Source organism: Ananas comosus, linkage group 14 (genome assembly GCF_001540865.1).
Source record: "Ananas comosus cultivar F153 linkage group 14, ASM154086v1, whole genome shotgun sequence".
In the NCBI taxonomy this organism is placed as follows: domain Eukaryota; kingdom Viridiplantae; phylum Streptophyta; class Magnoliopsida; order Poales; family Bromeliaceae; genus Ananas; species Ananas comosus.
The window spans coordinates 2,516,537-2,587,373 of NC_033634.1; the positions used below are offsets into that span (position 1 = coordinate 2,516,537).

Consider the following 70,837-nt stretch of genomic DNA (forward strand, 5'->3'; position numbering starts at 1 on the left):
TTCTCAATAACATTTTGCTCCCATTTAATAATTTATTGTATTTTTTAATGCTAATTTTTTTAAAAAAAATTTAAATTTTAGAGAGAAAAATTATAAATTTTGGATAGAGATAAAAGTGATACGTGGTGATAGATTAGAGCTCCTTAGCGAGGCATTATTGGAGAGCTTTTCTCTACTGAAGTGTTTTTTCCATAAATTTCCACCCTACCCAACTAATCCAATATGGTTTGGATTGAATTATTTGTGTCATTATTTAGTGTAATATTTCATTACTGTAAAAGCTTAATTTATTATTAAAATTTAATATTGCATTTGTATTCAATACTTCTTTTGGTGCTTTAATTTGAGATATTTTGATGAATCCAAAATGTCTCCATAAGTTTATGAATTTTTCTAGTAGGCCATAGTAGAATACTCATTTTTAGGTTCTTAAGTGATAAATTTGTTATATATAATTTTTCGCTCAAATAATAAGCTTTATTGACAAACGTATAATCCCATACTTTTTGTACCGTTGCAGAAGCCAAAATTTGGGTTGTCACAAGCGCGTACGATTTCTAGAATCCCCTGCTACACTAACTCCCATATAAAATTGTCCATTTTGTTGGATCCGTTTGGATATTGAGAAATATTTTTTTAACACATATGTAATTGTCATGGCCCATAAGCTCCTTAGATTTATACATTCTCTATCATGACAGATATAAAATAAAAGATCCAAAATAAAGCTCAAATGTGAGAAGAAATTAAAAAAATTAACATATGGTTCTTTGACTCTAAACAATAATTACAAACCATTAAGTGGATTAGTACAACCATTAATCTATATACTTGAAACTTACCAATGTAATGATGCTCTTTATTTTTTGATAAATTACACCCAAAGTGATGGATTATCATAAAATAACGCGCTAATTAGTCAGGTAAAATTTCCAATTTCCCCTTAACCATACATGCATGCCAAAGTTAAAGTCATAGGAATATAAGTAGCAGCAAAGGCTTAATTGATCCTTAATTTCTTTATTACATTGAACAGCTGTTAGAAAAAGGACTTTGAGATGCTGCTACTTAATTTTTTAGTCCTTTAGTACAGCTGTTCTTCTTAGCTGGTCGAGCGAAGCAAAGCACTTATTCCCCCCACACACACACACACGTACATACACGTAACACTCATTATATGCTCTCCTCAATCACATGCAGAGCTCAAGATTATTAGCGTACATGTACAAGTACGTTTCCAAAACCAAGTTAAAAAAATCGTCTGGTTTAATTGAAGTGGGTGGTACAAATTAGTATGTGTTTCACTAGAACATGCTTTGGAAGTTGGGAGAGAGGCCAATAATATTATTACTATTCTATGAATTAAATTAAAACTATGATATATGAATTACTCATTGTGAATATACAATTGGTGTAGGGTGAGAGGTGATCATAACTTTTGCCGAAAGTTAAGAAGGGGTGATTTTGTACTTTTATGTGGAAATTATTGTTTAGTGAGGATGCATCCAAGTTGATTTTATGATTTCTCTATTAAAGGGTATATGGAGTACATTTATGTATAAGGTCTATGGAGCTCAATGACCACTTTAGTAGCTTTTAGGAAGCATGGTGGATCTACAAAAGGTTTGTGATCATTGGGGCTATTTGGTCCCTTGGGCTCCAAATGCAGTGTATTCGTAGTCGCGTGCGAGGGAGCAGGGTCAATTGCAAACAATATATAGTACGGGTGATGAGCGTATACAAAAGATAAAAGAAAACTTAGAATCTCGATTATTAATCATTAAGTTTTTTGTTACTTACAATAAAGATAATTGATGATTAAACATTATCTTGTAATAAATTTTTAATTCGTTTGTTACTGGTCAAAAACTAAAAATATATATAGCGCACACAAAAATTCAGAAACAATGTAGGAACAGCACATGGACCATTCGTGCCCTGGAAAGATCATGAATTAGGCATTGTAAAGAAGAGTACAGGGAGGATCACGTGATGTGGAATCTTAGGTGGAAAGAGAGAGAGAGAGAGAGAGAGAGAGAGAGAGAGAGAGAGAGAGAGAGAGATATTGGGTGCATATATGCTAACAAATACGGGAATTGCATGGGTCCCTCTTTATACATGCAACAATATAGCATCTTCTCTCTATCTCTTTATAGAGTTAATTAACCGACCACCACGAGCACTCCTCTCTCTCTCTCTCTCTCTCTCTCTCTCTCTCTCTCTCTCTCTCTCTCTCTCGTACACACACAAACTATGTACAAGATGAGAGAGATAAAGAGAAAAATTGAAGCGCCCTTTTCGCACGAGGCTGTGAGCCCCATGATTATTCTCCACTACTTGCTTGCTTTTTTTCTTTTTATTTTTTTTCCCTTTTTGTTAAATTTTCTTATATATATATTTCTTATATATATATATATATATCCTCTCTATCATATTCACTTATGATCAATGTGATCTCGACACGTTGCGCAGCGTGTTCACGAGGTACTAGAATTCATTGGCATGTTTGGCTTAGGCTTCGTTTGAGATTACAAAAAGATTACGTTACGTATGGTGAGAAAGAATGATGAAAAAATATTCTGTTTATATCCGTACATAATATTGCGTTTCACATATCGCGATCCATCAAAGAACGCAGAAGCATATTCCTATATACTTTTTATTTTAACTTTATTTTATCTAATGACGTCAATCTTAATACCAAACCAAGCTTTAGACGGTAGGATTAGCATTTGGGGAAATACATTGGTGCCCGCGTAGATTTTAACTTTTATGTTTCGAGAAAGAAAAAAATAGTAAGTTATCTGTTTCATTCAGTATAAGCAATAAATTTAAATTTCGCGCAGCAATAAAATGTCAGTCGATGTCGCCCTTCTCGTGTTGCCGAGAATTCAGTCCTCCAAAAAATTCACAAGCTCGGCCAAGACCTCCGTAACGGATTTCCCGTATTCTAACATAATAACAGCTTATAATGATAGTGTTTTGTGTATCTACAGTGAAAGAAATTAAATGAAATAAGATTGGATTGAAAATTTATCCACTACTGCACTTCGACTCGAACCTAAAATTATAAAAATTCAGTTAACTGGAACCGGGTTATCGGGTCAACTCGAATCGGGGTCCACGGATAACTCGAGCCGGGTTATCGGGTCTCAACATCAACTCCATACGTAGGTTTAGCACCCATGCCATGCAAGTATTATATATTGTAACCATAGTTAGTTAATTCGGATTCGGCAAAAATTCGGTACGGATATAATTCGAATAAAATTCGTTTTCTAATTTTTAAATTCGTTGAAAAATACGGCTAAAAAACGGATTTGTCAATTATTCGGATACGTGATTTATACGGATATTATACGTTCACCAATTAAAAATTCGGGATCAAAAATTCGACTATTAAATTAAATTTGTTTTCTTTAAAGATTTATACTATTAGTATAAATATTTATATTTCTTAAGAATATAAGAATAAAGAGCTACAAAATTAAGTTAATCAAGTAAAAAAAAATAGCAAACTGTATTATACCTGAAAATAAATAAATAAATAAAGCAAATAAGAAATTAAGATAGTCTATAAAAAATTAAATTATTTTGATAGAGTGATTTTTTTTTTTTNTCGCGAGCCGCGAGGCCGCGTCTTTTTGGCGAGCGAATAATTCGGCGTGCGAATTATTCGCGAATTCGTATTTTTACCCAAAAATACACGTTTTTTTTCCGAATTTTTCGGAAAAATACGAATTCGTCCGTTTAATTCGTTTTTCCAAAAATTCGCGAATAATTCGCGAATAATTCGCGAATTAACTAACTATGATTGTAACACAAAATTATGCAAGGTGTACAAGGGAGTGGAGAGGGTGCACATGCCATGTACTATCATTTTCGTCATCATCTGTGCATCCACCCATCACCGAGTGAGAGGGAGGCAGACGGGAAGACTGGAAGAGGCAAAGAAAAGGCGGCCGAGTCGACAGGGAGCAAAGCGTGGCCTGCCATCACGTGGCTTAGTTGTTATGCTTTGAGTGCTGTTCCTCCCTCAACTTCATGGTCCCCCCCCCCCACATTGTGTTATGGGTTTTGGGGGATATCGACTCCGCTAACCCGCTAGCAACAGCTAGCCCGATCGCGAATCCGTTTCTAGCTTACTTCATTTCTGTTAGCTTAAATGGGTTAGCATCCTATCCTGTAGAGGGAGGCTATGTTAGGGCAAGTCATATTCAAAGTGGCGTGAGATTGGATCGGTCGAATCATGTTCGAAGTGCCGTGAGGCTGGTTGGGCCGAGTCATAATCGAGACTTGTGGGCGCTGTATCTATACACCTTAAGTGAATTGATTCCGTATTTCTAACATCTCGAATTTTTGGGATTAATGGTTAGCGTCAACGATCCGACAACTTCGATCTTGTAGTTAGTCAAAAGTTGAGTAAAGTAGAACATCTTAGGATTAGAAAAATCTCAGTCAACTTGTAATTTCGTTTTCTCAATAAATACAAACTGTTCGGCTCATTCAGCCGAGTTTGGTTTTGGGCCAGTTGTGAATAGTTGCAGAAGAATCCGATTGAGTCGATCCTTTCTCAACCAAGTAAGTTGCTAGTGGCGCATCCGAGGATCATCTTAGGATTAACCGACTCACATTCCGAGAAAGAACTTGACTTCATCTTCACTCTGATCCGGTCAGTGTCGCAGTGCTAGGCTCCATACTAAGGTGTGTCAGCCTCAGCCTCGCTCTAGAAAACTTCTCATTCAATTTCATCTTCAAAAGGCAATCACAGAGCAGCTCAAGGCTAGCTTACGAATTTGAGACGCTATGTCACCGTTATCGTTTAAAATTAATTGAGATCGATGGGATATGCGACGGTATTGTAGTAGAGGTATTGAATCACTCCGATTCCAGAGGCTTATGTGTGGAGCTTGTTGTATTGGACCATCTTTGATTTCAATTTAGCATAACATCTTATTTGAACCACATGATGATGTATTATAGTTAGGTCGAGCCATTTTGTGGTAGCAGTGTTCTAATTTGCTTCTGACTTTAGGTGCCTCAGTTACTGTGTAGGCTTGGTGAGTTAATGCTGAGGTGGGACCATCACTTGTTTCGATTGCAATTTTTGACCAAACTAGTATACTGTAACATTAAAATATTAGATCTAGAATTAAAAGCATAGGAGCCTAATTAATTGGGAGTTACACAACTGGGGTCTACATGCATATGGGCGATATAAGTTAATCAAAAGTCCGATGAGATTTAAACTCAGAATCTCTTGTTCTTTTATTATTTTAAATGGACAATATTTCATTTCTTCAATTGTTTGTAATTTAAAATTTTGGTAAAGTGTGACATGAGCTTTTAATGTTTGAGATGTATCCATACCCGTATTGTAGGTGTGTCACTAATGAACTAACCGGGAACATGTTTGTCTCATGGATATATATATATATATATATATATATATATATATATATATATATATATATATATATANTTAAATATTCGCGCTTCCGGTGGCATGAATTTTTTTGCATCCTCGGATTGAGAGAGATAGAGGTATATATATATATATATATATATATATATTTTTTAATGATGGAACATTTGATTTGACGATCAACTTCATTAAGCATGATCTATATTATTAAAACTATTTAGAATTTAAATGTGGCTAAATTACATAAAACTTCTCTGTCAAAATCAGATTTCGCTTTTCCCCCATATCATTTAAAAATCTATATTTTGCCCCCTTGTAAAATAAAAAATATTCACAGGGGGTACGGTATGTACTGTGATGATAAAATGACCATTTTGTCCCTCACCATTTTTGTCTCCTCCCTCATCTTCCTCAACAGCAGCCTCGATCGGTCGCGGTTCACGTCTCGATCGGCAGTTTTTCTCCATTTTCTTCTCCACCTGCTCCCCTTCTCCTCCTGCATCCTCGCCGCCCCTCGATTTCGGCGACAATAGAAAGGAAATCGAGGTGGGCGTGGATGGAGAAGTGGGTAATGGCAACAAGGGCGAAGGCGAGGCGGCGGAGGAGGGCGAAGGGGTGTTTGTTGGCGTAGACGGAGATGTGGGCGAGGGCGAGGCAGTGGAGGAGGGCGAGGCGGCGAGGCGGCAGAAGGCAAAGCAACAGGGAAGAGGGCGAAGGGGTATTTTTGACATAAAAAAAAATTTATAACAGAACCCTAACGGATCACTAACGGTAGGGGCGAAGTACACATTTTTTATTTTACAAAGGGACAAAATGTAGGTTTTTAAATAACAGAAAAAAAGGTTAAAAATCGAATTTTAACAGAAGGGTTTTCTGTAATTTAGCCTTTAAATTTTATAATTTTTTGACATTATGTCTAACGGATCTAATTGTCAAATCGAATGTTTCATCGTGGAAAATAATTTACAAACGCAGAGACCTCTATACTTTCGAAAGCGTAGGAGACGTACTCACTCTCTCTTTCTCTCTCTCTCTATATATAGCCAATATATATTGGACCAAATCATTGTTTGGGAGCATAATAAGTGAATATGAGACACATATTGATATTAACTTTAAATCAATGAAACATGTTGCGTGCTTTTCTTTCTCAAAAAAAAAAAAAAAACTTTAGATCAAAAGCTTATATGATCTTGCTCTTTTTATTATTTTTATTAGATTATATCTCAAAACTACCATCATTTAGGAATATCTTATATGCCCGTTTTGTAATTACTAATAAACAGTATCTTTAGCATTTATTCTAATGTTATTATGCTCGCATATATATGTGTAAATATATTGAAAACTTAAAGATGTATATTTGATTATATATTAATCAATAACAGTTTCTAATTATAAGATTACTAAATAAAGTTAAAGTGGGTGAGCGACTTATTAACACAATAAATTTTTTGGAAGAATTACAAATTATTTAAATACATTTATTAACTTAGCTGTGAAATTAATTTGATAGAGTATTAAAGCAAGAGATATAAAGCCAAAAAACAATAATAATAAAAGGAGAAAATTGGAAAAGAATAAATGTACGAAACATTGTGCCTACCCCACTAATAGTGTCGTACACCTTAATTACTTGTCAACATTATATTTTGTTAACATTAATAAAGTTTGGACACATGCTTTGTACGGAAAATATTTGGTACTCTTTTTATTTTAATGAAAAATATCTCTCATTAGGAAAACTCTGCAAACTTGCGTAATACTATAAATTGCTAAATAAATCTCGAAATAATAATCATATTTTCTCTGAATATTTATATATTAGCTATTTCATTAGTCGGGCTAATAAACTGAAACTTTTTAAAAAATAATAATGTTTCACGCAAGTGATATAAAAATAATTGTACGATCGTTACAGATACGACAATAATGAATATATAGCTAGAGCCTAGATGATCAATATTATTTTTCAGCTTATTCCAATTCATAACACATGCAGGGTGTTACATCAAGTTTCAAGCTTTTATATATATATATATTTCATAATTTACCTAAAGGGCTTATCAATTGATTTGATTCACCACCAATTTGCAACAACAACAACAATAAAGCAACAATATTTTCACTGGTCCTTCATTTGACCTGTCCAAAATGCAGCACCAAAATATTTTCCAAACAAAAATTAGAATAGAAATAAGTGCTTGTGGCTCAAAATTAGAACAGAACTTGCACAGTTGCGCTGAGAAGCTATTATAGATTTTCGAATAAAATTCCAGTGCTTTTTCGAATGTCTTTACTTATATAATACAAAAATTGCCTTTACTAGTAAATTCTCTGTAATATTGTTTGAGAATTATAATAGTAATTTTGTACGAATTCAAGAAAAAAAAATCATACCAAATAAGGCTTCGTCTAAACGTAAGACTTAGAGACTGTTTATAGATAGCTTGTTCTGTAATCATACCAAATTAAGAGTATCCAGAGAGATGTCGGTAGAGATAAGTGATTGATCAACTAAAACATCATAATTTATCATAAAGTTGCATTAGTTAAGTCGTAAAAGTTTACATCATTGATGTTGATTAGTCCATGTAGTTAGTTACTGTTTCATATTTGCATGTTCTTAGGCTTTGGAGAATTAATTCTACCTAATGTTAGGGTCCCACTATCCGATGGCTCGTCGACGCCTCAACTATCTCATAGAAAGGAGAACAGTTGCCCTTGCCTATTATGAAGTGCTCGATCTATCACAAGCGACAAGAAAATTTAAGACTTAAAGATGCCTTAGTATTGAGAAAAAACCGGTGAAGCTAACGATCGATTCATATCATCAACATAGAGCAACAGAATATGTGAGGCCATTGCTTACAAATTGCGAAAGGTTTGGTGCATAAAAAAGACCTTTGCAAGAACTATATAGAACTTGATAGTTGGTTATAGTGATAGAAACAGGAAATCTAAAAGGTACTATTTCTGGCGAGGGCGATGTGATCCTCATGAGGGATTTAATTCGTGAGTAACTCTATAATGTACTTTAGAGGGGGGGGTAAAAAAACATGAAAAAGGCAACTAGTTAGGGCAGTTTGATATTGAAGGCTATCTAACGTTGTTGAGGGTTACAGTTAAGAAATATGTCTTTTTGTTTTCCTATTGCGCTACAGACGCGACAGTTTTTATGAAAACAAATAGCATGCTTTCTCGTCGTATATAGCATATTTTATCTGCAATCTTAGATGAAGCCTTCGAACCGCACAAAAATAGTAATGGCAAAAGATTTATGGATCTCATTGAGTTGGAGCGTAAAAGTTGATCTCGAATACTTGAGGTTTGATCAAGAGCTAGACTATGGGCGGTTTGGTTAGGCTTAAGTTTGGGCCCAACAAAAGTATTGAATTTGGGTCAGTGAAACTTGGCTTCTACCATTTTTTGGGCCTAAATTTTGAGCTGCAACAACAGCTCACAATGGATTAAATGATAAATATTTATTTTTAAATTTATAAGCAGTATGGTTAACAATATGCTCGAGTCACAATAAATTTAAAAAATATCCTTAATTATATTATCTAAACAATTCTTACAAAAATACTATAATATTTTTTTAAAAATAATAATGTATGGACATTAAATTATTTTGACTAATAATAAGTTAAAATGTTAAAAAAATCTAAATGTGAATCTGAAATTCAACTTTTTCGGTCAACTCATAGTACTCATAACAACGTGATTTAAAAGTCAATATTTTTTCATTAATCTTATGAAGACTGTTTTAAAGCAAATTTCAGAAAATTATTTATGGACCCTACTTAGGTGTATTTTCTAATGTGACGACCTAATTTCTCATATGGTCACTCATTTTAGGACTACTTCCGTCCTAATACATTTAACTCTTTTAAGGATCTAGCCACCACCTAAAATGCTCAAGCTGAATTAAGAGTAGTAGCCTTATTATATCATAATATAGAACTATATGGGATCTCACACCCCCTCCCCCCCCCTCCCCCTTCTAAACTCTGACATTCTCGTTAGGCTCAGACTCATAAATATCAGGAACCGACCTTATGGAAGAGCCGCATTTTACCCACAACAGTGAATCATATGAGAGTCTCGTTCTCTCCGCTATATACTTCTGGCTCAGTCGAGACTCATCTCATACCAACTGGTAATTGACTTTAATACCAAATATAACGATTCAACTTTCCAGAAGGTCACCTATCGTAGGACTACTCCCATCCTAGCACGCTTAACTTTCTTAACATTTTGGACCTAATCAACATTCAAAATGTTCAAACTGAGTTAAAAATATTAGCCCAATTATATCATACATAAATATATAGAACTATCCGGATTTCATATTTGTTAAGTAATTGGAAAATGAATAGACATTCACATGCACTTAGGGATGCAAACGGGGCGGGAGAGTTTCCCCACCTCCCGCTCCATTTCTTATCGGGGCGGGGCGGATTCGGGGCGAGTTACTTTTCATTTTATTTTTGGCTCCCACTTACCGCTCCATTCGGGGCGGATCGGAGCGGGAGCCGGATTTTTGACGGATCGGGGCGGATTGAAGGAAGAAAAGAGTCTCCCACCTCCCGCTCCATTTACTTGGCGGATCGGGGCGGATTCGGGGCGGGTTATATTTTTTTATATTTTTTATTCCCACTTACCACCCCATTCGGGACGGATCGGGACGGAGCTCCACCAACCCGGATCCATTTGCATCCCTACATGCACTAAAGATTAAGATTTTGACACGTGGGCCACATTCTCATTTCACGTCAACTGCTACTTCCCCTCACTCAATAATCAATATGGCATCTGACACCTCACGTGTTATGCAACCATAGCTTTTTTCTTTTTCTTTTTTCGGTTATATATTGCCACTATTTTTTTTGTTTTTTTGAGAAAGATATTGCCACTATTATTAAAGCCCAAATCCTTTGTGTGATGCAATGCATGATGTCTTTTTAGCATATACGTATAAGATCCTTTAAACCATTGGTATTCCACTATAGAATTCAAAATTAGATTTTGTTAAAGTTAAATTATGAGCTCTTTTTTTATTATTTTTTTTATGGAAATCATCCCATTTATGACGAGTAGGTTGCTTCCAACAAGAAGGAAAAAAATTAAATAAAAATTCTAAATGGTATCATGATTGGTATGTGTACGTGCCTAAGTAATCGAGTTTAAAAGGGCATTAGATAAAAGTGTTAATTCATATAGTTCCTTGCAAATATAGTAAATATGTAGTGAATGAGAAATATATTTTTACAAAATTCAACTTTCATATATTGTTTCTATAAAAATTTTGATATTTTCAAATATATCCCTACCGTTAAAATCGGTTAGAAAAATTTATTTAACCATAGGTTAAATATTGAAGCTTGATTAGTTTTTGATATTTTTACCCTTTTATATTATACTGTTATGGTTTTTAGAGGAACATATTTGTGATGACAAAATTGAAAATATAAACGATTCTTTAACAATAACAAACCAGAGAGACATTTGAAAATATTAAAACTTTTATAGGGACAATATATGAAAGTTGAACTTTGTAGGGATATATTTGTAATTCACTATATTTGTAGAAATCTGTATGAAATTAATTCTAGATATATAAAATTGTTTGTTTTGTAGTGGTGTACCTTACATAAACAAATGATTACAAAATGAATGGTCTAAACTAGTGAACTCCAAGCAGTGAGATACAAGAAGAGAAAAAGGTGAGATCATGCTGCCAATCCGAGCTCACAAGTTGGAGTGCAGTGATATGTTACCCACTTCATTCATTAGAAAAAGTTTGTGGGTTTCACAATCTTAATTTTAGAGATTTGAATTGTCTACCACCCACGGGGTTGCTGATACAACTGTTAGATTTTTAGCAGAATTAATCTGTGCCACCTATATTGAACAGTGCAGGATAATTATACTAAAAATCAATGGCGGGATGAATCTTGTGAGAAGAAAATCCTGCACACAGAATTGTAAGCTTTTGCTTCCTTGATTTAGTACCTTATCTGTCCGAAGTCAAAAAACCGATCTCAAAATGTTCTAAAAATTCATGTTTCCAGAGAATCCAGCTACAGAAGAACCAGGAACAAAGAGCTCTCCCTTTTGCCTGCTTGATTCGTTGGTCGATAGGAGGATCTCGTCAGTTGGTGGATGCAGATGCAAATTCAATCCAACTTCAGCCTTGTCCAATGGACCAATATGGGCCAAATGGGCTCCATTTAGCCCAGACCACAATTCACACAGGCCCATTACATTTGATGGGCTTAAACACATTAGTCTAGACAGGGTTGACCGGGTCGGATCCCCAGTGCTTTGAAAATTTGACCCGGTTGGACTTTGCACGGGTCTAATCAATACCATATTTTAGGCCGATGTTAGGACACATTCGGTTCGTAATTGAAAAATAAAATAAAATAAAATTTGATTATATTAGAGTAAAAAGTAAAATAATATATCATTCACAATTTTGAATTTATTGTTGAAATGAAAACCAAAACAAACTATTGGGATATTTATGAAGTAAAAGAAAATTTTGAATAATTTACCAATTAAAAATTCAAAATTAGATTGAACTATAAATTGCTGGGACCATTCCGATTCTAGAATTGAATGCAAATTAAAATCTGTTTTCACTAAAATAAATAACAACTATCGAACTCAATTGATTTTATTTTGATTGAGGGCCTAAAATCTAATGGTTAATGCATTTTTATTCTAAAATAGACAGCAAACATTATATACTAAATCAAGATAATTATAAATACAAAGATAAGAATGGTAATATTGGGCTTGATGCCGTTGACGGACATATTAAAAAGAGGAAAGGGACAAAAGTAAAAAAACAAATAGAGTTTAAGGGAGGTAAAAAAAAAAATTAATTGGAAAAAAAGAGTGAAACTTAAATTAGAAAAATTGGGAAGATAAGTCAGAAGATAGATGCACATCGCCCTTCGTTTGCGCTCTCTAATCTAATATATATATATATATATAATAATCTAATCTCCATTCTTTGCTATATATGATAACTCCCACGGGTCTCCCCCTTTTCCCATTTCGAGGCTCTCCATTCATTCGACAACGCCAATAAGCGAAGAGAGAGAGAGATAGAGAGAGAGAGAGAGAGAGAGAGAGGGGGAGAGAGAGAGAGAGACCTCGTCTCGCGAAGGAGAGGGGATCGCACGGAGGAGGCGACGCCATGATGGATCCCTCCAGCGGCGGCGGCGGCGGCGGCGGCGGAGGAGGAGGAGGAGGGGAAGGAGGAGGCGGAGCGGCGGGGGCGATGGAGTCGTGGGCGGCGGAGGCGGCGCGGCGGTACCAGCACCTGCTCGACCGGGCGACGCCGCACGTGGGGCGGCGGTGGGTGGGGCTCGGCGCCCTCGCCCTCGTCTACGCCGTGCGCGTTTGGTTCGCCCAGGGGTTCTACATCGTCTCCTACGCCCTCGGCATCTACGTCCTCAACCTCTTCATCGCCTTCCTCTCCCCCCAGGTCGACCCCGAGGTCGAGAGCCTCGGCGACGGCCCCGCGCTCCCCACGCGCTCCTCCGACGAGTTCCGCCCCTTTGTGCGCCGCCTCCCCGAGTTCAAGTTCTGGTGCGTAACCCCTTCAAAATCGGTTCTTTCGATCTGTTTGATGCGTGATCTCTGGTGGGCAGAGGAAGGATTTGATGTTCTTGTTTATAAGTTTAGGGTTTTTATGCGGTAAAATTGGTGATTTGACCTAAATAGATTAGTACCAGGACATGATAATGCGGATTGAGCATTCCAGGGTACTTGCAGTTTGTGGGAGTTATGTGATATCGGCAGATCTAGGAGGGATTTGCTTGAAAGCTGAATAATTGGCGTAGAAATGAAAACTTTGTAGCTTGGCCCGGGTATTGATTTCTCCCTGGAATAGATATTGGTGTTCTTACATCTTAACATTAGTTATGTTATCTTTTCTCTTTCTTGTGAGGACGATTTTTCAGTTTAGGAACGACAGCTCTATGTCGGATCTCCTGGTGTTGCTAACTCTCTTTGCTACATGGAGTATGATGGGCAGAAAGAAATAGAATTAATAGGCGTAAAGATGGTCAGGAGAGTTGAAGATTAAGCCTGTTTCTGCATCCGCGTTTACTTGGAATTTTAATGAATTGAAATTCGTGTAAATGCGTATGTTCTTGCTTATTATCATTGTGCTTAGGATGTGCAACCTCTTGTAAGGCCTAATCAGGAAATATATGTTGCCCATAACACTAATGCTTTGATTCTTTAGAGGGTCTAAACACTTCCATTATCAAGCTTTTCTTCTCTAATGCTATGAAATAATGTTGGCACCAGAGAAGCATTTGGTGTAACGTGCTCTCAGGGTGATTCCGACGACAATATTTGAGCATCAAAGGAGGGAAGTTCTAAATTTCTTTTAGGCCCTTAAAAGTGTCAGAGTCGATGGGGAATTTTTAGGCCCTTAAAAGTGTCAGAGACAATGCACCACATTTCCAAACGGGGTCTGCTAGAAGCTTTTCATTACAAAATGTTGTTGTAGTTGTGATCCTAGTTAGCTACCTTTGTACATCGTTGATTTATTGATTTTATGTTCTTAAAAATGTCTTATTATTAGTCATGCTGTTTAGCTGCTCTTTTACAATATTGGTTGTTTGGTTTGATGGAGATACTAATCTATCTGGTCCTTGTCTGCTTATTTTCTATGTTGATGTCTAAATCTGTTGGTGCATTATCATTCCAGCCACTTCTGAAAAGAAATTTATGTTATTTGTAAACACTGTCTGATGCTTGCTTGTTGTTTGGGATGCTTGCCTGAGTTGGGTAGTTAATTGATTAATTTGTCTCATCAAAAATAAATTTATGGTCGACCAAAGTAGGTTTTATAAATGGATATAAACGATGACTAAAATTAGAATTCATTAGCAATTCTATTTTGGCTTTATTTTACCATGCAAGTTATCCAGCCGAAATAACCACTAAATGGGAGAAAATGAGTGGAAAGTTCAACAAACTGCAAGATTACATCACAAGAAAAAGTCTAATCTCATATTTCCTTCTAATGCCATTCTCAGGTTCTATCTTGTCCTTGTTAATACTAGGTAATTTATAGCATCCTTATCCTGGTGATGCTTTCTCATATCTAACCAATAGTTTTATCATCCTTACCGTGTCACTTGGCATTTCTTTCTCATAAGCGGATGACTATTGAAATGAGGGAAAATAATCTCAAGTTTTAAGTTCTCTACTAGAAAAGACATAAGATGGGCATATATAAAGATTAAGATTCTCACTTCTCCAATAAAAAGTTGATCAGTTGCCTTAGTCATTATGTGATTAGTTAGTGGTTGGTGGTGCTTGAGCTTCTACTCTTTGATTAAGCTACTTTTGTGTCCTGACAGCCCTTCCAGCTGCATCTTCAAATGCAATTTATCAACAGTTCTGCATGATTTTTTAACTTAACCGGTCTCTTTCTTTCTTTTGCTTTTTTTCTAATCATCGAAATTTGTTTCTCTTAGGCAGGAGAGATTATGCTTGGCCGTCGTGCATGCCCTTTCTTTGTGTAGTAGTCCACTTTGTCAATTGATTTATTGACCTTACAAAGGCTGTTGAGTCGTTAGAGCTATCTGTACTTTCATAACTAGGTGCAATTAATAACTTTCCATTTTCTCCTGTGCAGGTATTCACTTACTAAAGCGGTATGTATCGCTTTCGTGGCGACATTCTTTAGTGTGTTCGACGTGCCAGTGTTTTGGCCGATTCTACTTTTCTATTGGTTTGTGTTGTTCACGGTCACAATGAAGCGACAAATTCTTCATATGATTAAATACAAATACGTTCCTTTCTCCTTTGGGAAGCAGGTAAGTCGAGCTCAATATTAATTAGAAAATCTTCTAGTTTTCTATCACGTTTAATTTCTTAATCTTTGGCTTTCTTTTTCAGCGCTACACTGGGAAAAGGGCAGCTTCTGTCGACACCGAAATTCTTCCTAAAGATTAAATATTACCATTGGGATCGAAATGCTATTCTTAGAAGATAGCTTTGCAGGGTAATCCAGAGTTAAAAGATGATTTACTTTTTCTCAGATCGAAGGATTAGTGATTTTCTTTTCTAGTAAACATTTGGTGTCAAAAGTAAAGACTGGGAAAACCTTTTGGGATCCCGAACTTACAGCCAGCTTCAGGAAACCAGTTATATCTCCCCCTCTTTTCTTGTATCTGATTTTGTTAATGCAATATCAAACCAAGCATAAGTTTTACTGTATCAGATAATTGGAGGTGGCTAAATATGCCAACTCTTAGTTCTAATTTATCGCTCTTTGTAAACGTTCCTTGTACTGAGGTATTGGGGAATGATCAACTCTTTAGAAGAATAAAATTTGAGCAACATCCTCGATCAAACCTGGGATTTCTCATGTGTCTTGCTGCAAGCAGGAAAGTTCGTATGTTTTCTTTCATTTCGTATAATAGTTCAGGGAATTTCACTTGATTAGTTCGTCTCACAGTTGATTTAATTGCGTGGAAGAATCTAAGTTGTTGAACCTATAATTTTGAAATCATAATATTTAATTAATGGTACATACATATTTAATGGTGCATATTGTTGATTCAAAATATCTTTAGTTGGTACATCACCTGTAAATCATATGTACGTATACTTTCCCACCGCAAACAAAGATCACTTCCTCACAATACACACGGACAGGTCGGTAGTACTAGTACATGAACCCTCCTTAGTCCTTACTCGCCTAATCGAACGCGACGGTATCACACATGGCCTTCGCCGCCGCGCTCCTCCTCGCGCGAGGCGCCCCGCTCCTCCTCCTCCGCTGGAGCGCGCGCGCCCCCCGCGCTGGCGCCGGGGCCGCCGCGCTCGGGGCGGCGCGCCGTCACCTCTCGGCGCTCTCCACCGCCGACGACCTCCCTCCGCCAGCGCCGCCGCCGCACGTCGACGGCGGGGTCGGCGCTCCGCTCGGGGCCAAGGGCCCCGCTCCCCCCTCCCTCTCCAAGGCCTGGGCCGACGAGCCCGGGTTTCGCCGGTGGAAGGATAAGGAAGCCGAGATCCTTAGCGACATCGGGCCCATCATCGCCCTCACCAAGAATATACTCCACTCCAACAGGTACCGGAGAGCTCGAATTAGAATTATGGTGGTAGGTCATCGGGTAATCCTTTTTTGAGAAAGCGGATTCCTCAAACAGTGGTTTCTAATGGCGTTTCCTGGACTCAAATGTCCTGATAAATTGATTGGAGAATCGATCTCCCTTTTTCTGCAATCTTTCGTGGCAATTGAGATTACTCACGCTATATGATATGTATGTCGATTGCATTCTTTTTCGGCGAAGCCAACAGTAGAAAAAGTGCTTTTTTTCTCTGTACAAATGAAGCTTTTTCTACACTTGTTGGTTTGCACCACTAATCATCTACTACTTTGGCATGTTATGGGAAGCTTTATGCTACAGAACATGGAAGTGAAGCACTAGAGAGCTCCACGAACTTTGTGTGTTACAAAAATGAAAATGCTTAAGATAAGAAGGCAACTTAAACTCTAAATGCGGAAGCCATGAAAAGGGCACGGAAGCTAAAGACGACTTGAGTTGAATTTAGCGAATTGGAAAATATATGTAAGTTTTGCAGCTTGTGCTCAAGCAGCTCATTAACCGAAAGCTTTTAGGGAGCAAAGTGATAACTTCGACCTGGGGAGTCCCATTCTTCTAGGAATCACGAAAAATGAAAAATCAGTGATAGGCGGTCGCACTATGTGAATGTACTCAACCAAGTTACGTATTTCATAGTGCGAGAAGCATAAGACTTAGGTGTGATACCTGTAAATTTTTACAAAAACAGATGTCATGAGATGACGAGAAAAACTAAAGTATCACTGCCTGATGATTCAGTGCAATGATGCTTCAGTTTGATTGTTGGTAAACGTCGAGGATTTTCTGAAGACTGAGCAAAGATGAGGAAATTGGTTGTAAATTTTCCATTTTCCCTTGGAGTTGGATCATCTGGAAACCAAGCAAGTAAAACTTGCTTATAGGTTGCTTACGAATTGAAGCAAAAGATTTTTCAAGGCGGTGTATGCGGAGGCCAGGAAGATCTGCAGTGTTACTACTCGTCGAGTCGCAATTTTCACAATGTTGTATGGTCTGCCACAGTTTATTCTACCCTTTTAACTGACTCATTTTGCAGCAGATACAGGGATGGTGAACATCTAAGTGCAGAGGACCAGAAGGCTGTTGTAGAAAAGCTTCTCGCCTATCATCCACATTCAGAGGATAAGATTGGTTGTGGCCTCAACTCCGTAATGGTAAGTCCCCAATTCATGATCTTGCATATTTTCTCTTGAATATTAGCTGTACAATCTTATAACATTTTACCTGTATTTTAGTTGTTTTATATTCACACAATTTTGTTTATTTGCACAGATTCGTATGAATAAATGTAGTTCGTAATCAATATCACGTTGTGTGCCTTAATTAAACTGGTAAAATATTTGAGCGAAAATGAAGGCAACTTCAGGGCCCATTTAATTGAGCTGCAGTGTGACATTGTTAGATGACATTCAGTTGCTCGTTCTTTTTTGTGCCTGCCTTATTTCTCTTTCCCTTGTTTTTTTTATTTTTTCTGCATTATCAGCATCTCATGCAGGGATTTTCAATCCATTGGTTATGGATGAAAATACCACAAAATTTAGAAAGATTTAAGCTGTGGACTGTTAAATATTAATATACATGTACGATTTTTTTAAAGCTTGTGCATCTTCCTTGCCTTTTGGCATGATTGACTACTTTAAGTTAGTGTTTGCCAATTTTGTTAAAAAGGTTTTACCAAAAATCCTTTTAAATTGAACATGAACTTTCACATAACTTGTCTTCTTTGTTTCTTTTCTTTTTTTTTTTCTGTATTTAGGTCGACAGACATCCACAATTCAGATATTCAAGGTGCCTCTTTGTTGTACGAAATGACGGTGGCTGGATCGATTTCTCATACCAGAAATGTCTTCGAGCATACATCCGAGAGAAGTATCCATCTCACGCAGAGAGGTTTATCCGAGAACATTTCAAACGGAACTGAAGGTGAGGTGAAACCTGTCTTAGGGGTTCTTGTGATGGCTAGCATAGTAATTTGCTGATCTTTTAGCTCACCATCTTCAATCATTCCCAGGCCGTTGAAATTTAGAGTTTGGATGTATGAACTAGGCTCCAAGGAAGCACAATTTTATGAACTGGATAGTGCAAAAATTTATCAGATTAGTTATCTGTTTTGCCTCTAAACTATTTCTCTATATCAGATTCACCGAATGCGGAATTATTTGCTGTATCCTGTGACTTTTGTTAAAACTCGGCGAAAAGCTTATGCAAATTTGGTTCTTCGTACTCTGTATTACACCTCTGGACTCTTTTTGTTGTGTATTTGAAAGCGAGAAAAAAAGTTTAAAAAAATAAAAAAGACAGAGAATCACCCTTGACTTTTGTGGAAGCTTTTACGTTTGTCCCAATCTTTTTATTGTGGGGATGAAATCGTATTTTGTTCTTATATCCTGTTTACCCTTGATTGATGATATTATAATAATAATGTGTGAAAGTAATTCAGGCTAAATTACACTTTTAGTCCTCAAACCACAAGGCGTGTAAAATTTTAATTTATTATAATTTTTAACATAAGTTTTTAAATTAAGTTTTATAATTTAATTTATAGTTTATTAAATGCTGATATATAACCGATGTGTAGGTAATATTATATTTGGAGTACAGCAACTTATAGATTCCTTTATACTCATAAATTTTCAAACATAAAATTTCGGCCTTTGAACGAAAAATGTGATGTTAGGATGATTAGTGATTTTCGGTTACGGTGATAATGGTCTTTTAGGGTTGAGTGGATGATTGTTGAATAGTATAATTTAACGGATGGAATTGATTAAAGAGATAAATTTAACCGTTAAAAATTTATGAATAAAAAAGGATATATAATGATAAGAGTATAATAGTTAGACTCATTTCTATTTTTTGTATTATTATTGGATTATCAGTAACAGTATCATTATATATTTAGTTGGAGGACCAATCGTGTAATTTTGCCCTGCTGACTTCTTCAGCTCTCTGCTGCCGCACCCCGGACGATATTCTTTCTCCCTCCCCAACCCGACGTCCCTCCTTCTTCTTCTTCTTCTTCTTCTTCTTCTTCTGTATCTCTCTCTGCTCTTCATGACCGCATGAGATGGGCCAGAGCCCACCCCCACTCTCTTCTCCGGAGATCCAACCCCCATCATCTGCATCTCCTCCTCCACCCCATCGCCACCATCTCCCTCTCCGCCGAGCTCTCCCTGACCGAGTCCCTCGTCTCCCTACTCCACTCCCTCGTCCGCAGCGGCGTCGTCTTGCTCGCCATGGCCGTCTACAACCGCATGATCAAGTCCGACTGCCGCCCCAATCGCGCCACCTACAACATCCCAAGGCCGTCGAGGCCTTCGCCCGCATGCCCGACTTCGGCGCCCGCCCCAACACCTTCGTCTTCAACACCCTCCTCCGGGCCCTCGTCCGCAGCGGCGTCGTCTTGCTCGCCATGGCCGTCTACAACCGCATGATCAAGTCCGACTGCCGCCCCAATCGCGCCACCTACAACATCCTCATGGACGGCCTCTGCAAGGCCGGCATGGCCGACGACGCCCTCGCCCTGTTCGACGAAATGCTCGGCCGAGGCATCCCCCCCAACACCGCCATCTACACCGTGTTCCTCTCGTCCCTCTGCAAGGCCGGTAAGCTCGACGAGGCGAGCGGCCTCTTGCACTCCATGAGGCGCAAGGGGTGCGGCCCCGACGCCATCACGTACAACGCGTTGCTGAGCGGGTTCTGCAAGCTGGGCCGCATCGACGAGGCTTTCCAGCATTTGGAGTCGTTCCGGGAGGAGGGCGGTTTCGTTCTCGGATTGAGCGGGTACAGCTGTTTGATCGACGGCCTGTTCAGGGCGGGGCAGTTCGACGAGGCGTGTCGGCATTACAGGGAGATGCTGGAGAGGAATGTGGCGCCGGACGTCGTCCTCTATACGATAATGATCAGAGGGCACGCCGAGGCCGGTAGAATCGAGGATGCTTTCGCGTTCTTGGGCGAGATGTCTAATCGCGGTCTAGTCCCCGACACATTCTGCTATAACACTCTCATTAAGGGCCTCTGCGACGCGGGTTATCTTGATCGGGCGCGTTCTCTCAGGTTGGAGATCTCGCAGAACGACAGGTTCCCCGACTCGGCCACGTACACTATCATGATTTGCGGGCTGTGCAAGGAAGGTCTTGTTCACGAGGCGCAGCAAATCTTCGATGAGATGGGGAAGCTAGGGTGCTATCCGACGGTCATGACGTTTAATGCGCTCATTAACGGTTTTTGCAAGGCTGGGAAGCTAGAAGAAGCCCGCATCCTGTTCTATAAGATGGAGATGGGACGAAACCCTTCTCTGTTCCTTAGGCTCTCCCACGGGGCCAACCAGGTCCGCGATAGCGAGAGCCTTCGTCGGCTGGTCGAGGAGATGTGTCAGTCGGGGCTTGTTCTGAAAGCGTATAAGCTTCTCCGAGGTATAATAGACAGCGGAGTTGTGCCCGACGTTGTCACGTATAACATACTGATCAATGGCTTATGTAAAGTGGGGAATCCGGATGGGGCGCTGAAGCTCTTCAAAGAGCTTCAAATGAAGGGGCATTCCCCTGACGCAGTCACTTACGGGACGTTAATCGATGGGCTCATGAAGGCTCACCGAGAAGACGATGCTTTCATGGTGTTTCAGCATATATTGCGGGGTGGGTCCACCCCTAGCTTGTCGATCTACAGCACCCTCATGAGAACTTTGTGTAGGAAGAAGAGAATATCGCAAGCAGTGAACCTCTGGTTGAACTACTTGTCTCAACAGTGCCAAAATCCTCAAGAAGCTGGAGTAGTTGCAGCGGTGAGGAAACATTTTGAGGACGGTGAGTTAGAAGAAGTAATAAGAGGCTTAATTGATATGGATCGGAAACACGGTTCCGTTCGTCCATTTCCGTACACAATTTGGCTTATTGGGTTTTGTCAGGCGAGAAAAGTCGAGGACGCTCTTAGGATTTTTAACATTCTGAGAGAGCTCGACATTGACGTTACTCCGCCAAGCTGCGTCCTTCTTATTAATTGCTTATGCAGGACTAGGGATCTATCCTCGGCATTGGATGTTATGCTCTATGCATTGAGAAAAGGTTTCAATTTTATGCAACCAGTTGGCAATCGCCTACTTAAGAGACTTTGTGTTGATAACAGGAAGCAGGCTGCCAAAGCCCTCGCATGGCGAATGCATCTTGCTGGATACGATATGGACGCATATCTGCGGGATACTACTAAAGTCCTATTATACAATCATTAGAAGTCTCTCTTGTATTTTACTTACGACTTCACCGTTTCTTTCAAGACTGATTGTAGGATTTTCGTATAATTGGAAGAAGTTGCTTGGGTAAATTACCCATTTTCAAAATGAAGCAGCTGCAGAGGGGGTACCAAACTTTGTATGGTTGGGTGTTTTTTTGACCCCTACAGTAGTTTGTAACATCAATAATAAGGTAAGGTAGTTGATGAGGATTTTTTTTTTTCTTTCTAATTTATTTCCTTATATTATGCTCTCTCATAAGTTTCTGATTGCTCTTCTTCACGCAGTTTAATATTATTTTGAAGTTGATATCTCCGTAATCACAAATTAGCAACCTTAGTAAACCTTTGAAAGTGTATATAACCACTAACTCGAATTGCAGTTATTCTGAATTCATCAGTCATTTTTGACTCTAGAATTTCCCCCTTCTAAGCATTTCAAGAATGAGAGCATTCTCAGCCTCATAACCCTAATTCTCAAGTTTCAACATTTACTACTGTAATTCTTGTTCTTGTTTCTGTTCTTAGTCTCTATGTTAGTTTTAACTCTAGAATTTCCCCCTTCTAAGCATTTCAAAGAATGAGAGCATTCTCAGCCTCATAACCCTAATTCTAAGTTTCAATATTTACTAGTGTAATTCTTGTTCTTGTTTCTGTTCTTAGTATCTATGTTAGTTAATGCTGAACTCTGTTCCTTCCGAGATCAGTATACATTGCATTGCAGTTTGCAATTTCTTCAGGAGATTAATGCAGGGAAGGTCGATTTGCGATCCTCAGAGAAGCCGACGCAATTGTTGATACGTTTAGCGTAGCGAGCATCCGAAAGCTATACCTGATTCGAGGTAATCTTTTCGAGTATCTGTCTTTGGGTTTTCCACTTTCCAGAGAAGCTGCATACATTCTATCTGGTCTCTGAAGTTCTCCAGCAAGTTACATATTCTTTGTTTAGAGGTGCAAAAGTCTAATGTTCTTCTGCATCCAAGTTAGAGTACTTACTCCTCTGAAAAACAAAATTCAGAGTAATTCTACTGCTTTTTCTGCATCCTTATTCTGGTGGGAATAAAATAAAAAATTCTATTCTGCATAACTGCACTCATATTCCAGAAAATATTATTCTGAACATATGCTAATGTACCCAAAAGAAATACATACCACCGATGAATTTTCGCTCTGAGAAGCTGGTTTTGAAAACTGCCATCACCATTGAAGTCGCCGACGATAGTGCTCGATTCAAATTCAAATACTTCAAAGCAATTTTAGTTTATTATCTATGAAAGGATGAGCATTTGCGTACTAGTTCACAAACAATTGTTGATTCCTAGTCTAGCTGTAGCGTTTTCGACTATCATAACTACCATTTATTTTGTGAGTTGTACAAATTATCCAGTTAATTGTTACATATTAAGTTAGGTTTTTGACTCATGATAATTTGAACTGGGGAAATAAACACATAATAGGTTTGGTACAAGAAAAACATACGACACGCAACACATTTCTCCAAGTAAAATGAGATTTTCCATAAATAATAATCAAATTGGGAAAAATGCTAGGTGATGAGGCTTAACAAGTTTCAAATCGCGAATACTTGCGCGAGAACGCATAATATGCCTTAAAAAGTATTGAAAAAGTTAGCATGAAAAGTAGGGCTCCAAACACCCTAGAATGTGTGGTAATGAAGCACGGAATTAATTGGGTGAAGAGTTCATTACATGTCTAATGTATAGTAAATTATTAGAAAAATAATAAAGAAGATACATACTTTGATGACTTTGAGAAAAGATTTCTTTTTACAGACAATTAATATATTTTGCAAAATCCATACGACGGTACTTTTAAAAGCGAAAGAGTTTAACATGCTTATAATTTTTTAGTCATTAAATTGCCGCAAAATCAGCCCAACACTAGCAAAGAAAACTTAAGAAGACACATCGATAATAGTGTTGTATGAGTTTTAAGACGAGTTTTAAGAAAATCTGACGGTTAAAAAGTTACAAATACAAATATTTATGAGCTCAACTCTCCATATGACAAGGATTACGCGTATTGAGAAAGAAATGCGATAATTACAAATATACCCAGTTGAAAACCCCAGCACATGTCTTCGGATTTGTTCAAATATTTGGATTGTGAGTAAGATGGTAAAACCCAGGAGCATGCAATAACTTTTCCTTAATTTGGTGGTTGTAGCTGTAATTAACAGAACCACTCCAGTACTAGTCACATGGTCTCTGAGCAACCCTAGCTACTGATCATTAACAGCTTCTTCCTTCTCCACTAACCCTGCAAGGTCAATGCTAGGGCCCAGGTGTCACCTGGATGTTTATAACTTCATCCATATGTTAATAAATTTCATCTGATATTTTAGGTTACTTGTATACAATAGTCAAAAAAAAAAAAAAAAAAAAAAAAAAAAAAAAACTGCATATCATGTATATATATCACCCATGTTATTCTACGCGAAAATACTACGAAGTCAACCAACAACTTACCATAAATAACAAAATCTCATTAACTGGTTAGAAATTTCATGTAGAATCACTGATAAAGAGAACCATCTTTCTGACTATTAGAAGTATAACTGTAAAAAGTACTATAAATGTGTCATATAAACTCGTCAACATATTAAGTGTTTAGATATTTTTTAAAAGTAAAAAAATCTAGGTGGTCGTAGATGTCGAGTTAAAGAGACCAACATCTTATCCTGTGGCGGAAGATCAGAGTTAGCCGAGTCACGTTCGAAATAGTGTGAGACTGAATTAGATCGAGTCATGTTCGAAATAGTATGAAACAAGTTGGGCCTAGTCACAACAATCGAGAATTATGAACGTTAAGTCTGTAGGCTATAAGTAATTTGATTATATTTTTCTAACCACTTAGATTTTGAGATTAATTATTAGCGCTAACGATCCGACAATAGACTCATACAATTTATTCCTCTGCTTCTTTATAACGTTCTTCAAGGTCAAAATATTTATGGCGCGCTCTTCTGCGCCTAAAATGATCCCCTTCAAAATTTAATGTCCTCTGTGCTCTGCTCCTCTTTCATTACCACACCCCAACCCCTCCATTTCTCCACACCCCTCACATCACTCCACCACTTCTCCTCACAACACATTTTTGTTCAACAACTAACTAAACCCCTCAAACACCACCACCACCACCTCCTCCTCCTCCTCCCCTTCTTCATATATTCCACCCCCATAAATCCTCTTTCTAAAGCACACACATTTTGTGTTGTCCCAAATTTGCTACAACATAAACCCCTCCCCAAAAACAAGAAAAAACACCACCATGCTCAATTCCACTCTCTTCCTCTCTTTCCTCCTCTTCCTCCTCCTACTGGCTTGTTCGATCACGGCGCTTACGCCGGACGGCGTATCGCTCCTCTCCTTCAAGTACGCCGTCCTCGACGACCCCCTCGCGGCGCTCGCCGACTGGGACTACGCCGACGACACCCCGTGCTCCTGGAACGGTGTCGTCTGCGCGGAATTCCCTGCAATCACCAACAGCAGCAGCAGCAGCAGAGTGATCGGCCTGAGCCTCCCCAATGCTCAATTGCGAGGTGCCGTCGCGCCGGAGCTTGCGCTCATAGAGCACCTCCGCCGCCTCGACCTCTCCGGCAACGCACTCGCCGGTCCGGTCCCCGCGGAGCTCGCGCTCCTTCCCAATCTCACCACTCTCTCTCTGGCCAATAACTACTTCTACGGCGAGCTCCCCGCCGGCGTGTCGGATTCCCTCGAGGTGTTCGATGTGAGCTCCAACCTCATCAACGGCTCCCTCCCGCCGGGTCTCGGCACGGGGAGCCTCCGGTACCTGAATTTGTCGCACAACCGGATAAGCGGCACGGTACCGCCGGAGCTCGGTTCGGCGCTTCCCGCGAACGCCATGATCGACCTCTCGTTCAACAACCTCACCGGGCCAATTCCACAGGCCGGAGCTTTCACCGCACAGAATGCGGTTGCCTTTGCGGGGAATCCCGGTCTTTGTGGCTCGCCGCTTATCAAGAAATGCGCCATCTCCTCCTCGCTCTCCAACGCTCCTCCTAACAATGTCTCCGCCGCCACGGCAACTCCCCCGGTGTCCAAGGCCTTTGCGGCGATACCCGAGAGCCCGAATGCGGATTCCTTAGCTGGGAATGGCGGCGGTGGGGGATCGGCAAGGCCACGGGGGCTCAGGCCGACTACTATATTCGCGATCGCCGCTGGAGATTTCGTCGGAATCGGAGCACTCTTCGTAGTGTTCTTGTACATATATCAGGTGAAGAAGAGGAAGCATGAGAGTGAAGGGATTGAGACGAAGCAGGTTGAAACTGCCGCCGACGACGAGGAAAATGTGCAAGAGCTCGGCGGCGGCGTCTTTTCATGCTGCTTTAAAAAGCACGACTGCGGCTGCAGCGGCAGTGGCGACGGCGATGGCACCGAAGAGAGCTCAGAAACGTCGGCATATGCTGCGGCGGAAGCAATGAAAGGTGATGGAGAGCAAAAGGCTACACTAGTGTCTGTCGACGGAGAGACGGAGATAGAGCTCGAGACGCTACTGAAGGCGACGGCGTATGTAGTCGGAGCCGCCGAGCGGGGAATTGTCTACAAGGCAGTGCTCGTCGACGGGACGGCCTACGCGGTTCGACGGATCGGCGAGGGGAGAGGCGACGGCAGCGACAGCAGCAGCGGCATGGGGAAGTTTAGGGAATTCGAAGCGAATGTGCGCGCCATCGCGAAGCTCCGGCACCGGAATGTGCTTCGGCTCCGGGGGTTCTACTGGGGACCCCAGGAGAAGCTCCTCATCCATGACTTCGCGCCCAACGGTAGCCTCAACAACTACTCTTTCACCGGTAAGGACCTTTTTGCCCTTTTCATTTAAATGGAAATATTGCCGCGAACTAGGGAAATTATAGATTTATTTTAAGAAGTTTTTAATTATTAGGTATTTTCATTTAAAAGTTGTTTCCATCGATTAGCTGATTGATTAAAGTTGATTTTATCTAATGAAATGATCATTTTATTTGTTAATTATTAGGTATTTCAATTCACTTTTTCCCCCCCACCCGTATTTTACCTGTCATTTCTTAGGCGTACCACCTCTGAGTTTTTAACTCTTACCCAATTATACAAATCTTTAATATTTTAAATATTTGATAATTAAAACTTTGCGGTTATAAATAATTACTTTTCGAAATATTCCCTCTTAGGAGGCACTTGGTTCTATTAAGTGTTTGTACTGTTGTTTAACAGATAAGGCGTGCTCGCCGTCCCCGTTCCACCTGAGCTTCGAAACACGGCTGAGGATCGCAAGGGGCGTCGCGAGAGGCCTCGCATTTCTTCACGATAAGAAGCATGTTCACGGCTACATAAAGCCGAGCAACATCTTGCTAGACGCCGACATGGAGCCGCTGATCAGCGACTTCGGCTTGGATCGTCTGTTTTCTGTCAGCAGCAGCAGCAGCAGCAGCTCCAAGCGGAGCATGTCGGCACGGATATTCGGAAGCAAGTGGTCTACAGCCGACCTCCCCGACCTATCAAGCCCGTGCGGCGGCAGCTCTTCCTCGTCTGCCACGCCGTACCATTCGCCAGAGATGACACAGAATCTGAAACTCAGTGCAAAGTCGGACGTGTACTCGTACGGAGTGGTTCTGTTGGAGCTGATCGCCGGGAGGGTGCTTTCGGAGGTTGAGGTGTGCCAATGGGAGTCCGGGTTTGCAGCACCACAAGCAGAGAAGAGCAGGGCTATGAGGATGGTGAATCCAGCGATGCGGGGAGCCGCCGAGGGGAGGGAAGAAGCTCTGCTCAGCTGCTTCAAGTTAGGGTTTTCTTGCTGCGCAGCGGCTCCGCAGAAGAGACCTGCTATGAAAGATGTTCTGCAAGTGTTAGAGAGGATATGCATTTGATAAGTTTAATTTCTCCTCTTTGCCATACAACAGTGGGAACAATTGCTTCCAAAATCTCACTGATAAGCTATTTTGCAATTTGTACTTCACTGAAATTGTAAAACTGTTCTCTTTGCCGCGGTATGATCCAATAGCTTTATATGTGCTTTTCTCGCGCACCAATCAACTTTTTCAGTACTTGTTTCCATAAACAAAGCAACCACATGATAACATTATAAAAAGAGGTGAAAACATACCTTCTACGAGCGAAGGATGATCCACATTAGATGTTCATTTCTGACAAGTAAAATTTTGCTTCTCCGGTGGTAGCTCACTAGAATGTTAAACTTAAAGTATCATTGAGCTTGTTGCATAGGAAAACTATGTAATAGCCTATACATCACAATACAATATTAAACCGAACAACATAAATAACTTCTGATACAAACAGTAACGCACATTCCTACATATTTCCACTGATTTCTTGCATTAAACCATATTCAATGAGTGAATACCTGATGCAAACCTAAGGCCTAGGACAGGATGCTGCATCAACTAGTTTCGTCCTCCCACTTACTATTGCTAATTGTATATTAGCAATGAATGGGTGATATACAAGCTTGAGCCCATCAGTCCCCGAGTAATCACAACAATACTGCAAATGATATCTTCCTCCTGGTCTTCCTTCTGACCAGTCGAAACTGGGTTCAAAATTTCGAGGAATAAAATGATTAGAGCATCATTTCTGATAGAATCACAAAGTTTCACGTTTTATGAACCCGAGATGAAAGGGAGGTGAGCAACTGCTGTAGGAATTGAGAGATGGAGATTTTGCGCCGCTAAGTATGCGATGATACCAGCAGAATAACCTGCAAATGCGAACCCACTCACCTGCAAATAGGAATAGCGTTGAAATTTGAGACAGCAAAAATTTGAGCATCGGAAAAGAAAGAAATCTAGAGAAATCCACTTTTTGGATCAGCAAATTGTTGAGAATTACAATTACAAGTAGCTGGCAGTAACTTCACCTTGCGAAGATACCAAAAGAAATCCACCTTTTCCATTCCCATAAATGCAACTCCCGCTGCAGAGCCAATGATAAGCATAGACCCACCAGTGCCTGCACAGAAGGCGACGAGCTGCCAAAACTCGGAGTCTCGGGGAAAAGAAGTTAGATCATACATTCCCATTGTGGCAGCAACTAGTGGAACATTGTCTATAATTGCCGAGACCACACCAATCGCGGTAGCAATCAGTTCAACATTTGGAATGTGAGCATCGAGGTAATTCGCTAATTCCCTCAGAATCCCGGCAGCCTCCAAGCTACCCACAAAACAAAGACAATTATTAGGAGCCATAGTGTATAAAAATATACTGTTTCGCTAACTATTTCCAGGAAGAGAGAATGTACAACTTGATGTGCATGCCAGAAAATTCCAAACATGTCTACATAATTATGTTAAGAGGATCACTATGTCCTCTTGCTAATCTGTAATATGCGGCAAGCACAACTTTCTAGCTAGAAATATATAGAGTTAAAGGGCCTTTTCTTGGTGTGTGAAGTTTCATTCAGAGAAAATATAAAGAGTCAAAAAAATTTAAATACACTAATACAGAGTTTTGGCAGCAGTTGTTGTACGATTTATAATTATGAATAAACACTTTGAACTAAGAGATAAAGTAATAAATAGATTATATTCTCCAACTATTATGTTCCATCTAGATCTTACCATCTAGTTCAAGTACTTATCTTTATTATGCATTGATCAGGATGGGGTAACATGCATACCTGCTCACTGAAAGAAGGATTCCCAAAAAGAAAAGGACTCCTTGTGTATCGATCCGCGACAAAGCCTGAGGCACTTTCAATTTTTGCCTTCCAGAATCACCATAATGAATTGCATCAGTTAAAATCCAGAGAACTCCAAGCCCAAGCAGCATGCCCATGTAAGGGGGAAGGCCAGTAAGGGCTCTGAACACCGGAACAAACACTAAAGCTCCTAGTCCGACAGCAAAAACAAGTCGTCCTCGAGGAGCCATCTGCTCGGTTGCCAACAAACCTGAAGAATTCTGAGCTGTCCCATTGACCTCACTATATTTTAAAATTGAAACCAAATGTCAGAGTATACTGTTGATAGAAAAGTCTCTTTGAACTGCTTTGTTGGCAATAGCTAATCATTGATCAAGTACCTAGTCAGGGACATGAGAGCCAGTGGGACAGCCAAAGAGAGAACCGCGGGAACAAACAAGCCCTGCCATTAAAAAATAAAAATAAAAAATTTTAAAACAACAACAGCATCCACAGATCAAAGGCAGTGAAATATCACAAAGTACAGTTCCATTCATAGACATGTTATCAACCATATCACAAGCATCCACAGATCAAATCAACAAAGGGAGATCACAAAGGTAGTCTTGAGAAGTGTGCTATTATGTGAGAGTGTACTCCAAGGATAGAAGAAGAAGAAGAAGAAATTTGTTTATATTGTCATAGTGAAATACCCAGTGCACTAAATATATACAATGAGCTTTCCTGACTTCTATCACAAAATGTTGTCAATTAATTTTTCTTCATCTGATATTTTCCCATCTCATATTCCTTTAGAGGAAAGTCCATAATTCAAGATAAAGACTATCAAGGGACACACAATTACCAAGGCTTAGATACTACAGTACGTGGTAAGATGGGCAGCAACTAAATACTGCAGACAAAATTTTATTATAATGTAGGGAGCCCTTCTTCATTGCATTTACTTCACAAAATAGGCCTTCATATCCTCACAAGGGAGAACTCAAAAATAAAAACCACCAGGGAATATTCTATAATGGTCAACATGCGAACAAGAGAATTAGGATGTGGACATAGTTTGGAAATGTTGATCTGGACAAGTCAAATTGGAATATTTTTACCCTCCTGCAGGCACCAATACTGATTTGAGGAGACTAATATCCACAATCACGAAACATTATGCACAATCACGAAACATTAATATGGAAGAGATTGCTGCAAAGTAATTACAAAGTGGGCAATGCAAATCAATTTTAATATACAGAATCCGAAGCCTATATGCATTTGGAAAAAGCATGCAAAAGTTTCATCAAACTCACAGTCAAACCAAGAAGATACAAGTTTTATGGGAAGCATAATAAACCCTAGTAGTTGATAGTAATGACTAGTCACACAAACAATTATGAAAAGCATACAAACCAACTCAAGGCTTACAACTATATCGCTGTAAGAAAGAGAACAATATGAGTTGGCCAAGTAGTGCAATCAAACAGCACAGACCTGCATTATTTTCAAAGTCGAGATCTGACCATGAATCCACAACATTGTTGTTGTGACATCACCAATTGGTGTCCATGCGCCACCAGCATTTGCCGCTAGAACAACAACAGCTCCTAATATTCTGCCAATACCAAAGAAGACTCAATAAAAGGATATATACTAGAGATTGTGGGATAAAACAAGACAAATCTGCACTGGAGGTTCTTAGCCGGTAACAAATTTAAGGGTAGAGATTCTAAACAGACAAAAAGAGGGAAAAAAATCAACTGTGTTATGGTGCACATTACACTCTAAACACAAAGCTGTATACAAGAGAGTTATAGGAAAATAACCAAGTATCCAATAGTAACAAAATTGCAACATAGCTATTGGATCCAAGCAAAAATAAGAACACAATAATGTAACATGTCACTCTGAAAGAAAATGCATTGCCCCTAGACAGATATGGTGATCCTCAAAAGAGATATAATCACTTCGATAGAAAATCAAAATCGTAACATATCCATACAATTATAAAAAATCTTTGCAAGGAGTCGCTAGAGAAGACAATGCAGTTCATACTTCCTGTATTCTGACGGAGGCACTAGCTTACGCAACAGTGAGACCATCACTATAGTCGACGTCAGGTTGTCAAGTACAGAACTTAAGAAGAAAGTTACAAAACCTACCTGAAAATTCAACCACGAATAGTTAGCTATGGAGAAACTGCAATAAATTAGTTTTAACAAAGCCTTTAAAGTGAACGTTATATGAGACAATTAGCTTGTTAGTCAAGTTCCTGGTTCCTTTACCCACATCGTACATTTTAGGGTGCAGTACAAATCTGGATATAAAATGGAACAAAATAACATAACAAATATAAGAAAAGATAACATAACAAATATGAGACAAGAAAAGAACAAAATTGAAAATATTGCATCTGCCTGCCTTGCAGTGCAAGGTAAAAATTTTCACCTTCATTTTAATGAGCAATTTAGAGATGCAGACCAGTAATTGAAGTTTGCAATGTGCTTCTCATCTTCCATTTCTCATATCCAACCAAATGAATAAACAGTATGGATTAGCAAAAACCATCATCGAAGATAACAACTTGCAGCTGGAATTTACTATTTTCAGCCATGTACAAGGCAAATCAAATGATGCACAATATTTTTGCTTTAGAGTTGATGAGATAACCCTTTAGCATGCTAAAGGAATGAAGAGAAGCATTGAGGATGTGTGTGTAAGCAGAAATTCCTTTTCAGGATAAATTTGGTTCAGATACAAAACTAATAGATCGATAAAGATTTGATTGAACTATATTGAATCTATTGGTAATTACGTATTAACTTGTGATAGAAATAAGTAGATAAGACTCATGAATGACTAAAAAAAGAACTTACCACCCAGAGGAGAATTCGAGGATTTCGAGTAGTAATGTTGTCCGTAACCAGCTTAAATCCTTGATGTGCATCAACAATCTCTACAATGGTCATTGCACCAAGCAAAAAGAAAACTATTTCACTAACTTCAGCAGATGACTGGGTTAATTCTGTAACAGCTATGTCTGTTGAGGGAGCCTGCACCACCAGAAAGCGATACTATCATCTTGTCAACCTAACCGAAGTATATCAAGCTAAAATAAATTTATAATTCCAGACAAACATATGTGGAAACTGATACATGTCACACTTATTTGAGGTAAGAAGAGAACAAATAGTACAAAACATCAATACAAGAGCAAAAGCAAAATTTTACAGCAAATTTGATATATATATAGAGAGAAAAAAGAGTGAATTCAAGTATCAGAAGCTTGATGGTCTAAACATGGCTCCACACTTTTCAAAGGGAAAGAATACTAACACAAACTAACTAAAAAGATGCCAACAGCCAATGGAAGGTTTATTCTGTTTTCGAGTGTATAATTTAGATTACCATCTAGTATCAGCATTATGATTTTCAACCATATGTTGTGGTCAAGAATCACAGCATTTTCACAGCATGACCGTCCAATATCAGCGACTTGCAGCTGGAAGAACTTCAGAAGGGGGGTGCCACAAGTTTGTGTAGCATTAAAATTAGGAACCATTTTTAAGGTGGCAGAAATCTGCCAAATTCTGTCAAAGTAAAGATGAACAGAAATTTAATTAATATTGTAGAATAAAGCATGTCTAAGCAACCATTCACGTAGCAGTAAGTGAAAGTTAAAAATCCATTATCTGCAAATGTCGCTGAATAACCAGCTGAAAAGCAAAGGAACTGCGACAAGAGAGAGATCATCAAAATTCTCACCCCAATGCTTCTTATGACCCATAAGCAAACGGCCATCAACAACCCAACCCCGCTCTTGTTGAACGCAAGAGATTCCTCAAAAATAATCCCTGCATAACCAATGGCAAATACCAATACCATAGCAAGATCCTGTACAAATTAATATGTCAAATCACACTACCACTGATAGCTAAATATTCACATTATGCAGGACAATAAAGAAAAGCAAAAAAGAAGCGATAGAAGGGTGACCTAACCTGATTAGCAGCTACCCAAGAATGATTTATTGCAGCAGCTCCCGACAGAGATAGCGCGAGAATAGTTAGAGCTTTCAATAAATCAGTTTTGGGTTGGTAATTTTCTTCGAAATCCTGTGAGCTTACATCATCAACTGAACACAACGGATCACACTTTCCTGATGTATCCAACAGCTGCAAATGCGACGTAGCAGTACAAAGTCGATAAAGATAATTGTTTTAGGTTCAAATTAACTTCACCCAAACCAAACCAAAAAGTACAGCATCAGAATAAAAGTAAAAGTGTGAGGAAAAAGTAGCTAAATTTTAGCCCTTTCGTTTACAATACATTACAACTAAGAAGCATAAACTCTATTCTTACTCTAACATACCCAAATGCATCATACGAGCACACATATGTACCAATTTCAAGTGTGCCTGTTAACAATGAAAGGAGAAGGGTAGTGAGGGGGGCACGAACCTCGTAGTCGCGGGGATCAATGGGGGCGGGAGAAGAGGAGGAGCTCTTGTCTTTGTCCTCGGCCCTCGCGATTACGACCATCTCTCGCCATTGGTGGCGACGTGAGCTCAACAAGGAAGGGGGTAGTGGTAGGGGAGACGATCTATGGCTATGGCGGAGGCGGAGCTCGCGAAAGGGAGATAGAGAGGAGGAGAGGGCTTGGGAGGGCGAGGAGAGGGTTCCGATCAAGTAGGAGGTGGAGAGCGCCATTAGAGGGGGAGGGGCGAGGTCGAAGTTGCGGGGGTTGGAGAGCGAGGAGGGAGTGGGGGTAGGAGACGGTGAGTCCGATGTATGCGAAGTGATGGTGGTCGCGACTCACGAGGAGGAGAGAATCTCTGGGGTGAAAATTGTAGATACGTCCCCTCAACGATAGGACGTTTCGAAAATCGCCCCTCAACTTTGCTCTTTTTTATTTTAGGTAAAAATGATGCAAAACTTTCAAAAATTATGAATCATCTTGAATCAAATATCTAACTTTCTTGATTTTACTGTACAATCTTTTAATTTATTATTCATAGTATTTTAACTTCAAAATTTAAGTCAATTGCTTACTTTATTAAAGTTATAGTTGTAAAAAATGCATGAAATATTCTAATTAAATCTGCAAAAATAACCGATGTATTTAAATTTTAAAATCAAATCCCTGTTGACTAATGCAAATGAAATAAATTAAAATATTAAGTATTAAAATTAGAATTTTAAAAAAATTGGATAGACAGATTAAAATGATTCATAGTTCATGTAAATGTTGTACGATTTTGCCTATTTTTTATTGGAATCCTTTTAATTTTTCATTTTTTTAAATTTGAATTATCTTGTCTATTTTAATTAATTAAGTTAAATTTATAACTAAAGTAGTTAAATTTTGATAAAATTTAAAATTATTTAATTGAAATTACTTAGATTTTAAAAAAATTTAACTTATCACAAACTGAATGACATCAATAAAAAAAAAAAAAGGTGACATTTTAAATAGGGGATCACAAATACTGGGTAAATTGCACCACTATTTCCTGGACTCTTGGCTCAGTTTCATTTTGATCTGCAAACTTTTAAGCTTGATATTCAGCATCTTTCTTATGTATGTACAAAAAAAAGTGTCCCTTTGCTCAAATGAATCAACTCATCATCACTACAAAGGCAACTACAAACAGCCATATTTCTTCTATATAATATATCTCAAAGTTTTGAGTAATGACCCACCTGTTAATGGTAATTACAGATAGAAATGAATGCCATAAAAACCATGTTAAGAAATAAAAAAAATATATTATCAGGCCCCAAGAAATTTAGTGGTAGTTGAGATAAATGATGCTAAGCACCACAGCCAATAAGCATATAACTGCATTTGCAGAAGTTCCTGGTTGACCACTTGGTTCTGTTGGGGCCGGCGGTGTTGCAGCTGGCGGCGCCGATTTCTCAGAGAGGTCAGCAACCGGCGGCAGTGGCGGGTCAACGACATCGGAAGCTTCTAGAATTGGAGCAGGGGGTTCAGCTGGAGGGGCTGCTTCTGGCGGGGCCAAGGAGAGGAGGGATCCAGGCTCTGTGGGCAGTATCGTGTAGGGCAGTTTCGCGTTCGCATCGGAGCATGGACTCCCTGTAGAAGTTATGTTTCAGTATGGCATGCAATAAATCATCGGAAACTTGAATTTGCATGTTGTCTAACTTTTCTCACGTAAAATGTTTCCGACAGGTAGATAAGGTGATGAATAAGGAAAGGTATCATGACGCCTACTCACGGTGAGAACTCCGTGTTACCGTAAAGTAACAAAGTTTAATCTAGTGGAATTCATGATAATGGCAAGAATCTATGCGGGTGAGTACTTACTGAAATATGCACTTGCAGTTGCAGGAAATTCAGTTACGATCCCGTCGACTCCGACTCCCCCAACATACGTGGCGATCTCGGCCAAGGGGTCCGAAAAGAAATCGAATGCAATCATGATGAACTCATTCCTCAGCACCGAGACATAAACAGATAGATTCGCTGCATGCAGCTCCTTTACCACACCGGTATAGCTAGAAAGGAAGAAGCCGGTGCTCGCCACAATTGAAGATCTGGGTATGTTTACTGCTTCTGCATACTGCTTGATCTCATCCACTGCTGGCTTCGGAGTATCACTTATGGTTTCTTTAATATTGAGGACTCGCTTGTAGGTAGGATATTTCTTGAACGTGGAGAGGACAGCGGTGTCGTCAGATTGAATGAGTACTTGCTGGTTGGTTCGAGTGTCGTAGCTAGCATTTGTTAAGGCACCAGAGACAGCATTGACGATGTCGAGGCCCTTCTTAGATGCAAGGTAGGGAGCATTCTGAATTCACAGAATAAAATGAATGGCTTGTGAGATCGCGAATCACTAAAGTCTAAAGCTAAACAATTGATTAGTCTCTTAGAAACTCAAATTCCTAGTGTGAAGGTTTTGCAATAACATGATAAACTAACAAGAGAATGTTACCTCTATGTTAATTAAGACACCAGAGACTCTGCTGTTCTTTGCAAAGTCCAGGAAATCAGCAAGTGTCATGAATTTGCCCTGATTTTTCGCTGCAGGATTTCTCGCCATGCCAGACTGAGATAAAGGACTCACTAAATCGGCTGATGAGGGGAAAAAAAAAAGGATTTGGAAACAAAAAAAATTGTCAAAATATTGCTCAATATAGCTAGAAATTTCAAATTAAAACTCAGCCTGCAAGATAAATTTTGAAGGATTCAAGACGCAAAACGTGGAATGCTGCTGACAACGAGAAAAAATAGTAACCAAAAAAGAAAGTCAAGGAGAAAGGTTCAAAAATCTTTACGCTTCAAACTTTGAATCTCGCTCCATGTGAGGTCAAATGAGAAGATTCCGTTGTTCTGTTGTATTTCAGGGACCATCGTTGCTCGGGACATGAAAGAAGCTATTGCCGTCGTTTTGCCCATAAGATCTGGCGAATCCAAACAGAAAGCAACTCCATCTTTCGACATCTGAACGGAGCAATCGATTACATCAGCACCATCTTTCACTGCTTGCTGATATGCGAGATCAGTGCACCCAGCAAATACGCCACTTGCGCCGTTGTGAGTCACAATCAGCGGTCTCCCTATATCCATAAGAGTTGCGAAACAAGAATTATTAGCTATAATGTGACTAAAATAGCATGACATATTTAAGAATAAGAACATCAACCTAACCTTCCTTGCGGGGAATATCATTGTTGTTATGGGCCAAGCAAGCTGCATAGATAAGCTCATTAATTAAAAAGTTGCCCGATTGAATATTGTAGAAACTGTATACAATAAAACCATAAAATATGGGCTTTTCTGCAAAGTCTAGTTACTTGAAAGAGAAATTAATCCTATTGAAAAGGCAACGAAACAGAGATATTTTGTTATCAGCTTACATTTTAAAACACCTCTTCGTTTCATAAAGAAAAGATAGGAAGTACAAAATCCTATTGACAGAGAAAAAATTCTCTCACCTACAGCCTCTGATGCCGTAGAGGGGAAGTCCGTTAGCACACCATCGACTGAGAAATTGGAATTATCTATGAACTGTAAATACTCAGCGGTTGGATCGAAACTATAGTTATAGCTCGCAGGGGCGTCATTTGCAAAATTATATGCATATACTTCAAGTCCCAGTCCATGGGCATCTGCAACCAGAGTAGTAGGTGGCTCCAAATATTGATCTTTAGTAACGGGCCATATGTAATTCTTTGGAACAAGAATTCCTGAAGCAAAGGACTTTATCATCTTCAAGTCTTTAAGGAGGGAGCTATATGTTTGATTAGCCGAGGGTTCAACGGCATCCTCATCGAGGAACCGGAAGATTAGCTTTGTCTTGCCTCTTCTTAGCTTCCCATTGAGACCTTTCAAAAAACCAATTTCTGGAGAAGAGACATAGTCGATACTGATTTGCCTCGATGCATCTAATATATATCCTGTAACATCTAGACTGTGTTTCTCAAAGAACGAGTTATACTGTAACAATTCAAAGAAAGAGTATCATCAGATCAATGTTGAATAATTAAGAGCATAAGAAACCAAGTATGAATAGCACTTCACGGTTAAAGCACATCATGCAGAGTCCTTTTCATTAAAAGTTGAGCACTCCTGCATTAGATCTTAAATCTTATTCACTGTAACTATAACAAGCTTGAACTAAAATTATACTGCCAAAACTTATATTTTAGTTCAATTATAGCCTTTTCCAATCATTGAGGCTTCAAAATCAGAAAAGATATCTCGAAGAAATTAGGGTCAACAAAGATACGCAAGCATAGAACATGAGGAGAAAGTTATAAATACACAGAAGAAAGATGATAACTATCAATATGGTCATGCTTACCTGCACATTCAACCAAAAGCGACTCGGCCGAAGCCCAGTCACATCCTCAACAGCCAATGGTGGTAGGTTGCCATCAAAAACACTAGGTCGAGAGAAGATACTTTGGATCACTGTGGAGATGTGAGATGAACAGCACGAGATAACGATCAGTATACATTGCAATAGAATAAATTAATAAAGCAATGCAGTAACTATGTACAAATAAATGAATTTTTTGGAGAGTTAATGAAAGAAAACATTTGGCTTCGAAGAATTGGTTGCCTTATTCAATTTTACATGCGGTAGAAGAAGATTTACCACATTATATAAGGATGTTTGAAGAGAGTTACATGAAATAAACTGTTGTATCCTTCATATGCAGCCATATACAATTAACCAGAATCTTCTATTGTCCGAACCAACTATCAGAACAATCAAAAATAACATACATATTGCATGATTTCCAACACTATTTTTGCATGAAAATTATACGATTTTAGGTAAGTGCAATAGATGATAGATACTTACATGCGACATTGTTGAATATCTCGTCAGCAGTGAAGTCCACTGAAAACCATCCACGAATTCGCTCTCCATTTACAGTATAAGTTTTCTGCCCTTTCGGGAAAGCACTTGCTATTGTCGTGGAATTATCAAGTCTTAAGTCACTGTGGCACATGCTAGCCCCATCTTTTGTTAGTTGAAGGTCACAGAACAGAACTACACTTTTTAAACTTGTCGACATGGCAAATTGGTAGGCATATTGACTGGATTCAGGAAAGAGCCCAGAGTACCCGCCACGAGCAATGACTAATGGAGCCTCACCTGCAGATACATATCAAGAATGCCTCAGTAGCATTTCCGTGGTTAATAATATCCGATTCCTAGATTTAAAGCTTACCGAATGAGTCTTATAGTTCTCGTAAGAGTCGAACATTTTAAGATATCATGAAAGTAACTCATAACAAGTGCGCATTCGTAACTACGTGACAGATAAAGAGAATCCAATACGGCAGTTTTGTTTCGAAATTCTCCTCACAATAAGCCTAGCTTGAAGGTGATAGAAAATAGAAACATGTCTAAGTTAAGCTGTTCAATTCATGTTCATAGACAATACAAAGACGCGTAGCGGATAATCGTTCATTAGACCGCATTATAGTACGGCTCTGGAAATTCATTTTAGTTAATCAAATTCCCTTTGCAGAACAAAACCGACAGGCAAAATATGGTGTACGGCGCGAATCGCAGCATTGAGATTTCATAGTTCAAACGAAGGAGGCAATGCTCTACGCAAAAGATTTTCAGAAACATGATGTTTATTTTATCAATCTTCGCTTAACTTGAAACTGGAGTTAAAAACTATCATCATAATAGCGAAATCAAAGTAATTAAAGAATAATTCGCAAAATTCGGCATTAGCAAGACGAAATCAAGCCGATACCGCTTAACGTCTGCCACTTGGGCAGCGGCGCCGCCGGAGAATTCGCAGCGGCTGCGGCTGCACGGAGCAGCAACAGAGGAAAAAGAAGGAGGAGATGCCTCTTCATCTCCGGTTCCCCCGAGGAAACCCTACAATTGAAACAGCATCACCAACATCACTCCAACTCAATCACATAGCAATTGAATCGAAGAAATTCATTAGATGAGTTAATATTTTGAACCTCCGATCACGAAACTCCACCCTAAAATAAGCTTCAAAGATTTGGTGGGCAATATAACACAAGCTATATATGCACAGAGAGAGGTTTGAGTTTTTTTTTTTTTTAAGAAAAATTAGGAAAAGGGGAAGGGAAATTTGTGGAGAAAATGAAGTGATTTTTTCTCTCTCTCTCCAAATATAACGGAGGAGCTAAACTCTCTCTCTTAACCATTCCTCTTGTAACCGCTCTCGCTGTCTCTCCCCTCTCTCTCTCCGAACCGTCCATTAAATGGCGGGAATTCCTCGTGGCGCGGCGAACTCGGGACGTTGCGCGGCGGACGGGGGATTTCAATCCGTCGAGAGGAGTAAATGTGCACAACAAATAAAAATCTTTTTTTATTATTATACTTTTATTAGCTAGAGTTTTTTTTTTTTTTTTTTTTTTTAAGAGATAGATAGCGCGTTACCTACTTACCTGCTTCGTTTATTCCATTTAGAAATAAATTTAGCTAAAAATATGAATCAACTAAGATTCGAACTTGCGTCTCAGATACCAACCATCATGTCCTTTGCCAGTTGCCACTTGCTCTAAAGACGGTCAGCAAATAAAAATCTTTTTATTATTATACTTTTATGGGAAAACTTTAAAAATTCTCCATTTGGTTTTGCACTTTCTTATTTTAGTATCCTGATTTTATTATCCTGTAATTTAAAATATATTAAGTTAGTACCTTGTGGTTTCACACTTTCTCACTTTAGTATTCTGTGGTTTAAAGTGTATCAAGTTAGTACTATGTGGTTTCGCACTTCCTCACTTTAGTACCATGTGGTTTAATATTACGTTAAATTATATATCTCGAAATGGATAATAAAAAAAAAAAATTGAAACTATAAGGTACTAACTTGATATAAAAATAAAACAATATAGTACTAACTTGATACATTTTAAACCACAGGGTACTAAAGTGAAAAAGTGCAAAACCATATAGTACTAACTTGATGCACTTTAAATTATAGAATATTAAAATAAAAAAATACGAAATTACATTGGATTTTTTGAAGTTTCCCTACTTTTATTTGCTAGAGAATATTAAGGGCCGTTAGGTACTAAGACCTATTTGCGGCGCGAAAATGATTCGAAACAAATTAATATTTATTTTATTTTATTTAGAAACGGTATAAGCGGAACTAAATTTTTGACGAATTAAAATAAATAAATAAATAAATAAAGCAGAGTAGAGCATATTTAGAACGATGTTTTTTAGTTTTAATATTTATTTATTATTTTATTTGAAGTAGATCAAATAAGAGACGAAAAGAATTAAAACAAAAGAACATGAAAACATATTTTTTTATTTTTTTTACTATAAAATTTTATATTTTAATAGGTGAAATGGAAATAACATATGCACCCTGTTATTTGCAATTTCAAAATATATATATATATATATATATATATATATATATATATATATATATAAAATAAGAAAAGAAAAACATGCTTTTTTTTCTGGATACAATTAATAAAATATAATGTAAACGATTTATTATGTACATATCATAATTTTTTTGCGATTCCATAAAAAATCTTAGCCAATTGATCTGGCATCCTCAATACGAAAGCAATTACGATATTTAAAAAAAATAAATTAAAAATAATTAAATAAATATTTTTGGTTGAAAATAACTTAAACTATTAAAGTAATCAAAGTTTACTTATCCACGAGGTACTGAGTAAATAAAATTTAGGAAAAACTTCAAAAACCACCATATAACTTCGCACTTTCTTATTTAGTATCATGTGGTTTAAAGTATATCAAGTTAGTATTCTGTCGTTTCGCACTTTCTCACTTTAGTAACCTGTGTTTCAAGTGTATTAAGTTAGTACTTATATCAAGTTAGTACAATATGGTTTTAAATTTTTTTTTTATTATCCATTTGGAGTATATAATTTAACAAAATATTAAACCCACATGGTACTAAAGTGAGAAAGTGCAAAAACTATAGAAACTAATTTGATATACTTTAATTATAGTGTGCTAAAGTGAGAAAGTATAAAATCATAGAGTACTAACTTGATACACTTAAACCATATAGTATTAAAATAAAAAATGTAAAACTAAAGTAGGGGTTATTAAAGTTTCCCTGAAATTTATTCACTTTATGGCCGTTGTATAAACTATTATATGAATCAAGGGCGGTGTAGTGAGGAAAGGCCTTAATAAATAAATAAGTAAATAAAAGCAAGCCATGCACAGGTGTCAGCAGCCCTTTCGTTTTGCCCGCGCTCTTTCATAAGCAGCTGACAGCTCTCCTTCCTTTGCTACCTGCCACACCACCCATCACCCCTCTAGCAGCTACCACAAAAACAATAAACAACAACACTGTATATATATATATATATATATATTATATATATATAATAATATATTATATATATATATATACAACTCTCTACAAAGAACCGTGTTACTACTCAAAACCATATAGGCCTCTTTCTCTCTCGTTCTCTGCTTCTTTTAAGATGTCGAAATACGCAAAATAGTCCTTTGCAAGGTTACGTGCTAATAAAACAGGCATGCATATATATTTTTTTTTGAAAAAAAAAAATGCTAGATTAATGCTGCGGTTGCGTGCGTGCGTGCGTGCATGGATGCAGGGTACGACGACGAGCGGCGACACGGAGACGAGTCGCCGGCGGGGGGCTGCCCGGCAGGAAGGGATCGGGGAAAGAAGGAGACGAAGACGGTGCAGACGGTGGACTACCGGGAGTCGGCCTGCGGGCAGCAGCACGACACGCGGCCCGTCGAGGTCGTGCACGAGATCCCCTCCAAGGACAACGATCCCAAGCAGGACTGAGCTTCTTTACCAACACCAGGATCGATCTGAGAATCGATTTATATATATATATATATATATATATAGCTTAATTTCGCTAATAAGAGATTAGTTATTGTTAATCTCCTCTGTGTGTGGCTGAAACGTGAGTAATTAATTAGATTTGCACTTTTGTTAATTTCCTCTGTTTTTGAAAATCTTTTTTGCTTCTTTTTCTTTTTCTTTTTTCTTTTTGGGTGTGTGTGGTGGTTGCATGGTGACACGGGTTTTGGATTGCAATATTGCCTAAGTGCTTTTCTCATGGATCCTGCATCTGAATTAGCCTTTGTGATTCAAAGTTTTTGTTGAATGCTTTAAAGAAGGCTAAAATAAATGCCTCATTTGGGTTTTTTCACTTTTATATAAATGTAATTTTTTTTCCTTAAAAAGTGCTTTTCATTCAAAGATAAGGACCTTGCGGGGTCTGTCTAATGCTAATGTTAATAGGTGAATTGGAGTTGGGACGAGAATATATAAAAATAATAATAATAATAATACTTTTGTTATATATCGTAATCACTCGCTACAATATATGTTACAATATGCATGGTATTAAAATACTCTCTAACAAGAAATAAAATAATTTACATTCTTATAAATTGTTGTGGAAATTCGTTATGAAATGATGATTAATCATTAGATAGATGATATCAAAAATAATTGGTAAAAAAAAGTACCTATCCCATTAACATCAGGATTTAAGAACTCAAGAGCACAGAAATTATTGCTTCGCTTCTGATTATCCTTAATTGAAGAGGGTATTAAGAGACCAGCAGTGTTTGGTTCATCAAAAAAGTATAAAAAAATTTATTTTTTTTTTAAAAAAAATTATAATTACTTGTTTATAATCTGTATTTTTTAAATAAAAAATTTAAGAAATGAAAGCATGCAGTACTATATTTCCACGAGATGTGAACAAAAACAAAAAAAAAAATAATAATAATAATCAGAAGTAGTTCTTCTAAAAACCAAACGAAAAAGTTTTTTTTTTGGACCAGAAAATTACTTTACAGGATAGTTTTTAGGAAACCAAACACTCCCTAGGAAATTCAATGAGAGAACCAATTGGATACAACCAAACCAGATCAAAAATGTTCATAACAAATAAAAACTAACCAAAGCATATAAGCACGTGCCCATATAAAATATAAAATTAAGATGATGATAGAATCCCAAAAAAATATCAATATTGTGATACCAGTGACAAAACCTGTCTAAATTAATACAGCAGCAAAAGAAATACTTTATGAAACACCCCAAAATAGGGAAATTCTTAATGCTATAATTGGAGAAATAGACATATCCTCAACCAGCTTCGTAAAGTTGTTCGATCGAAGTCGACACGATTTCTGCCGAATGTTCTGCAATTTGATGAATGGCACCATAATTTCATCAGTGATCTACAACTACATTTAGCCCAAAACCCTTTAAAGTGCGCTCACTATTTGTTGAAGATGCAAATGCCCACCTGGGAATAAATTACAACCAAAGGGTAAGAACATATTGGATCTAACGGAACTTCCATCAAATGATGTTCAGAATAATATAGCATCGACTAAAACCTGGAGCGTCTGTTATAGATAGAGCAATAAAAATCACAATTTATGGACCTCTATAGCACAGTACTTTAAGCCGTGCACTTGCATAATTATGATATGATGTTCATAGAAGCAGCCTGATTTCATACATAATATGTTTTTACTTGATTAACCAAAATGAATATGCATGCTTCATTAAATGAATGCCTAGATATAGAAAGAAGCACATGTCACGTGTTTTTGTGCAAAAGCGCACTGAGAGACAAGATGATGAAGAGGCTTGAGAGAGAGTGATAATGATGAAAAAGGATAATGATCTGTATCCTGATCAAATCACAGGATATAAACAAGTTATCCTGGCTATAATTAGCTTAGTTATCAGAACACCAGAAATGGACCAACTAGAGTTTCATATCATCATCCAGATAAACATAACTTGTTGGCCCCCAAGTTAATATAACTGAAAAATTATTATAGCCTCGTCTGAGCAGCCTTAAGGCGCAGGCCTGTGAGCCTCGCGCGTAGGCGCTAAGGAGAGCGCCTATTTTAATCACTACTATCAGCTAGTTCTACATCAGTGCAATACACTGGTCCTCATAATCTCCTGTTTTAAGCCTTCCACCTCCCATATCATCAGGACAATTAAACGAACGAGGCTTCACGAAATGAAAGCAAAGAAGTTTGCAACTCAAAATAAAACTGATGATGAAGGAAAATCTTATATGTGATGTTGTGACAATGCCATCAGAGGCACCTAGGGATGACCTTCCTCGATTTTGCTAACTCAGATTATATGCAAACCATTCAATTTTGCTAACTCAGATTATATGCAAACCAGTATATACAGCATTTTGTTTGATGGCAAAAAACAAAAGTATGGCAGTAACTTCTTATTTCCTTAACAAGCAAAAGCAAAGAAATGCATCTGTAGATGCTTTCAACCATATTGAGCTTCACGAATGCCAAAAGAACTGCAAAAAGAATAGGGAAGAAGGTAAAAGAGGCAAAATATGAGTATAACATTTGGAAATTACTCAATGCTCATGAGAAAAATCTAACATGCACTAGGAAGAACCCTAACCAACCACAAATGTGTACGCAAGTCCCAGCAATAAACCTGCAGGCAATGTATATGTGTACCATGAACTGTGACAACACAGAAAACCAGCATGTGGGATCGAGAGGATGCTGCACAATAATATGGACCACAGGACGTTAAGTACTTGCTTGGACAAGCATTGGAACAACACATAGGACAAACATATTTGGAGCAAAGCTTAATCAAAATTGAGGCGGCCCCTTGAACAAATTTAGATACAATTTCAACCAAATTCAACTCATTCAATACTCCAGAAGTTTCTAATGTATAATATTGAAAGAATAACTATTGCCATCAAGCCACAACAGGCATTTGGATTGGCTTATATATGTGCAATTCATCCATACACCATGTTTGGTGAAAGTAGAAACTTAGTTCTGCCAACGGCTACAACAGCACCAAGGCTGTTGGCTCAAATCCTTGAAAATAGCTTCCGTCAAAAAATACAGAATCATTTTTTTGTGGAAACCATATCTATCAGTCCATAATGACGAGGAAAGAAAAATCATTTCTCCAGATACCAATCCAAATTCTAAATTGCTAATGTCTCCACTCTTACAAACTTATACTTGCGAATTGCGGCTGAGGTGCACTTAGGACAGCCCAAACGCCTGCTATGACTCATAACTAGGAAGAGTGATACCTACTAGGTTGTAGTTTAGCATAAACTCAAGAAATTGTCCGATTAAAGCTTCTCTAGACGAAAGAGATCAAGACTCAAATGTGCCAGGAAAACAGCCCTGAGGTAACGTTCTGGTCAGAATTACTTTTTTGCATCAAACTATGCTATTTATGGTCGTACTTGCCTGTACGCAGACCACATTATATGTCAAATAATCTGCACATAATGTTTTGAAATTTTCATTATCCTACATAACAGTTTCAGATGTTCATGCAATGAATCACTAGAACAAAAATCAGATATAAAGATGAGACATAAATGTGTTAACTTCAGAGTGAGTTATAACTCGTACATGAAATTGTCCAGGCACCAGAAAGTAAAGCGGCTACTGGGTCTTCTTCTCTTTTCTCGATTCTCCAGTCTTGCTTAAGATGTTGTCATACTGCTTCAAAAATAAACTGTGTGCAATACCAAGCTTCTCATCAACATGATCCTGGTATTTGTCATACAGAGCAGGTACAGTGAGAGATAGGAGAATCCCTGTAAAAAAGCCAAAGTCGACATTTTAGACACAGATCAAGAAGCAAAAATGATACCAACAGAATCACTGTAAAATAAAATTCAACTAAGAACACACCAATGTAGACAACTGTAAGGAAGTTGAAGAACCTTCCAATATACGAAACAAGCCACAAAACCAAGATAACCTGTACGAAGAGAGTGATCGAAGTTATACACAAAACGACCGCAAGCTCACAAGGAGAACAGAGATTCGTGACGGGAAATAGAATCACACCTCAAGGAACACCTTCCTATCTCGCTTAATGGCAATGTCATGGCCAATAGCCAACACGCGGTTGATCCACACTCTGGCCTCATTCGCAGCCTTCTCTACGACCTCATCGGACACTTCCAGATTCGGAAGCGGCGGCAGAGGTCTAAAACGTCCAAATTAGTAGCAATAGATCATCAATTCATCATCATACTACACGCCAACAAATTCTACTGAGAGCAACAATGAGATCGACAATCCCCTATACAACAACTGATCTAGAAATGAGAAGAATCTAGAGAGGAAAAAGGGAATCAAACCTGTTGAGGAGCAAGGCGGATTTGGCCCAGAAGAAGAGGATGGCGACGAGGAGGAGGAGGGCGTTGAGAGAGAGAGAGAGAGAGAGAGAGAGAGAGAGAGGGGCCTTTGGTTTTGGGATCGAGTTAGGTTACCGGCGGCTAGGGAGGAGGAGGAGGAGCCACCGCGGCGGCGAGAGGTGGCGGCGGTGCCGGGGGAGCTCGAGGGCCCCGGCGCGGGCCGCTAGGCAGGTGGAGCGGGAGCCGCCGCCGAGTCCAGAGGGGGGGTTGGGTAGGGGAAGAGGAGGAAGAACATGGAGAGATCCCAAAAGGAAAGGGCACCACCACTACGTATCTACGAAGGCACGAACAGGGTCACCGGCTGCACGAGGACACCGCCGCCTCCTCGCGGCGGCGGCGACGGCGCCGCACGCGGTGGCGCAAGACCATGAAGAAGCTCGCGCGGCCCATGTCGAAGGAGAGGCAGCAGCGNTAACGGCCGTTAGGTGGGCCCTCCACGTGCCATCCACGTGAGCACGCTCGTATGTTCTTTTTTTTTTTTTTTTTTTTTTTTTTTTTTTTCTTTCGGGGAGAATGTGCGGAAGCCCCTTCACTATATTTATTACATGTGTAAATGGTTCCTTCACTTTAATCTTTTTTTTTAATTTTAAATCCTAATGATTTTAGTTAAATTAATTAAAAATTATATCAAATTTCTTATTAATTTTATAAAATTTTGGAAAACTATAACAAGTTTTTACCAGATTAATTTCTGAGAATCTAGTAAATTGGGAATTTGATGTGTGATGTTGTGGTTGGATGCAGCAGTTGAGGTTTTGAAGAACTTTACTTATAATTTATAATAAATATGATAACAAATGATGTTGATGATAATAATAATAAATTGTTGGTGGTAGGGCACTAGTTGAGGGGGCATGGACAAGTAAAATGACTACAAAAAATGACTACAAATAATGACATGGTCACATGCAACCTAAATAGTAAGTTCTTTTTTTTTTTCTTTTTCTTTTAATAAGATGCATTATTCTGATCACAAACACGCGGTGCCAAAGAAGGTTCCGGAGTTGTACCTTTTCTTTTGTTATTTTTCATTATATTTAGTTACATGTAGGACTAAATTTATCAGAATTTTTTAACTTCGCATCAACTTTGTTGTGACATTTACGAAAAATCTAAAATGTTTAAAATTAGTACACCAACAGTCACTCTCTCGCGATTCACCATCTAATTATTCACTATTAAGTATGTAGTACTAAGTATGAATTAATTAATATCAAGGCTAATTTGGTAACCTATTGACTAAAAATATAGTTTTATATTTTAAAAATTCCAAAAAATAAACTCAAAAACACTTCCGATCACTCCAATGTTATAACATTACTTAAAAAGCATAAAAGCATATAGTTACGCTTCTTCGGTGGCCATTGCTAACAAGTGACATGAAGAACATATGTCTCTGACTTGTTAAAAGGATGTTTGGTTTTTTAAAAAATATTGCAAAAAATTAATTTTCTAGATGAACTGCAAAGTAGGACTAAATAAGGAATAAAACATACCATAGTGGCTAGTTTGCATTATGCAGACATACGCATAAAATGAAAGAGAGAAAGAGAACAATACAACGTGCCTATCAACAAACTCATTTTCTGGAAAATTAATTNCATAGTGGCTAGTTTGCATTATGCAGACATACGCATAAAATGAAAGAGAGAAAGAGAACAATACAACGTGCCTATCAACAAACTCATTTTCTGGAAAAAAAAAAAAAAAAAAAAGAAAGAAAAACCTAGATCATGCTCTAACATAAACATTGTTGCACCATAGCATTGTTGCAGCATGCTCCCAAATCTCTAATAGTAAGATTTAAGCCAGTGAGTTAGCTGATCCTCTTAAAGATCAAAATCTAGTTGTATCACTATAATGCGAAGTAACCCATGTAAATTTTTACATTAAACACCGAATGCGCGAGAAAGAGGAAAACATTAACAAGTAAAACCCGAATACGACGACAAAGAAACGAAAGACAAGCCTCCCCCTTTTCCTACAATGATCAACTTCAAGTCGGCTTCGCTTAATGATCGCTTCGCACGTTACAAAGATTAATGCTGCAAATTTGCTTGACGTTGCGTCGATTTTGATTTGCAAAAAGGAGAACACAAAAGAACAGAGATCTACTAAATAAACCATTTCCTCACCAAGTGTGTGTATTGACCTGCCATTAGTAAGTTCGCCAGAGTACTTTTCCTGCCTCGGCCGGAGAAAAAGTTGGAGCTAACTGAAGTACAAGCTCAGAATATGTCTTGTCGGATTGAACCCAATGAGTATCACTATGAAGTAGAAAAAAAAAATGAACAAAAGCATGGTGAGATGAAGGGCTTAAACTTAGATTTATGTGGTCCAGCAATAATGCTAATACTTACTAAGAGGGGAGAGGATGAAAACGAGCCCAATCGGGTACAAGAAGAAAGTAGTTCTGTCCAAGAACGGAAGGACTGCAGCAACGAATACAAGACCAAGAAATCATATGTTAAAAAATAAAATCATTAGTATTATTGGGTGCATTTGTAAGTACAATGTTTTACATACCATCATATCCTAGGAAGTTCAGATAGTGGTAGTAAGAGATTGCGACCATGAAAAGCAAATTTGATAGCAGAACGGGAAAGAAGCCATGTGCGACCAAAATAGGAGACAAAAAGTAGTGAATTACTGTGAGAGGAACTAGTAGTCAGTGAAAAATACTCAGATAACTGCAAATAATATTTAATATAAATGTCAAGATTTTGTTGAAAACAAAATAAAATGATAAAATTACCGTAAAGTAAGATGAATGCTGGAAAGAATGAGTTGCAGTGAACATCAAAAGCATATAGCCTGAAAAGGGGGGAGAAAAAAACAGCGACTTATGATAGTGTTTGTGATAATGCCAACAGCAGGTAATTCACATGATATGACCCCCCCAAAATACAGGCAAGACTAAAGGAAAGAAAGATACATAAGTTATTTGTGGTATCATAGTAAATAAATATAACAATTAAGAAACTAACAGGGATATGATGAACACTTGAAGACCCTTCGTTCTATGTTTAATCTTCTACAAACAATTTACTCTAAGTAGTGCTGGCCTTCCCCCTCAAGTTCCCTATGGGGCTATTCAGTTCTCGAAATAGATATATTTTAAAGCAAATCTAGTTCTTCCCTCAGATATTTAGTTAATAATAGAAAAGACGAATGAAGAACAACTAGAAGGAACATATGATTATTTGAAGTGTGGTGTCCAAATATATGCACAAGAATATAAAATTATGAGTTCTCCATGAGATACCATTCAACACGTTGCTCGACAACATGGCTGTTAGGCACCTCTTCACGCAAATACGAATTTGTTAGAAACCTACAGCAAACATCAAAATCGCACATTACTTTTCTGAAATAGCAATTGCCTCTAAATATTGCAATAAAGATGACTAATATTTTGGTGAAATCAAAATAATAACCACAAGTACTCTACTATGATAGATTGAAAGATCCATACAAATTAGTAAAAGGTTGTTTTAATTAGTCAATTACAAGAGTAGGCAATAGGAAGTTACTGTTGGATTTTGCTTTGAAAACAAAATTAACAAAGGCAGGTTCCAACATAGTTAGAAAGAATATACAATATAAATGATTTGAAATGAAATGTACACTCACAAGAGAGGAAAACTAAGAGGAAATCCATTAGAAATTAATCTTCACAGACCTGATCATATTCCAAAAATCAAAATACAAGCTCTCTTAAAAAAAAAAAAAACCTTCACCATAATCATTTTTAAAAGCACGATAACAGTCTAACAGCTACATATATATAATATCAATTTTACAGACCACATGAGCATTCTTTCTGGTTAGGACCACTCAAGAACCAGTTGAGATAGAAATGCAGTTACGAAGTGATGAATAGTTCTCAAGGTTCCTGAAGGAAAAGAAAAGGAGCTATGCAAGTGCTCTATGTAATCAAACAGACATCCAAAATGAATAGATAAAAGCATGGACAACCTATTGAAAGCAGGGAGCGCCACCATCACAATAGGGTTAGTCTCTAAACTACATACAGCTTAAGTTTCAATTTAGTGCCTGTATTTGTAAAATTTGGTCAAACTTTAGTGCCATCAAGTATCAACAAAGCCCACTTCGTGCACTATCAGCGATACCTAGATTCTTCAGATGCAATCACCTATTGGAGGATACTGTGTAAACTGAGGCATAGATAGGATATCAAGTTCTTAGCTACCTCGTTAGATGTCATTATACACCAAATTAATTTGAAGATGCAAGAAACATTTCTAATAGCATCATCATTCATGAAAATCAAGCATTAAAATACAGGTAAAACTATAAAAGCACTTAAGTACTCAGGTTACTGTATTCGAAAGTGCAAGTACAATCTTTTGAAAGCAGTTAAAACAATGTCATGCCATTAAAGCTGCTGACAGCAGCAGCATTATATACAACCATAACTGATAGTCAAAATCTGTGATGTAAAAAAGCCTAGGGGCGTTCAAGATTCAAAATCTTACCAACAACATGTGGCCAAAACAATTCCAGCTAATAAGAAATGGACAAGTACAACAGATGTAATTGTAAAAACGGTATGTGCTGCACTATCTCCATACCTGATTTGATGGAAGAAAATGTATACGTTGATAACAATATTAAACAAATAATCAAAAAAAGCAATAAGTATAATAATAAGTCAATAACTCATCAGAGGAAACTCCAAAAATTAAAGGACGTGCAAAAATATTTCTTCTTACCCAAAATATATCCTCTTCTACAAGTTGTGAAGTTTTTTTGACTAGAAACGAAAAAAAAAAAAAAATCGAACAGGTAAATAGATAAATATGAAAGAAAAAACTTACGCAACACAATAAGCTAAAGTGGCAAACACAAGAAAAAGACAGAAGATGACGACAAAAGCAGGATCATCACGAGCCCATTGGTTCTTTGTTTCTGGAAAATAAGGAAAACTATAAGTTCCATAGAAATAAACAATACTTCAAGAGAACAGGACAATTAATATTAGTTCATGCATATATGATTTCTTACAATAAGGAGGAACATTTTTATGAACATGAATGACTAAAGAGAGTGCATATGCGTTACCATAAAGATATTAATTAACCATATACATATTATATAAGATGTGTAACTATAAATATTGCTCCACAAATTGGAATGCACTCTTAACATCAGAATTGTTAAAGGTAGATCACTTACGTTTATGATATTTTGTGTGCTGATAGCTGTCCAAAAGAGTACATTACATGCAAGAAAAAGAGACATAATACAAATCAGCCTTTTTACTAGATAATACCAAGGAATAGTTTAAAAAAAAAAAAAAAGCAAACCAAAGATGTCAGAAAAAAGATTATTGCATCTTGTTGAATGCACTCTTAACCAATTAATCAGCCATTTCATGCCCATCGGCTTTAAAGACTCACTAAATTTGTTATCAACCGTCAGATAACATTATATATATGATTGACACTACGAACATGTTGCACCAACGAGTCCTTGCAACAAAAAGGTTGCCAAGCAATGACAGGTATGATGTCCAAAGAACCCCATTATACTCTACGGAAGAGAAAACATACTAGAATATTCATTAACGCTGCAAGTACATTAATCTGACAAAATATTTGCTAAAATTCTACTGTATATCTTAATTACTGCATACACATCCATCTGAAGTTCTGAACTATAACTTTGAGCATGAAACCTGAATATAAAATAAGTATTTTCACCGATGCGAATAGAATGAAATGGAATAAGGAAAGATGCATACACAACTTTCGGCGAGGTGCAAAGATGAAGCATTTGCCAGAATGTATACTCGATGTCCATTTGTTGCCACTACGATAAGAAAAATTAACAAGTAAGATGAGACGACAGAAGTCTGTTCAGACATAATGATAAACATGAACTATTCACCAACATGCATGAGATCAATCTAAAAATGGCTTCCCAGTACAAAAACTTGCAAGGATCTGCAGAGTACTAATATTGAAAGTATGTCGGACAAGCTTCATCAATAATCATCAAACCACAAGAAAAAAGCACATGATAGCACAATGAGAAGCCACGAATATCTTCCAGATTGTATCAGCCTAAAAGACTCTTGCACTCTACAAAAAGCGTACGAAGAATCTCGCAGTTTGTTTGCTAAAAAAAGAAAGCCCTTGTACTTTATGCCATCCCAAACAGGTCCAAAAATTCAGAATGATTGCATAACTCCATTGGAACAGGTTGGCGGATGACAATGTCATATCAAATGGAGTACGGTCACATAAATATTATAACAATTTTCGTATACTGCAAAACATGGAACCCTATCGAAATCCAAGCAGTCGTAGATCTCCCCTAGCACTTGAGTTCCACCTTATGGCCATAAATTATGCAGCTTAGTTCACAAAATTGAACAGAAATGCAGATCCTAGCATCTAAATTCACTTCAGAAACAATTCAATCCCATTTTCTGATCATTTACACCAATTCCCAATCTAGCAAACAACAAGATGCTCGTTTCTCCTCCACTGAACTGAGATCAACATTAATAGATCGAAAATTCGAGTATTAGAGCTGCGCAACGAGGATCTAAACCCTAGTTATAGGCAGGAGGGGAGGGATCGAACCTTGATGATTCTTCGGAGGTATTGGGGGAACAAGGGCGGCGCGGGTCGGAGAGAGGAAGAGGGCGTTCGCCCTTTCGACACCGTCGGAAGCATCGCCTCCTCTTCTTCGATCGATCGCGCTCTCTCTCTCTCTCTCTCTCTCCCGATCGAACGATCGATCGAATCAAATCGATTGAACTCTTTTTCTTCTGTTTTTTTTTTTTTCCCTCACTTTCTCTCTCTCTCTCTCTCTCTCTCTCTCTCTCTCTCTCTTCCTTCGTTCGCCTTCGAGATCTGAGTGGTTATTTTTCTTTTATTTTTATTTTTATTTTTATTTTTATTTGATCGACGGTGAGATTTGGCGAGGAGTCGTTCGTCGCCTCAACTCGGCCTACTAAAACTCTGCAATGTATACTAAATTTTTAATTTTTAATTTTAAATTTCAAATTTTTAAATTTAAATTAAATGAATGTGAAGAACTTGGTTAGACACAAATACTTACTGTTGGACAACTACGTAATTTTTGAAATTGTTTATTTTAGCATTTTTTTACTTTTAATTAGTATGACTTTTTGAGCTGTTATTACATGAATCATGTGAGAAACTATAATTAAATTCATTAGAATAAATATTACATTGAATTTCAGTACTCCAATTATTATTAAATAGCTTGAATTACTTGAATTAATAAGTTATTTAGCAGAATAAAATTGGTGGGGTAATTTTTAAAAAATACATCGTACTTAAAATTACTCCATGCAATTTTACCCAAAAAAATTGGGATGTGGGACAAAATTGTTATTTGGATATAGCATTTTTTAGAAAAGCATTATATTAAGATCCTTTAAAAAGTTACCATCTCATAATGCTCAACCTGAAACCCAAAATGATTTTGAGACCATTATGTTCAAATTATGAGCCTTATAAATATAAACTCTTAAGCGATTTTGATTGAATTGTAAAATAAGTTAGAAATTATATTTAGACTTCGTTTGAAATTACAGAAAAATTACATTATGTGCGGTAAGAAAGTACGATAAAAAAATACCCTATTTGTTTCCGTAAATAGAGACATATTCTTATATACTTTTTTCCTAACTCCATTTTATCTAACAGCGTCAGATAGACCTCAATACCAAACTAAGCCTTAATATATTTCACCTTTTCTGATAAAATTACTTACAAATCGCTTTATTAAACAACAATACACTCAACAACAAAACTAAACAAAGGCTTTGTTTGGGATTGTTGGGAAATTGTGTTATGTGTGGTGAGAATGTAGGATAGAAAAATATTTCGTTTGTTTTTAAACGTAATATTACGTTCCGCATATCGCGATAAATCGGTTATTATATATTTTCTGCAGTCCCATCGGGATACCAAACTAAGCCAAAGACATAATACGCTTCAAAGGCTAGGATAAACCCAGTGGACTATAAATATTTGGGCCATGAACGGTCCAAGCCGGTCCAAGAAATAAAGTGTGGATTTAAAATCCGAGCTCCGGTCCAATTTGACATACATAAGAACGTAGTACTTAGGCCTGTATGGGCCCATAAGCTCGGCCTAATTGGGTCGGATTTAGGCCTAATATCCCCGTAGAACTCTCAAAAGATCCAATATAATACCACTTAACCCAAATAATTGGAACGAGAAAAAAAGAGTTCTTATATCCTCATTTTGAAAATGCTTCTTTTAGCAAAATTTATTTCAAATATATATAAATGAACGTGATTCCTAAAGAATTTTCTATGTGCCCGGTGCAATTCTACCCCTTTTTTGGATAAAAATATACGAGATTCACCTGAACTATGGACTCTCGAAATTTTAATTTTACTAATCATCATTTCAATTTGTTTGATTTGACTCAGTCAATGATACTCTGACTTTAAATTTTGAATGCGGTGTTTATATATATTTACATATTTAATTAGCATACTTTATATAAATACTCGTAACTATAAATTTATTAAAATAAATAATTAACTTATATTTTGAAGTTAAAGTATCATCGGCCAATTCAAATCAAATAAATTGAAAAATCTAAAATCAAAGTTTTAAAAATTAGACAACAGACTCAGAATAGTTCATAGTTTGAATAAGTTGTGTATTGTTTATCTTGAACCCCTACTAATACCTATATTATTCCATTATCCAAAAATTTAGAGTGCAAGTTTTCTTTGTAAAACATGCAAACAGAAAATAAAATCCCCAGAGTTTAGAGCCGATAATTAAGATAATAATTGTTGAGCTAGTCAAGTAGTTGTTATCATGACATAATCACTAGCGTAACAGCCAAGTATAGTATAAAATATATATACATATATACATATATACTTAGTGTTTTTTTAATACTCCTACTAATGCCTCTCACTTTGCTCTAATAATTTGTTTCATCTACTACGTCACAACGCACCTCAACCTCTAAAGCAGAAGCACCCACATCTATCACAAAGAAGCCTACATGAAAATTAATAATAATAATAATAATAATAATACACATATGCTTGTGCTACATATAAAAATATATACAATTAATGAATTCAATAGTGTATCTATAGATGCCTTGTTACCTAGTTTCCATCATGTGTTGTGAGCTGTTCCCCATTTTTGGACCATTCTCTCTCTCTCTCTCTCTCTCTCTCTCTGCTCACCATTAATTGCACTACTTTTTATTAATTGTTAGTTAAATAATATATTGGGAACCATGGGAGAAAGATCCCACCTCATGCATTAGGTTACTTATATAATATTAATGCATGGGTATTTGGGCTCACCTCTTTTTGAATGGTATATATTAATGGTTGATAATAATGCACATAAAAAATGGGCCATTACACTATAGTTTCAATGTTTGATTTGGGTGGAGGTGGGTCCCAAAAATTGCCCCATAGAATAATAATAGCTATATAATTTGGCCTTATCTCTTCTAGTGTAGTTATTCGAAACAACGCATTATTGATACCAATGTTTTAAAAATCGAAACCTGAATTAGGCTCGAAAGTGATGGTTTGTTTGTGATCTCTTTTTGACGATTGTACAAGAGTTTTGAGTATGAAAATGTGATTGACAAGTCGAAACTAAATGCGTCGCCATTGATAACGATATGTATAGCGATTACTAAAATGGAGCAAAAGGTTGAGCCTTGAAGGTGGATGGAAGTTAATAGAAAGATCCATTTCAATGAGTTACCTGAGAACTCAGCTTCGACATTAACTTTGGTAAATTTGATCAAGCTAATTTGCTTGGGTTATATATTGACGACATGTTGTGACGTCCCACAAGTCTCACATTGGATAGATTATGATTAAGAATATGAAGTTTAGAGAGTCTAATACTAATACTGATAAGTAGGTTTAAACATTTTTAGTCGGTGGTCTGAATCGACAAGCTATTAGGGCAAATGAGTCGAGTCATTATATTTGAAAAGAAAGTGGTTTTTCATCTGATAAAAAAATCTTATATTGGATGAAAGAGAGATTGGATCAAACGAGATATTAGTGCCAGTGAATTTGGTCTAAAGTTAATCTTTATTTTGATCCTTAAACTCTTAAGGTCACTATTTGCAGGTTTTTACTTTTGATTGTGACCCAAAATAGCGACCTGTTAGGAAATAGGTTAAGGATTATATATTAACACTCCCGGGCCTAAAGAGCAAAGGATTTTAAAATTGACTCTGATACAATATTATATTAAAAAATGATCTAGTTAAAAACTTATTCAGAAATATACATTAATATTGATAAAAATTTATTTAGCAAATGTATACAAAAAAAAACAGAGTAAATTTTTTTCTAAAAGTTAAAAAAATTACCAATGTTGAATTAATAACTGTTTGAGTAACAAAATTAAACTTGGGATGTTATCCACCCCTTTTATAAATTAGGATTAATTTTATACTTCTCTTTGTAAATATATCGAATAGCATATGTATTCCTAAAAAGTTTAAACTTTCATATTTATTTATGCAAAAGCAAAAGTACAGTGATCTTAATATTTATCTTTCTAATTTGTTACTGTTAGAATACTATTTACTTTTTAACAGAAAATAAGTGGCATGATATTTTTATCATCACAAATATATCCGTTCAAAAGACCCAATTATTAAAATTATATAAAATAAAAATATTTCTTTAAAAATTTTCAATAATCAATTTTTTTTTTGTCTACCATCACAAATAATATAAAAGGAGTAAAAATATAAATTTACCTCATTCACCAACTAAAATTAAATATTTTATCTATAATTAATTATATTTTTTTTCTAACGGATTCTAACAATATGAATATATTTAAAGACGTTAAAATTTTACTGAAAAAAATATAAAAATTTAAATTTATAAAAATATATTTATTATTCAATATATTTATAAGGAGTTTTATATAATTAACCTTAGATTATAACTAGGGTTGGGCTCTCACCGCACAAGCGGTTTCTATGCGGACGCGGCGGCGCACGATAGCACGCGCTCGTGTGGATATTTTAGTCCTCGGGGGGGGTGAAAGGGCGAGGGAGGCCCCGCACAGTTGTAGAGCGAGGGGATATGCCAACTACTTTTGCGCGAATCTTAACGAGAGATGCTCATGTCGCCACCGTTCCCGCGCGCGCGAAGAAACCACAAGAGAGAGAGAGAGAGAGAGATGAGTGCGTTGTAGCTGGCGAAGATGACGTGGACTTCGCCGAACTCGCGGGGCCCACGCGCGACGTACAATGTGAAACCGAGGACGAGGAAGCGGTCGCCACGTGTGAACGCCTCTCGCGGGCCCCACCCGGGGCGCTTTTTTGTTTTTTCTTTTTCTTTTTCTTCTTTAATACACGTGGGAGAATCCAATTGTCGCCGTGGAAGCGATTGGGGACACGTGGAGGTTTTAGAGGCCGCGGGAGGGAGGTGATGACGTGGCAGATTGTCGGCCGTGCGCTGATCGATCACGTGATCTCGTCGGTTTGTTCATTTATAGTACACAACTTAATCTGTGAACAGGACTTTGATCTAACTGATTTTCACGGCCAATTTTGACTAATTTTTGAAAAATTTCAGTCCCAGTACAATATTATTATAAATGCTAATATTTTCGTACTTATAAATTATTTTTTAATGATAAAAATATCAAAATTAATTTTATAATTTTTTTAATATTATATATATATATAATAACTGAAATACTATTAAAATATTTAAACTTTTTTGTTATCGAATTTTTAATTCTTCGGTGAAAAATTATAGAATTAGAATGATAGTAGTGCTCTAGGGTTTAGTAATGGTGCCTCTAGAATTGAGTGGATAGTTGGTTGAATAATTTAATCTAAAGTGTGAAATTGATTAAAATGTAGATCTAACGGCTAAAAAATCGATAACAAAAGACTCTAAATACTATTAATAATATTCCAGCTCAACTCTCTCTCTCTCTCTCTCTCTCTCTCTCTCTCTCTCTCTCTCTCTCTCTATATATATATATATATATATATATATCTTGTGGTCAAAATCAATTTTAATAATTGGTACTAAATATTTTTTTCTTTAGCACTGTAGAAGAATAAAAATCAATTGAATTTTTTACAGTATTTAGATCAAGATCACTAATTCTAATCTTGAATTAAATAATCCGATCATCTTTTTTTGAAAATCATTCAATTTTGACCATTCATTTTATATCAATTTAACAGACTTTGTTACAATTTCAATGAGTTACAAAATTTGATTTTTAGGTGTTTCATATACTCAAATTATATATTTAACGGTATAAATCGTGGATTCTAAAATTCTAAAATAAAATACAACTTACTAGTATGGAAATTTTTATACTCATAAAAGTACGTAGCATTACTCAGAATATTTATTTGTAATTTACAAATATTATATTTCTACTTTTTTTAAAAAAAAAAAAAAAAGAAGCTATGAGTAGATACTATTCTTTACACTCATAATACATGCATGTTTTAGATTGAATATGTTGCAGTGTAAAATTCTTTTTCGGATATTTAAATAACTCGTTAAAAATTGTTGGATACACTAAATCTTTCATTAACGATGAAATTATTTTAGACTCGATCCTCACTTAAGAACATGTCAATGATAGAGAATTTTGCCATTGTCAAAGTCAATCGAGATGAGATTTTTACACAAGTACAACATTATTTCACCGTTAATAAGAATTAGAAAAATCTCTTATTACACGTTTGCGAATAATATAGTTTAACCAAGTAGCACAAAACGAAAAGATTTTAAACTTACAACACTTTTTCAGCTTAAATTATTTTTTTTTATAAATAAACTTAGCTGAAAATATGAAATAATTAAATTTCAAACTTTGAAAATGTTTAGATATTGATCATCATTTTTTTTTTATCGCTTGCGCTAGTGACGGTCACTTTACAAAGTTACAGTATCATATATGCAGAGTTATTGGAGGGATCTAAAGGAAGGAAAAGAGAAAAGAATTCACAATTTCTACTTTAAGACTTTGAAACTTCAAAAGACTTTTTTTTTTTTTTAAAAAAAGAAATTTAGTCTCAACCAGAATTGATTGTGAAAGTATAAGACAAAATGAATCCAAGTTTGGTTGGGTGTAAAAGTCAACTAATTCAAAAACGAAGCTTAGGACGTTGAAATTAAACTGAAATTGATGGGTAACAAAAATTCCACCATTTCCTGCGACCGTTAATACAGCGAAAGTGATTGACTACGCTCAACTACTGCGCTAAATCACAGTTACGGTAGTTTTACCCACAATCTCGGTGGGTAGTTAATATACAGCGAAAGAATAAGAACCTCTTTTTTAAAAATTAATTCCGGCCTGGATAATTCCAGATCATTTATGTCGTTTTCGAAAGAGTTTGAGTTTTAATCAGAATTTTTAGTAAGTCAAGCAATAAAAAACGAACATTTACGGTTAAATACTATTTCATCACTCTCAACTTTCGGTGAAACTCTTTTTTTTTAAAAAAATAATAATAAGTAGCACGCTATCTGTTTTATTTATTTTATTTAAAAATAAACGTAACTGGAAATGTGAATCAATTATGATTCGAATTCGAGACCTCAGGTATCAACTATCAAGTTCTTTGCCCCTTGCTTTAGGAAAGATTGGTACAGTGAAACTCATTTTAATCATATTTTTTGAATGCGTTAGTTTGAATGTGTTAATAAATATCTATACACCATACGATTTTACTGTTCAGTTATTAATACAAATATCTGAGACATCTAACCTAATGTGTTCGTAGAAAAAACATACATACATATATATATATATATATATATATATATATATATATATATATATATATATATATATATAGTAGAGCTAGAATACTGTAAAAGTATCACCCAAATAATACTTGTGTGTTTTAGTCCTTGCGATGGAGAGATGTGAGGTTGAAATGATGGTGGCAGGTGGTGGTAGGTGGAATAGTGTTTGATCCAAGACTATTAATAATCAAAAAGTAGAATCAATGGCTAAAAAAACACAAGTATCATTGGATGATACTTGTAAAAGTATTCTAGCCCTACTCTATATATAATAATATTATATATATATATATATATATTATATATATATATATATATAGTTGAGCTAGAATACTATCGATAGCAAATCGGCACTTTTGTCAACCCATTTGTTTTCGATTATAGAGCCTCCAAATTAATGATCGACACCGTTGAATATGATCTATACTATTTGAAGTATTAGAAATCAAATTTTATACATTTTCGATATGTGTCTATCCATCGAGTGGACACAAAAAGAACGCGCTGAAAATGGATATTCTCAAAAAAATGAGAAGAGAGTCTTGTAATCAAGATCAAAAGTAGTATGATTGTTTTTAAATAATTTAAAAAAATTTATAACAAAATTCAATTGATTTGGATATTTTTACATCGCTAAACGAGAAACGCCTCATACCGACCATTAAAATTACAAATTTTGAAACCTTTTGATCATTAAAGCAAATAATGTCAAAAAGATTTGAATTTGATTTCTAAACACTTCAAGTAATATAGATTCACGTTCAACGATACCGATCGTTGATTGGAGGCTCTATCATGACAAATGGTGGCAAAAAAACAAAAGAGCTCGTTTGCTATCGATAGTATTCTTAACTCAACATATATATATATTATAATATATATATATATATATATATAATATATATATATATATATATAATAATATATATATATATATAATCCGGCTACTATACTATCGGTAGTACGGGCCTCCCGTGCTACCAAGTGTTTCGATTATGCGCGTGCTTCCAAATCGACGACGCGTCCGTTAGGAACTTGATTTATACTATTAAAAGTATTGGAAACTAAATTTCATAATTTTTCGATATCATTTACCTATCAAACAAATAGTCTAAAATTGAACGGCTGAAAATAAAAATCTCATAAAAAATGATGATAAAAAATTTAAATTCAAGATCAGATATACTGATCTTACTCTAAATAGTGAAAAGAATTTTCTATAAAATTTTCATCAGATTTGAATTATTTTACACCGTTAAACTCACAAACACGCCACATCGGCCATTAAAATGGTCAATTTTGAGATCTTTTTATCACTAGTCAAATGATGTCGAAAAATTATGAAATTTAGTTTTCAAATACTTTTAATAGTGTAGATCAAGTCTAACAGAGCCGATCGTCAATTTGGAAGCCGCATCATCGAAAACAACTTGGTAGCACGGGAGGTCTCGTGCTACCGATAGTATAGCAGCTGGACTCTATATATATATATATATATATAATTGAGCTGGAATACTATCGGTAGCAAACGGGCTCCGTTGCCACCCATTTGTTTTCGATGATGGAGCCTCCAAATCGATGATCGGCACCATTGAAAATAATCTATACCACTTGAAGTATCTAGAAATTAAATTTCATACTTTACCGATATTATTTTCTTGTCCATCAAGTGGGCGTAAAAATGAATATCCTCTAAAAGGTGATGATAGAAATTTTGTAATCATGATCGAGAGTATAGATCCTGTTTTAAATAGTTTAAAGAATTTTCTAACCAAAATTCAATTGATTTGGTTAGTTTTATACCATTAAACGAGAAAATCTCTCATATCAACCATTAAAATTACTAATTTTGAAACCCTTTGATCATTAGGTAAATGATGTCGAAAAGATTTGAAATTTAATTTCTAAATACTTTAAGTGATATAGATCATGTTCAACGGTGCCGATCGTCGATTTGAAAAATCTATCATCGAAAATAAATGGGTGGCAAAGGAGTCCGTTTGCTGCCGATAGCATTCCAGCTCAACTCTCTCTCTCTCTCTCTCTCTCTCTCTCTATATATATATATATATATATATATATATATATATATATATATTCTTCTATGCAAGGAGCCAGATATTAAATTCCAAGCGACAAAACTATACATCTATTCACATTCATGTACAAAGAAATCAAAGTGGTCCAGTGGAGTGGGGGTTTAAGGGTGGGCAGGGGCAAAACCGAAAACGTATGAATAAAAAAAAAGGGTAAATTTCAAATACCACATCTGTGGTTTCATAATTTTTTAATTTAATACCATGTGATTTAAAGTGTATCAAGTTAGTATTCTGTGGTTTCATTTTTAATTTTTCATAAGCTTTTTCGTTAATATTTCGTTAAATTATATACAAAAAATTTCAGATATCTCATATTGATTTATCGAATATTCATTTTAGTACCTTATAATTTTAATTTTGCTACTAATTTAACGAAAAAAAATTAGCGGAACCGATAATAAAAAGATAAAAATAAAATCATATGATACTAAATTGATACGCTTTAAATCATACAGTACTAAAGTGAGAAAATATGAAATCACATATGGATGGTATTTAAAGTTTTTTTAATAAAATAATAAGCATTAGATATTTTGGAGGGAATAATAATAAAGTGAAAGTAAAAAACCAAAAATAAAAAATAAAAAATAGGGCACGCATAAAATGAGGGGGAAAGGAAAGGGCGGAGGAAAGTGGGTGGGGGAGTTTGAGTCGGTTTGGGAAGACCGACACGTGGCGGTGGGAGGGTGACGGAGGCCGTTGGGGAAAGGGGTCGTCGGTTGGGGATGGACAGGCTGGAGTTGGCAGGGCGGGTGTGGGAAGACTGAAGAGCCGGGAAGAGTGCAGACTGTGCAGTTATGATCCGTCCTCTGATTCCGCGACACAGCTTGTCTGCTCTCTCTTCCACCTCGCCACCTCCCCACTCCCAAACTATTCAAACCTCAAAAAATAACAATAACAATAACAATAATAATAATAATAATAATAAAGGGTAATTATTTATATTTTTCTAATTTTTATTTATTTTTTTATAAGAATAATATTAAAAATATCTTTTTTACGTTTCATACCATTTCAAATATATTTCTAGAGTTAAATTCTCGTTAATAAACTGTTAGCAGCAGCTGTTATCTTTATAAAATTATTATTTTGCTATTTCAAATATACCATTCTACTATAACCGACTTTTCTCATTTGTCCTTAAATTAGGGGTATAAAAAATATTTTAATTTTGGTCTTATTTGTCTTTAAGTTAAGGGCAAAAGAGATATTTTATTTTTTTTAACTCTGATAAATATTTAACTCACGTTTAATTTAAGTTAATTTAAGAGGTGATAACTGTACATGTATTTTGAAATAATGAAAGAACATATGAGAGGTATATTGAAAGAAAAAAAAATATGAGTAAATGAGATATTTTCGAAGCTTTGAGAAATATATAGGCAGTTATTTCTAATAATAATAATAAAAGCTACTTGTTGATTAGATCAAACTCATACATTATTCACACATTATGAAGTGTGAGATCCCTGTTACTTCTATATATTAAATATAATAAGACTTAAAAGAAATTTAATCCGGTTATAGTATTTTGAATGATGACTAAACTCAAAAGGTTAATAAAATTAAATGTATTAGAACTAGAGTAATTCTAGGATAATTGATTTTCTGAAAAGTGGAGCATCACATTAATTTGATATTTTTTTCCTTTTTGAATATCATAATTTGTGATACTTATAATGGCGTGGAAGGTGAAAACAAGATTATGAAATATGATCGACTATATCTAACATAATTGATTAAGAACTCAATAATTAATATACGAGGTCTCAAGTTTAAAATTAAGACATTTCTAACTTGAGCTCATTTATGAAAAATATGCTAGAGAGGTTAAAAAAAAAAAGAATATGAGATATGAAGATTGAAGCTCTAATTTAGTCCTTCTATTTTGGCATCAGTAAAATTTTTTTAAACAAATTTCAATATAGTAATCCTTATAAAAAATTCACCACAGTAACACTATATAGCACAGCAGAGCCAAGTTCTTAAAAGCCAATTTAATTTGCAAACTCGTAAACTTTTGGTTTCAAACTCTCCAAATAAAAACTGTTACGTGCATGTTCATTTCTTCAATCCATGATTATTGACACCTTCTCATATTAAATACAACTCTACTTGGCGAGTTGATGTCATGAATTGAAAGTTAGAGGTGGATGAAAAACCTAGATGCTTATATATATATATATATATATATATATATATATATATATATATATATACACAGAGAGAGAGAGAGAGAGAGAGAGACTAGCTGCTATACTATCGGTAGCACAAAGGCTTCCGTGCTGCCAAGTTGTTTTCGATTATACGGCTTCCAAATCGACGATCGGCTCCGGTAGACTTGATTTACACTAGTGAAAGTATTTGAAAACTAAATTTCAGATTTTTTCAACATCATTTGACTAGTGATCAAAAGATCTCAAAATTGACAATTTTAATGGTCGATGTGGTGTGTTTGTAAGTTTAACGGTGTAAAACAATTCAAATCCGATAAAAATTTTATAGAAATTTTTTTTTACTATTTAGAGTAAGATCAGTATATCTCATCTTAAATTTAAATCTTTTATCATCATTTTTTATGAGATTTTTATTTTTAGCCGTTCAATTTTAGATTACTTGTTTGATAGGTAAATAATATCGAAAAATTATGAAATTTAGTTTCTAAATACTTTTAATAGTGTAGATCAAGTCTAATAGAGTCGATCGTCGATTTGTAAGCCGCATCATCGAAAACAAAGCCGGACTATATATATATATAGAGAGAGAGAGAGAGAGAGAGAGAGACTATTATATTGTTAATAGTATCAAGCATTTTGTGCTATTAGATTTTCAGCCTTTGAATGAAGGGGCGTGCGTTTAAGATAATAATGATTCTTTAGAACTGAATAGGTGGTTGGTTGAATAGTATAATCTAACAGGTAAAAGTAGTCAAAGAGATAGATCTAACAGTAGAAAACTCGATAGCACCAAATATTTAGTACTATCAATTAATAGTATAACAGTCGGACTATATATAAATATATAATTTTTTTTTAAGCTTAATACGTGGCAAAAGTAATAATTAAAGCGAAGCCAATTATAATTCAGGCCACCAATTTTTACGTAATTTATTTTTTATCGAACAAATACTAGAACTAAAAAAAAGTTCAACTCTACAACTATAGAAATAAATACTAAAAAAATATAATATTGTTGAAATTTTAATATAACTAATAAATCTATTTTAATCTAAATTTTAGTTTACATGCCCATAATATTTTTTTTTTTTTGAAAGAGNTTACTTAGAAATATGTATAATTAATTAATTATATATAATAATACTATTTAATATATACTAATATGGAATTAAATATTTTGTTAATATATAATATATTCTCATATATATATATATATATATATATATATATATATATATTATTTAATTTGCAGTTAGGTACTGCGTAGCCAATATATTGTACGTCGCACGAATATAAAAGCATGTAATGTCGCACATAAAGGGGCTCTATATATATATATATATATATATATATTATATTATATAATATACTAAATATAAATAGTGATATAAAACAAAGCGGAAGCGGGCAGGAACATCGTACGTACCCGCATGTACACGCGGTTGGGCGAGGGAGATCACACGGCCCACAATGGCGGCGTGTTGATGGACGGCTCTGATGAAAAGGGAGTTATTGCACAACCGGATAGCTACGCCGAGTACGGTCACCGTGCCGCGTGTGTTACCGCACGTCAACGGAGGTTGGGATGTCTAAACGGCGGAATTGCATGGAGACCCTTCAACCGCTTTGCGTTTTCGCAAAGGCCCTTAAACTTTATTTTAGATTTTAATTGAGGCCCTCTAGATTTTTTAATTTAAAATTTAATAATTATAGCTAATTAAATAAAAAATTAACAGACCTGTTGATAATCTGATTTTATATTTTTTTAGCAAAAAAACTAGATAAACTTAGCGGCTAAAAGTATTTAAACTATTAAATTTAATAAAATTTCTAAATTTACAAAGGATAATGAAAGCCAAGACAATTTTAATAAAAGAAAGGTCAAAAAGTATGGAGACCATTTTGATATAGCCCATCAGCTTTTTTTTTTTTNTTAATTAAAAAATTTATTAAAATAATGATTTTACTAGGACTTGAGTAAAAAAAAATCAGAATTATTAATTTTGATTAAAATTTAATAAATTTGATAAAATTTGTTTTTTGAGAATTATTGATACCAAAATTGAGCCGACCTAACCCACGTATGAACCAATAAGGACACGTGGTACACCAGGAGTCGGCAATAAGGCGCCTAAAGGACAAGAAGGCGGGAACGGTTGAAGATTGGGGCGTAACTTTCATGAGGAGTTAGCGTAACTTTCATGAGGAGTTAGTATAACTTCCACGATCATGGTTACAACCACTCCCCCCCAACTACTTTCAACCAACTAATAATGTAGGCTATAAATAGTAACTTTGAAGCCTGCAATAAGGGTCTTCGCCCCTGCGCACAAAAGACCACCCTTATTTCCTCTGCATTTTATTGCTTTTCTAGAAGTAGTCTAAATGTAATTTTTTTCTTTTCCGCATTTACTGCTTTTCTGGAAGTAGTTCGCTAAGTAGATCTTTGGAGTTTGTCTGCCCCATGGGCATCACTCCCTTATAGAATATACTTGGAGTCTGTCTGCCCTATGGGCATCACTCTCTTGTAGAATGTACTTGGAGTCTGTCTGCCCTACGGGCATCATTCCCCTGTTTGTGTACTTTTTCCTTTTGCTATTCAATAGAAAGTCATTTTCGGCTCTTCCTGCCGATCAGATCACAAGTTGTTTGGCCATTCGGCTCGTTTCTTAGTCGAATTCTGGGCTTCCCTTCTCCATTCGGCTCATTCTGCCGAAGTGACTCTACTGCAAAGGTTTTCGAACCCGGTTGATTCGATTCCTCATTGGCCTAATCGCTTGATCCTCTGTGGGAGCATACTTCGAGGGTCGTAATCCGCAGCCGTCTCGCATCTCGACGATCTTCCCGATGAGTGTATTTTGACCTAGTCAAGGGTCGGGACTTTCGGCCACCAACAAATTTTGGCACGCCCGGTGGGACATATTTTTAGGTAAATTTATAATTTATGCCTGATGATCTACGTAATAGGGTTGTTTCTAGAAATTCTGGGAGTGATCAACCTATTGATTCAGACAATGCTGGCGAATGTCAAGTAGTTTTGCCAGTTGAAGGAGAAACTAGTGGACAGTCGGCTCATCAAGAGCCGAGTCTAACTCAGGCACTCGGCCAGATGAGCCGAGTCCTGCAAACTTTAGATCAAAATATCCATCAAAGTACCGCTCGACTAGACGCAGTGCTGGTCGCTATCACGGCCTATAATGAAAATATTGCACGAATAGGACAATTATTGACTCGAAATGAGCAACCAATGACAGACTTACAAAGGCCTATGATGACACCAGTGTTGCAAAATCCTGCGACATCGGTAAATGGACAGCCCCAATACTGGGGGGCACCATTCCAAGCGGTTTACAGATCGGTCGTCGTCAATACCGATCAACAGCCGAAAATTACATAGGGATTGCCACCACCTCCGCCGATGGCAGCATACCAATCCCAAAATTTAGGGGCTAGAGCTGGGGGGCAAGCCCCTAATGATATGCAAGGAGCGAACTCTGTAATACAGAATTCTGGAGTTCCTCAAGGGCCAAATTCGGCTCAAGCACAAGCTCCGCTGTATGCTCAGATTGAGGAAGTCATTCAGAATACCTTCGGAGTAGGGGCCAGGCCAGCTATGCGGCCTGTTTTTCGATCCCCGTATCCAGCAAACATAGATACAGAGCATCCGTATCTGGCAAACTGGAAAATGCCGAAGTTCGACAAGTTCTCGGGCGATAAGACCGAGAATACGGTTGAGCATATAGCCCGGTTCACGGCCCAATGTAGAGAAGCGGCCGCTAACTCATTTTTGAAACTTCGATTATTTAATACGTCGTTAACTAAAACGGCGTTTACTTGGTATACAAGTTTATCAGCCTATTCCGTCCAAGATTGGGATGAATTGGAAAGAAAATTTCATAAGCGATTCTATAGATCGGAGCCACAATTATCGGTCGCCGACTTGGCTTTATACCGACAAATGTCAGGTGAAACGGTCGAAGAGTATTTGGACCGTTTCAAAATAGCCAAAACCCGGTGCTTTATGAGAATGCCGGAATCAGAGTTTGCCAAAATGGCGTTAAATGGTCTACATTTTAAGATAAAAGACTATTTTGAAGATAAGTATTTTTCTAACCTATTTGATCTAGGTGTTCGAGTTACCTAATACGAGCAATTTCAGAAGAAAAGTGAGGACGATCGGCTACAATTGAGCCGATATAAAAATCAAAGCAAAGGCAAGGAGAAATCCTTGCTAGAAGAACAGTCGGTTCAAGAAGAGCCGAGCCAATCGAGTGAAAGTGAAGAATCGGCTGATGAAGCCGAGATATAGCCACTTCCTTTAAGAAGAATTTCCTGATAGAAAAGCATTCGGTTCAAGAAGGGCCGAACTAAAGTAAAGAATCGGCTGATGAAGCCGAGACATATGTGGCTGGGATGATAAAGCGTCGTTTTCCTAAAGCCGACCAAGACCAGCGAAACTAAAGCTTGGGTCTCGGCTGTGCTTTTGAACAGTCGATTTGGCACCAATAGTCATCCGAATGTTCATTCGAAAGACTATTGGGGGGGTATTGTTGATACCAAAATTGAGCTGACCTAACCCACGTATGAGCCAATAAGGACACGTGGTACACCAGGAGTCGGCAATAAGGGCCTAAAGGACAAGAAGGCAGGAACGGTTGAAGATTGGGGTGTAACTTTCATGAGGAGTTAGCATAACTTCCATGAGGAGTTAGTATAACTTTCATGATCATGGTTACAACCACTCGCCCCCAACTACTTTCAACCAACTAATAATGTAGGCTATAAATAGTAACTTTGAAGCCTGCAATAAGGGTCTTCGCCCCTGCGCACAGAAGACCACCCTTATTTCCTCTGCATTTTATCGCTTTTCTATGAGTAGTCTAAATGTAATTTTTTTCTTTTCCGCATTTACTGTTTTTCTGGAAGTAGTTCGCTAAGTAGATCTTTGGAGTCTGTCTGCCCCATGGGCATCACTCCCTTATAGAATATACTTGGAGTCTGTCTGTCCCATGGGCATTACTCTCTTGTAGAATGTACTTGGAGTCTGTCTGCCCTACGGGCATCATTCCTCTGTTTGTGTACTTTTTTCTTTTGCTATTCAATAGAAAGTCATCTTCGGCTCTTCCTGCCGATCAGTTCACAAGTTGTTTGGCCATTCGGCTCGTTTCTTAGTCGAATTCTAGGCTTTCTTTCTCTATTCGGCTCATTCTGCCGAAGTGATTCTACTGCAAAAGTTTTCGAACCCGGTTGATTCGATTCCTCATCGGCCTAATCGCTTGATCCTCTGTGGGCGCATACTTCGAGGGTCGTAATCCGCAGCCGTCTCGCATCCCGACGATCTTCCCGAGGAGTGTATTCTGACCTAGTCAAGGGTCGGGACTTTCGGCCACCAACAAGAATAATAAAATTTCTAATTTAATAAAAATGTTATATAAAAGGAATTAAAATTTAAGGAGTCATGTTCAATTGTAATATAGGTGAAGGGTGTTGTCATAAATTGTTACCTAACTTACTCGATTTGAGGTATC

At 36.8% G+C, this 70,837-nt stretch overlaps 8 protein-coding genes across 10 annotated transcripts; 4 read left to right on the forward strand and 4 right to left on the reverse strand.

Moving 5' to 3' along the window:
* On the forward strand, nt 12,469-15,822 carry LOC109720335 (protein RER1A-like). The gene is made up of 3 exons (XM_020247384.1): nt 12,469-13,033; nt 15,102-15,282; nt 15,365-15,822. The coding sequence occupies exons 1-3, from the start codon at nt 12,639-12,641 to the stop codon at nt 15,419-15,421; spliced, it is 633 nt and encodes a 210-aa protein (XP_020102973.1). The 5' UTR covers nt 12,469-12,638; the 3' UTR covers nt 15,422-15,822.
* On the forward strand, nt 16,042-18,810 carry LOC109720336 (protein DCL, chloroplastic). 2 transcript variants are annotated; one of them, XM_020247385.1, is made up of 4 exons: nt 16,042-16,541; nt 17,612-17,729; nt 18,332-18,498; nt 18,587-18,810. In XM_020247385.1, the coding sequence occupies exons 1-3, from the start codon at nt 16,195-16,197 to the stop codon at nt 18,494-18,496; spliced, it is 630 nt and encodes a 209-aa protein (XP_020102974.1). In that variant the 5' UTR covers nt 16,042-16,194; the 3' UTR covers nt 18,497-18,498; nt 18,587-18,810. The 2 variants fall into 2 exon arrangements, with proteins under 2 accessions (XP_020102974.1, XP_020102975.1); XM_020247386.1 differs by having other exon boundaries at nt 16,061-16,541; nt 17,615-17,729; nt 18,332-18,810.
* LOC109720746 (pentatricopeptide repeat-containing protein At1g79540) lies at nt 19,470-22,045 on the forward strand. Its single transcript, XM_020248040.1, has 2 exons — nt 19,470-19,871; nt 20,048-22,045. Exons 1-2 carry the CDS (start codon nt 19,638-19,640, stop codon nt 21,800-21,802), a joined length of 1,989 nt encoding a protein of 662 aa, XP_020103629.1. The 5' UTR covers nt 19,470-19,637; the 3' UTR covers nt 21,803-22,045.
* Nucleotides 24,609-27,685, forward strand: LOC109720023 (probable LRR receptor-like serine/threonine-protein kinase At4g37250). Its single transcript, XM_020246883.1, has 2 exons — nt 24,609-26,632; nt 27,033-27,685. Exons 1-2 carry the CDS (start codon nt 25,093-25,095, stop codon nt 27,683-27,685), a joined length of 2,193 nt encoding a protein of 730 aa, XP_020102472.1. The 5' UTR covers nt 24,609-25,092.
* Nucleotides 27,895-34,275, reverse strand: LOC109720459 (sodium/proton antiporter 1). Its single transcript, XM_020247594.1, has 10 exons — nt 33,921-34,275; nt 33,461-33,634; nt 33,225-33,353; nt 32,336-32,512; nt 31,515-31,621; nt 30,954-31,074; nt 29,855-29,916; nt 29,454-29,756; nt 28,693-28,987; nt 27,895-28,555 (listed from the first exon to the last, which is right to left on the reverse strand). The coding sequence occupies exons 1-10, from the start codon at nt 34,167-34,169 to the stop codon at nt 28,436-28,438; spliced, it is 1,737 nt and encodes a 578-aa protein (XP_020103183.1). The 5' UTR covers nt 34,170-34,275; the 3' UTR covers nt 27,895-28,435.
* LOC109719955 (glycerophosphodiester phosphodiesterase GDPDL7-like) lies at nt 35,046-40,232 on the reverse strand. Its single transcript, XM_020246814.1, has 10 exons — nt 39,928-40,232; nt 39,708-39,835; nt 38,795-39,091; nt 38,288-38,397; nt 37,419-37,920; nt 37,132-37,173; nt 36,759-37,040; nt 36,416-36,555; nt 35,788-36,271; nt 35,046-35,556 (listed from the first exon to the last, which is right to left on the reverse strand). Exons 2-10 carry the CDS (start codon nt 39,811-39,813, stop codon nt 35,249-35,251), a joined length of 2,271 nt encoding a protein of 756 aa, XP_020102403.1. The 5' UTR covers nt 39,814-39,835; nt 39,928-40,232; the 3' UTR covers nt 35,046-35,248.
* On the reverse strand, nt 43,895-47,199 carry LOC109720285 (reticulon-like protein B11; the record flags this gene model as incomplete). Its single annotated transcript, XM_020247295.1, is given in 5 exon segments — nt 43,895-44,250; nt 46,394-46,581; nt 46,679-46,748; nt 46,838-46,979; nt 47,134-47,199. Coding segments are annotated over 4 exon segments (433 nt in total), but the record flags the coding sequence as incomplete, so codon positions are not given.
* LOC109720286 (protein unc-50 homolog) lies at nt 48,988-54,061 on the reverse strand. Of its 2 annotated transcripts, XM_020247296.1 has the most exons (10): nt 53,805-54,059; nt 52,958-53,025; nt 52,390-52,415; nt 52,032-52,122; nt 51,690-51,785; nt 50,456-50,524; nt 49,946-50,004; nt 49,717-49,839; nt 49,551-49,622; nt 48,988-49,457 (listed from the first exon to the last, which is right to left on the reverse strand). In XM_020247296.1, exons 1-10 carry the CDS (start codon nt 53,895-53,897, stop codon nt 49,402-49,404), a joined length of 753 nt encoding a protein of 250 aa, XP_020102885.1. In that variant the 5' UTR covers nt 53,898-54,059; the 3' UTR covers nt 48,988-49,401. The 2 variants fall into 2 exon arrangements, with proteins under 2 accessions (XP_020102885.1, XP_020102886.1); XM_020247297.1 differs by lacking the exon at nt 51,690-51,785 and having other exon boundaries at nt 53,805-54,061.

Coding starts and splice junctions, on each gene's coding strand:
- LOC109720335 (XM_020247384.1), top strand. CDS start 12,639: ATGATGGATCCCTCCAGCGGCGGCGGCGGCGGCGGCGGCGGAGGAGGA. Junction 13,034..15,101: donor CTCCCCGAGTTCAAGTTCTG/GTGCGTAACCCC, acceptor TCTCCTGTGCAG/GTATTCACTTACTAAAGCGG. Junction 15,283..15,364: donor CTTTCTCCTTTGGGAAGCAG/GTAAGTCGAGCT, acceptor TTTCTTTTTCAG/CGCTACACTGGGAAAAGGGC.
- LOC109720336 (XM_020247385.1), top strand. CDS start 16,195: ATGGCCTTCGCCGCCGCGCTCCTCCTCGCGCGAGGCGCCCCGCTCCTC. Junction 16,542..17,611: donor AATATACTCCACTCCAACAG/GTACCGGAGAGC, acceptor CTCATTTTGCAG/CAGATACAGGGATGGTGAAC. Junction 17,730..18,331: donor GTGGCCTCAACTCCGTAATG/GTAAGTCCCCAA, acceptor TTCTGTATTTAG/GTCGACAGACATCCACAATT.
- LOC109720746 (XM_020248040.1), top strand. CDS start 19,638: ATGAGATGGGCCAGAGCCCACCCCCACTCTCTTCTCCGGAGATCCAAC. Junction 19,872..20,047: donor CCAATCGCGCCACCTACAAC/ATCCCAAGGCCG, acceptor GCCACCTACAAC/ATCCTCATGGACGGCCTCTG.
- LOC109720023 (XM_020246883.1), top strand. CDS start 25,093: ATGCTCAATTCCACTCTCTTCCTCTCTTTCCTCCTCTTCCTCCTCCTA. Junction 26,633..27,032: donor CAACAACTACTCTTTCACCG/GTAAGGACCTTT, acceptor GTTGTTTAACAG/ATAAGGCGTGCTCGCCGTCC.
- LOC109720459 (XM_020247594.1), bottom strand. CDS start 34,169: ATGGCGCTCTCCACCTCCTACTTGATCGGAACCCTCTCCTCGCCCTCC. Junction 33,635..33,920: donor TTGATCCCCGCGACTACGAG/GTTCGTGCCCCC, acceptor TCGCATTTGCAG/CTGTTGGATACATCAGGAAA. Junction 31,622..32,335: donor CTCGAATTCTCCTCTGGGTG/GTAAGTTCTTTT, acceptor TTGAATTTTCAG/GTAGGTTTTGTAACTTTCTT.
- LOC109719955 (XM_020246814.1), bottom strand. CDS start 39,813: ATGAAGAGGCATCTCCTCCTTCTTTTTCCTCTGTTGCTGCTCCGTGCA. Junction 36,556..36,758: donor CGAGATTCAAAGTTTGAAGC/GTAAAGATTTTT, acceptor TCCCCTCATCAG/CCGATTTAGTGAGTCCTTTA. Junction 35,557..35,787: donor AACTGCAAGTGCATATTTCA/GTAAGTACTCAC, acceptor TAACTTCTACAG/GGAGTCCATGCTCCGATGCG.
- LOC109720286 (XM_020247296.1), bottom strand. CDS start 53,897: ATGCTTCCGACGGTGTCGAAAGGGCGAACGCCCTCTTCCTCTCTCCGA. Junction 53,026..53,804: donor ACCTCCGAAGAATCATCAAG/GTTCGATCCCTC, acceptor TTCTTATCGTAG/TGGCAACAAATGGACATCGA. Junction 52,123..52,389: donor GCACACAAAATATCATAAAC/GTAAGTGATCTA, acceptor CTTATTTTCCAG/AAACAAAGAACCAATGGGCT.